A 72,089-nucleotide genomic window follows, 5' to 3' on the forward strand; every position below is an offset into this window, starting at 1 on the left:
AGAAGTGTTATAAGTCTTGAAGAAGGAGAAGCTGTATGCTAAGTTCTCCAAATGTGATTTTTGGATTCGTTAAGTCCAATTCTTGGGTCACGTGGTCAACCAAGAAGGGATAATGGTTGATCCAACAAAGATTGAAGCTGTAATGAAGTGGGAACAACCGAAAAGTCCCACGGAGATCCGAAGCTTTTTGGGATTAGCCGGATATTACCGAAGGTTTATCCAGGGCTTTTCTTCGATCGCTACTCCGTTGACAGCTTTGACCCACAAAGGAGCTACTTATGCTTGGAATGATAAGCATAAAGAAGCATTCGAGAAGCTAAAGAAGAAGCTATGCGAGGCACCGATACTTTCTTTACCCGATGGAGTTGAAGACTTCGCTGTTTATAGCGATGCGTCTGGGGTTGGATTGGGTTGTGTTTTGACCCAAAGAGAAAAGGTGATAGCATATGCGTCACGACAGCTGAAAGAGCATGAAAAGAATTACCCGACTCATGATTTGGAGTTGGCAGCGGTAGTTTTCGCTCTGAAGATATGGAGGCATTACCTCTATGGCATGAAGTGCAAACTTTTCACTGATCATAAGAGTCTCCAATATCTCTTTAATCAGAAAGAACTGAATATGAGGCAACGATGCTGGCTAGAGTTACTCAAGGACTACGACTGCGAGATACTTTACCACCCCGGTAAGGCTAATGTTGTTGCTGATGCTCTCATTCGGAAAGTCAATCTTGAAAGGAAAAGGCCAAGAACGTTGAGAATTGAAGTTGTCTCGACTATTGTGGAAAGTATAAAGAAAGCTCAAGAGGAAGCTTCTGAAAAGAATGACCGAAAGGAGGAACGTTTGGGCAAAACGTTGGTATTCGGTGTAAACAGTCACGGACTGAAGGTGTTCCAAAATCGGATTTGGGTACCTAAGTCCAGAGGAATTAGAGATCTTCTGATGGAAGAAGCTCACAAGACCATGTACTCGATTCATCCGGGTAGCACTAAAATGTATAGGGACCTGAAACCCTACTACTGGTGGCCGACGATGAAGCTTGATGTTGCAAAGTATGTGGCTGAGTGTGTGACTTGTGCGAGAGTAAAGATACAACATCAGAAACCGTACGGGAGTTTAGAACCATTGCATGTGCCTATGGGTAAGTGGGAAGACATTGCTATGGATTTTGTCACTAAACTGCCCAGAACAAAGAATGGTCACGACATGATTTGGGTGGTCGTTGATCGATTCACTAAGAGTGCACATTTCATAGCAGCCAAGGAGAAATGGTCTATGGAGAAGCTTGCAAATTCTTACGTGAAGGAAATTGTGAGGCTTCACGGTGTTCCGCTAACGATTATATCGGATCGTGATAGCCGTTTCATCTCGAGGTTTTGGAAAAGTCTACAAGAGGAATTGGGTACCAAGTTGTGTTTAAGTACAGCTTACCATCCGCAAACTGATGGTCAGAGTGAAAGAACGATACAAACACTTAAAGATATGCTGAGAGCATGTACCTTGGAATTTCTAGGTAATTGGGATGAACATTTACCTTTGGTAGAATTTTCCTATAATAATAGTTTTCACTCGAGCATTAAGATGACACCTTACCAAGCTTTGTATGGACAGAAGTGTCGTACGCCGTCTTGTTGGCTTGAGGCTGGGGAAAAGCAGTTTATGGGACCGGAGATAGTCCATCAAACTGTTGAAAAGTTGAAAATAATTAGGGAAAGAATGTTAGCAGCTCAGGATCGTCAAAAGAGCTATGCTGACAAAAAGCGAAGACCGATGGCTTTTGAAGTTGGAGATTCGGTTTCGCTTAAAGTCTCGCCGTGGAAGGGACTTATAAGATTTGGTAAAAGGGGAAAGTTGAGTCCAAGGTTTATTGGACCGTTTAAAGTTCTTCAGAGGATTGGGAACCAAGCTTACAAGCTCGAACTACCAGAAGAACTGAATGGAATTCATAACACTTTTCATGTGTGTTATTTGAGGAAGTTCACGGGAGAAGTTCCCGACATGATTCCACTTTCGGAGTTGAGAATCGATGAGAACAAAAGGTTGATTGAAGAACCAGAGGCAATTGTTGACCGAAAGACTAAGAAGTTACGACGCAAGATGGTCGAGTTAGTGCTTGTCCGATGGAAACACACGAATGGGCCGAATCTCACCTGGGAGACGGAGAGTGACATGATGGGTCGCTATCCGCATTAGTTTGTTGATGTGTGATTCCAGGGACGGAATCATTCTAAGGTGGAGAGAATTGTAACGCCTGTGTTTCTGGGTTTGTCATTAATGTTGATATAATAGTGTAGGTTAACCTTTTTAACCCGTTTTGAAATAATAGAAGTGTATTATTTGAGTATTATGTGTTTTGTGCTTAATTGCTTAATTATGTGGTTTGATTAATTGAGAATAAAAATAAGCGTCAAAAATTAAGTGTAAAATAAACTTAATATCTTTGGATAATGTTGTAGTAGTTGAAACGAGGTTTCCGAATATATATAGAACACCCAAAGCTGACTTCATATGAGGAAGTTATGATTTATCGAAGTTTCGGCTTAGCGGTATGCAGCCTGAAATACTCAATTTGAGATCGAGCGGTTTTTAGCCGAAGCAATCTAAACGAGGATCAAAGGTCTCGTTGTTGGTATCGAAGCGATGAAAAGTTAGGTGAGAACGGACGTCAAACGAAGAAGTTATGAAATTATAACGAAGTTTTTCTGTCCCGGCCTATTAAATATAAATAATAAAAATAAAGTCAAAATTAGCCGACAGAGTCTAAACGAAAGTTGTAGAGCGTAGTCTCACCTACGCGTGGATATAAAGAACGTCGAAAACGGAGTTCGTATGAAGGAGATATGAATTTTCGAAGTTTATTAAAGAATTAATAATTAAATTTAATTATTAAACCTGATATTATCCGAAGGGGAGTCACCGGGCATATCCGAAGTACGCCCAGCGTACTGCTGTACACCCGGCGTACAACGAAGCATGACGACCTTCGCACTCGAGTTCTTCAGATGACGAACGCCATGACGATTTCGGACGAGTACGCCCCGCGTACAGGCGTACGCCCCGCGTACTCCGAGGCTCCAGCCTCCTATAAATAGGATGCGAGGGTTCCAGGCTTATTTGCTCATTTCTCCTCGTTTTTGTGCCGAAGCTCTACGCGTAAACCCCCGAAGCCATCCCGACACCCCGGATCTCATATCCAAGTTAAGAGGGAAGTTTTATGATCCCGAGATCCCGAAGATCCCGAGAAGTGCGATTCCCGAGCCGAAGCTCTGCCCGCGAGAAGTTCGATTTTTGTAGAGATCTTCCAGATCTGCTGAGGATTACTACTTCTACAAGTCGTAGTGTTGTCCGATCATCTTCTGATCAAGTGAGTGTATACTACCTTTCATAAACACGATAATAATACAAGTATGGTTTGAGTGTATTAAGTATATTGTTGTTTATAGGTATGAGTGTGTAGTTACTTTCTTCTAACGCGTAATTATGAAGTATTTTATACGAAATACGTGTTATGTGTATAATATTGTTGTTATATGTGTGAATGTATATTCATTCTCTTCTATCTCATAGATCTGATTTATTTTCTATGAAATACGTGTTATGTGGGTGTGCCTCATCTGTTATTTGGAATATATGTTGAATGAAAATGTTATACAGGTTTTAAACTATGTATAAAAAAAATATATTTTTATCTACTAATATGTTAGGTAGAACATGGGTAGATAGTTGGTGTGAAATAAACAGATGAGAGGCCTCGATGTTGTTGTTGTTGATGATCTAGTTATTCAGCGGAGTATGGATAACGACCACTGACTCTTTCTAGACAGTCCAGTGGAACGCTAGCAGGTTCATAACCTGTAGGTGTTGTGAACGATGTGTTCACCGGTGTACTCTATCCCCCTCATGGTTGCCTTTAGGATATCTATTGTTGAGGAAACCCCTTTGCAGTAATGTCCGTCCCGATGAAAATCCTAGATTAGGTCCCTTGAGATAGATGTTGTTTTAGGGACGTTAAGTGAGGATAACGGGAATGGGTAATCGGGATAGTGATTGGTTGGTGAAATTAAATATAATTTATTTATTGTGGGTTGAAAACCCTATATGCTCACCAGGCTCCCAAGCCTGACCCACTCAGTTTTAATTGAATTACAGGTAGTGGCGCAAGGGCATAAGATGGTTGAATCATCAAGTTGTTTTGTTTACAAGTCTGTATATGTATATATTTGTTGAATGACTTGTAATGTTATCGTTTATGCTTTATGGTCTGTATCGGAACATGACATCCCGAGTTTTGATTATATAATGAAAATGCATCTCTTGATGAAATGCTTTGATAAATATTATTTTATCATGTTTTGTTTTGGGAACAAATTCCGCAACACTTTTAAATCAAAAGGATTTACTCTGAAATTATTTTATAAAGCATAAACGAAATCGGTCTTTTCTGGCCGTGATTTTGGGGATGTCACAACATGCAACCATGAGCAAGATGATTCTGTCCATTACAATAATTGCAATTGTAACCAGAATCTCTTTTAACCCTCTTCACTTCTTTCTTTTCTTCCTTATTTTCTTCACTCTTTTGACCAACGACAGAATTCGATAATGATTTCTTCATAAATCTATTATTGAAGTTTACACTGATTGGCTTCTTATAAAACATCTTGACCCTATTATTTGAGTAATAGGTAACAACTCTGTTATCTGAATTCAAGAAGAAACCTTCTTTGTTCTCATTAGCTTCACCATCATAACCAGCTTCTTTCCTAGTAGTCTTCGAGATTAGTGCCAAGGGACCTCCAAAGTTCATTTTTCTATTTTCCTCTACAATCTCCTTCACCTCAGACTCATGATCTTTCAAAAAGTTGTAGAGTTTCGACAATGAGTAAGTGTCGAAGTTCTCCTGAGTCTTGATCATTAGACATATATTTTTCCATTCCTTCTTTAGCCCTAAAATGAAAGTAATGATGAACTCAAGAGTGGTACAAACAACACTAGATCTGTTACACTTGTAGATAATCTCATTGAATCAATTGTAATAGGCTTCGATAAATTCATTCTCCTTTTGCTTGAAATTAGCAAAGTCCGATAAACATTGAGTCATAGAGCTTTTCGTAGTATGCTCATTTCCCTAGAATTTTTCCTTGAGTCTATTCCAGATTTCTTGTGTAGTTGTGTAGCCTCGAATGTAATTATACACAACTGGTGGCAAAGCTCCACGTAACTCATGGAGACATATCTTCTCATTAGTCTTCTGATTGTTGCCTTGAGCAATCATATCTTCACTGGTACCAGTTGTCCCTATAGCTTGAAGAGGATCAACATCATAAGGACCATCCTTAATCAATCTCCAGAGATCCTCATCAATCCTGTTGGCTTAATCTTCCATACGATATCCCACTGATCATAATATTCAGGAAGCAACATTGGAATATTTGTTGCAGATCCAAACAGATTAGCATAATTCATTAAAGTGTTAACATTCAAATTCGCCACTTGATTGAGTAAAAAGAGGATAAACTTGAAAAGAAAGAAATCATATACAAAACGATTGCATAATCATCAAATCATAGTGATCGAATGAAGTTTTATGTTTTCGCTTGCAGAATGATTAAATTGAAACTAATGATTCAATAAGATGACAACATGAATAAGATTCTTCAAACGAAATGTCGTTTCCTACTCTGATACCAATTGAAAAGATGTTTGAACAAAGTTTCAATCAATCATAATGTAAATCATAGTTAATTGAACACATAAATCTAAATAAGATCTTTGATTTAGCTCAATTATCTGGCATGAGTATTTAGCTCAAGTAAGCTCAATTGATAAGAATGCAAAAGTTACAACACACTTGTACCTACCCTGTTTATAGGATACTCATGGATGACAAAATGTATAATAGGACTTCAACTTTACAAGTGAAACTACAATAATGCCTAGTAAAATACACGTATAACGAAGTTATGAAGACATTCGTTATTTCTAGATATTCCTTACAAAGACCACTACCTAAGGTTTGACATATCACAACACACTTATATTCTATAGTTTTTAAAATGATTGGAGGATGCGATGCGGACAGTTGGCCGAAGCTTAGTAAGTAAGTAATTCCCAAGATACCCATATGAGTTTGTATTTATGTTCAGGAAGCTGCATGATATAATTTCCTAAATTCTATGATAACTTATAGCTTAGAGAATTATTTGCTTTGTGTGTTTGAAGTCTATATTGAAAATGTTATTTTGTATGTTTTAGAGTTGTATACGATTAGGATTGCATAGCCTTAGAAGGATTGATTTGGCCTTATTCCTGCTCCTTGTTAGCTGTGGACTTAGGTATAATTCACTCATTCGACAATCTGTTTGGTCTTGTATTGTGTATAACTTGCATACACGAGGCAACTAGCAGTGTGGGTAGATATTTGTAGCAATTCGGGTTTGTGGAAAAGGAAGGATCCTAGCGAGAATGTCTAGGATGTATAGCATTATGCATAATCCCCATGCATGCATGTGAGAGGTTAGATGAGTGATGTGATGTGACTTGGGAGTCTTGGAATTCGGATGGATAGGTGTGGAAAGTAGTATTCGGCCCGTACTACTGAAAGCACATGATCTATACTTGGGTTAGCGGTGTTCCAAAAATATTGAGGAACATGTAGGTGGGTATGAAATAGTGTGGGTTTTTCATTATGCATTGTTTTGATTTTTTTATGTTATCTTTTAGATTTAGGATGGTGATCTTTCATGTTTGTGATTCAGATCATTGTGAGGAGGATGTCTGTGAAATCATAACTGTAAGGATTTCTAAATTAATAAGAGAGGATTTGTATGTGAGACAGAGATCATGAGAGGCCCCGATTCCCACACTCCCCGAGGGTATGGGTGATTTTGTGGTTTACTGTGATGCCTCTATATTGGGTTTGGGAGTTGTTCTTATGTAGAAGGGTCACGTGATTGTTTACGCTTCAAGGCAGCCTCATGAGGCAAATTACCCAACACATGATTTGGAGTTGGGGGCTATGGTTTTTTTTCCCTCAAGATTTAGAGTTACTATCTGTATGGGGTTAGGTGCACTATTTATGCTGACCACAAGAGTTTGAGGTACCTGATGGACCAGCCGAATTTAAATATGCAGCAGCAGAGATGTTTGGATGTGGTAAAGTGTAACACCATGGTTTTCAGGTGTTTTCAAATTCATCCCTTGGTTTTAAATTATGTCATTTTGGTCCTTGGATTGGAAGCAAGTAGCCAAGAGAAACCCTAGTGGAAAGATTTTAATTTTGATGCAGGAGGTGTACGCTAAGCATACTAGGGTGTGCCCTAGTACACTGGGCGTACACATATGTACGCTAGGCGTACTCATGTCCGAATGAAACCCTAAGTTTTAGGGTTTGAGGGGTATTTAAGCATCCTTATGGCTCATTTACCCCCACCTTTTCAACCTCCAAAGCCCTTCAGTCATTCTTGGCAAACCCTGGTCCTTTAAGAGTGGTTTTGAGCTAAAATTGTTTTCTTGATGTGCATAAAGAAGAAAGAGTTGCATTAAGGAGCTTAGACGTTGAAGCAATATTTTGGATCTTAGATCATTACCTCTTTGGGAAGCTCCAGAAGGTAAAAAGTCTTCACCTTGATGCTTTGTTTGCGTGTATCTCATTTTGGTAGCTTTATGTTGTTCTTCTTGTCTCAAAAGTCCCATACTTATGCATCTTTGGTTTTGGACGAATTGGGTTGTCCTTTCAGACCCTAGGAAGGGTCCTAAGCCATGAAAATAAGGTCCCTTTAGGTAGTTTGGCTCCATATTTCTTGTAGAAGGTCTTAATGGATTAAGACCTTGCATTAAGGACTTTTTGGATGTGAAAAATCATAATGTTGGGAACTTTATAACCCTAGTATACCTCTCGACCTTGGATCTGAAGTTTTAGTTCAAGTTCTAAAGCCATTAAGCACTTAATGAAGAATTTGGGTCTGTGAGGGTACGCCCCGTGTAGCCTGGTGTACGCCCTGCGTACCTAGTCAGTCACCCCGATGGTGGTTTTCTGCAAAGTCTCATGTACGTTGAGCGTACCTCCGGAGTACGCCCCTCGTACGCGCATGGAGCAGCCCATGTTGAGTTAACTCGGTTGGGTTGACTCAGTGGGTTTATAGACTTTGACCAGTTGATTCTAAGTTTGACCATGTTTGACCAAGTTTGTCAATGTTTAACCAAGTTTGACTTTTGAGGTTATTTTGGGTATTGTTGGGATTTTGATGGAATTGTTCTCTTGGTGGATGTAGGCATTAAGTAGATAGCTGAGATTTTGAGTCGAGCCTTTTCAGGTGTGGCGGACCTTAGTGGAGCCCGGAGGGTCCCAGGCCACTACTCCGATTCCGACACATAGTGTAAAAAATTATGTTTTTTCTATTAGGTACACCGGCTTAATATACGAGTACCACTACTAATATAGATTTATTTGAAAAAAATAATTTAGAGCCACCCCTACAAAAACATTATCCGTCTGCCACTGCTTTTTAGTTTTGTTCAGCTTGTGATGTGAGTTTTCCTCGCTATACTTACGGGTCGAAGGCACCAAGGCTCGCCCATTGGTTTGATAACTTGATATTGTTGATATGCTGAGTATGGAATATATATGCATGCTAGTTTTGCTATGTTAGTCTGGTAGATCTGTAGGACTATGATATTGTCTATTTATCTGTATATGATATTATATGTTATATGTCGACATATTGTGTGGGTTGGGTTGAGGTTGTATTGCTCCATGTTATAGCTAACAAACCGTGCAGAAAACCAGTTATGAGCTGAGGGCCGGGAAGAGCATGCCAAACTCATACTGAGGGCTCATGAGCATTCCATATACGAGTTGAGGGTCGGGAAGGGCATATCTGTCACACCCCCCAGCCGGCGGCAGAAACACCGGGCGGTGTAACGTCATTTCTTGTATCATAGTTATCAAATATATATTGAACAGTACAAAAGAATTATTGTAAACTACGTACCTTTATTGATAATAGAAAGTTATATTATTCCAGCTTATCAACTTCCTGAAAAGACATGCATTTTGAAAATATGTCAACATAAAGTTGGTGAGTTCACAGGTTTTGACTATGAGTAAAAATAGTACTCTTTCCGAGTTCAAAAAGTATAGAACATAGTTTGAAAATATTATTTTGACTCATGCTTGTTTCTATATAGTATATATAGATCCTAGGTATAATGGTTTACTTAGTAGTATACCTATAAGTTTCATATACTATGAATATAGGTGTTTGTAATTCCGTACAAACAAAGTTTGCTACATATAAATCTTATTTCAATTCTATACAAGTAAAAACCGCTACATATAAATCTATTTCAATTCTATACGAGTAAAACAACTACATATAAATCTATTTCAATTCTATACGAGTAAAAACCACTACGTATAAACCTATTTCAATTCTATACGAGTAAAACCGCTACGTATAAATCTATTTCAATTCTATACGAGTAAAATCGCTATGTATAAATCTATTTCAATGCTATACGAGTAAAAGCGCTACGTATAAATCTATTTTAATTCTATACGAGTAAAATCGCTACGTATAAATCTATTACAATTTTATATGAGAAAAACCGCTACCTATAAATCTATTTCAATTCTATACGAGTATGTAGTATAGGTATAGTTGTCTACTTAATGACTAAGTAGTATACCTACAAGTTACTTGTACTTAGAGTACAAGTGTTTGGGAAACTTATACTTAACATTCATACTTGTATATCGACAAAGTATAATGCTTCTAAAGTTGTGCTACCATGAGTCCATAACCGCGAATGTATGACTAGTTTCAAACCTCTTCTTGATGCTACAAGTTTCACATCTTAAGATAAGTTCCACACGCTTCATCAACGTCGGAAAAATAAACAAATAAAAGGACAGTTCGTCACTCGCTTAAGTTTGGTTGTAGCTAGCACGAGTGGGGTTGTCAACATGTATCTTATTCATACACAACTTCCTCGCTCACACGGGATTAGCGGCTACAGGTCAGAGGATTTTCCCTAAGATTTCCAATCTTAGTTGATGAATACAATAACTCATGTAGACTTGTCGAGTTCCGTTAGTTCTAGTAGTAAAGCATATTCGTTTCTAAAACCCTAAGTTATTAGACTATGCTTTAAGCATTACTCCTAATATTTATAATACTTAGGCAGTACAAAAGCTATAATTTGAGTTAAAACCAGGTTTTATCTTGACATAAAACCAACAATAGCAACATACTTAACAAGTATATATAGAACTCCTGAATATACCTTCAGGGTATATTAATAACATAATAGGTTTTATCTTGTCATAAAACCAACAATAGCAACATACTTAGTAATTAGTATATAGAGCTTCCGAGTATAACTCTGGAACTATATCGCACACAGCATATATATAGAACTCCCAAGTATAACTTAGGGTCTACATTAGTATAATATCATGCGAACAAGTTTACGATAGTTATGTGTTTTCAAAATATCAGATTCAAAACAACTATATCCCGGTTAATATAAATATCTATGTTGATACAAATATACTGTCATATAGACATAATATTAACTTTAATACAATATTTAGCATGCGTTTCACCCTAAAACATTAGAAAGTGGGTCCGTGAAACTCACTTTAATATCGTGCTTTGACAAAATCTAACTGAAAACGGTCAGTGGCTTGTCGTTGTTAGGATTGAGAAGGGAAGCAGCCTTCAGAAACGATAGGGAATGAAAGGAGAAGGTGTAAGGATTGAATGAACTTTGATTGTTATTTATAGGCAGTTTTGAGCCCATTCACGTCGTGAACATGATAGATTCACGTCGTGAACTTCCATGAGTCATCCCGTAGCTTTAACACGTGTTTTCTAGCCCCGATTAGTGTCCCTGACACGTTTCACGTCATGAACTTCATGTTCACGTCGTGACTTAAGGCGGCTAGGGTATCTGCCACGTGTCATGCTCTTAGACAGCTGCATCTTCGGAAGGTCATAACTTTTGCATATGAGCTCCATTTTTGACGTTCTTTATATCCACGCGTAGGTATTTCCGAGTACTACAACTTTATTTTAGACTCCAATAACTAATTCTAAGTCTATTTTAATTTCCTTTTATTATAGAGATTTATAGCGTTAGGGTTTATCATAACTTCTTCACGCGAAGTCAGATTTAGACGTTCTCTATATTTTTGGAATCGTATGGATGTATACTTTGATTTGTATCATAAATTATGTATGAAAGTTCATAATTTAACATGAATTACAAAGTAAGTTTATCACATTACACGATTAACAAAATCACATTACATAGTAAGTTTATCACATTTCAATATTAAAATAATATATTTATTTCTACTTATAAAGTTATGTCTTTAACTTTTAACATATTATACTTAATCTATTAGATTTAATATGTTGTTGTGTGTAAACCATTATCAATTTAAAGCTACATCTTTTGAACAGTTTGAAAAAAATACTTAAATTATTAATTTAAATATAATATGACATTGTCAGTTTAAATATAAATTCCAGTTCTACTTAAAAAAAACTCAATGAATATTTTGTGAATAATTAAAAGTGATAAGTTGTGGTGCTAAATGCAAAAAATAAATTATAATATCAATTTAACTAAAATATTTCCTAAAGATATTTGTAATATCGTTAAAAGTTTTCAAATAAGTAGCTTAAAATAACTTACAATAACAATAGTTAAAAATAACTCTATACAAATGATTATATTGCTACCTATAAAATCAAAAAACAATGTTTGATGTTTTAAATAATTATAATGATAGAAATTAAAAAGTTAAGCAAATAAATTTTAAAAAATTAATTAAGAATAACAACAACTATAAATAACATTAACTCATATATTATATTTAATTTGTTCATGAGTAACTCACGGGTAACGGTTGAGATTATGTAGTTATAATAGATGTATATATTATCATATAATTCAAAATAATCAATATATTATATCAATTTAGTATAAGAATTATCATACATACTTATAAAGCTAGCATTTTTTTCTCGAATCTCATGTATTTTTAACCCCCTTTTTAACTTCCTCAAACCACATTCATTTGAAACCCCCTTTTTTAACTAATGCAACGCAAAATTTTTCTTAATTATGATTTAACACTAAAAAGTTTTATAACTTATATTATGTTTAATTAGCATTTAGTGAAAAGTTTACTATATAAAGGCTAATCTTTTAGGAAGACATGCATGCAAATCATATACAAATTTGAGAAAGAAAACAAACTTAAAGGTTTTTGTGTTGGGTTGAGGTCTTATGACCACTTTTGGAGATATGTTATTATATTAGAGCTTTTAATTTGTAAGTTTGTTATACTAATTCGTTTTTATATTTTCTTTGTTTTTAAATTATTGTAATACAGTCGTTGTATATTGTGGTTTAATCGTTAATATATTGATCATATGTTATATAGGGTGATGTCGAAAATATTTAATTAAATATTTTAAATATGTTTTTTCTGTTTTGTAATTGTACCGTTTCAAAAAGATAATTAATTAAAACTGATGCATATATTTTAGTTTCTATCTCTCTCTCTCTCTCTCTCTCTCTCTCTCTCTCTCTCTCTTTCTCTTTATATATATATATATATATATATATATATATATATATATTATAATAGAGGGCAAAACACTTCAACCAAAATTCATTTAAAATCTAATATTTCAAATGCTTTTTAATACTGACTGTAAAAATTTCAACATGTGTTACTTAATTGATTGATTAATACAAATATTAATGTTTTGAAACTCCTAACTCTTAAACATATATTATTTAATTTGTTAGTTAACTAAAATATTTTTCCTACATAAAGATAACATTTTTATGTTTAGTTACTCATATTTGTTTATGTAATTAGAAAACAAGGTGTACATAGAATAAATACATCAATTTCACATAAGAATCGATACCACTAGAGAGATATGTTGTCTTTAACAGGTGGTAAGGAGATCCACATACCTTTTTTAATTATTTATATTAATGCTTAGTAATATCTATTTTATATTCCTATTCACCTTAATTTTTTAGGTACAAATTAAGGAAGAGGATTCTCGGCGCACCAACATAAAGTCAAATGTACGCCTTGCAAAATATGTAATTAAAACTAAATATCATATTTACTAATCGACTTATTTTAAAACTCTTGATGACATTTACGTATAATGATATATTTTGTATGACTTCATTCTTAATTTTAATGTTTAATATTTGAAAGTTCATATATGAAACCTTGAATGTTTTGATGTAATATAAATTGTGTAATACAAAGTTTATTAGTTAAATATTATTTATTAATAGCTCATTCAAAACAATTTATTTCTTATTTTATCCAAAAAATATTATCGGACATAAGAAAGTAGATTATATTAATGTTATACAAAAACTTATAATATATATTGGATATTATAAAAGTAAAAGTAAAGTTTATAAGGTATGGACTATATTAGATAGTATCAAAATATAAATTGATGAGTTTTTATGTTATTTTATAATTCGGTTAATGCCCGAAACATGACTAAAAACGTTAATTTCTACATATTTCTATTTTTTCTCAAAAGTATTTTAACCACTTAAATGCATTCTTGCGCAACGCGCGAAGTTACACCTAGTATAATATAAACTAAAGGAAATAAATCGTAAATATAAAATAGAATATGTCGAAATAGTTGAAATGAAATTAAAAACTATATAAATTGGTCAAAGCTAGTCATGTTATGTAGGTAATCATCCACAACTAATCATCCATTTTTGGGTGTAAATAACATTTCTGTTAGAGCATCTCTAATCCATTTTTATTTTTTATTTTTTTCCTATTCATCTTGGGATGAGAATTTGGCCTGAAAACCCGAACCGAACCGAACCAAACCGAATTAGACCCGAATATGCAATTCGATTCGGTTTTCGGGTATCTATATAAGGCTTATTCGGTTTTCAGGATATTCGGTCCAGGTTACCCAAATAAGGGCTTATTCGGTCCAAAAGGACTGAACCGAATATGAAAAGTTATATTTTTCCCCTTGCACGATTGCTTATTCAGTCTTGTGTTCTATCGATCGTTACCCAAAATACCCACGTAATGTTTAATGTTTAACGTATATACTTATAGATAGATTTTTGGGTGTTTAGGATGTTTAATGTTTAGTGAATAATAGAACCCACGTCATCAAAGTACAAAACAGATGTGAATGTTAGGCTAGAGGTAACAGATGGTGAACTTTGATGACGTGGGTTCTATTATTCACTCTTCATTCTTCTATTTTCTTGACTTCTATCTCCAAAGGCTTCTATAGTCTATACTCCACTACTATTTCCATTCTTCTAACACGTACAAGACTTCAAGTTTTGTAACTGCTATATTTCAATATTCCATGATGACATTATCACAAGTTCACAACCATATAGCTTCTGACTTAGGCCCCGTTTGATAGTTGTTGACTGAGAAAAGTCTGTCTGGGTAAGAAATCCTGACTGAGTAAGAAATCATGTTGTTTGATTGTACATCTGACTGAATGTGCTGAGTGATGAAAAATGATCATTTTACCTTTCTGTTATATATAGTGACGGATTAAGTTTCTTGTAAACAAAAAAAAAATCACAAAAAAAAAGATTTCAGATTTTATAGCTTATAAACAAAAAAAAAATCACAGCATTGCCAACATAGCTTATACACAAAAAAAAAATATCCAGATTTCATTCCAAACCAACAATATCATCACAACTTTCAATTTTCCACTTTATTCTGTTTTCTTTTTTCTTTTTATCTGTTTCTACATTTAAATTAATACAAGTCATTTTTACATTAAATTTTTTATGTAAATTTAAATTTAAACTCATTACCTAATTCTCATATTAGTTAGTGCACATTGGTAAAAGTAATTATAAATTTTATATGCCCTTTTGATAATCATTATGGTAATTTTTACAGGAACCACAAAACCTCTTTATTAGTTTATTTGCATATGCTTTTTTATATTTCTTTTTTAACAAGAAGCATGAAACCATTTTGGTGATTTTGACTAATTTTGACTGTAAGTCATTTTTACCATTTCAACTATATTGTTCGTTTCTATACAAGTCATTTTGATTATACATGTAATTTTAAGCCTTTTTCCTCATACCATTTTACCTTGCAATTTGATCTGAATTTAAGACACATGTTCTTTATTTGTTTTCACTAGACAATGAAACATCAGTCACCATCTTATTGCACAAGAACAAGAAAAGGGGATTTCAAAAAAAAGTCTCACTTTCAATCCTTAACATGCAATAATGTTTTTCTTCTTGTAGTAATCAATAAAGAAAGGACTCAAATCCAGTCACCTTTAACATACACACTGACACAAGTAACAAAAATCATTCAAAAACCATAAATAACAAATGACCATTTTTCCCTTTTACTCTATATAGATCTATTTTCAGTTGAAAATGTGATTTCCAGCAACAATAACAATCAATTTCAACAAATTGAACAAAAATTTTCATGTTTAAGAATTATATACATTTTGAACAAAGAAATTTGATTTCCAGCACATGTTAACATCTAATTTCAGCAGATAAAGCTGATTTCAGCAAATATACATATGATTTCATAATACATTATACACAGTTGATAATCTGATTTCATAATCTGATTTCAATTGTATTAACATACCCCATTAACAGAAGAAGGGCTTTACCTGGAGATTATATGTGCGATTGACTGGAGAGATGGGGTGGGGCGAGATGGTGGTGACCGGCTACGAGGCACTATCCGGCGAGATGACGGCGACCGACAATGAGGCGATTCCGGCAGTAGATGAGACAATGTGAGGCTGCATTTTTCTGGTATGCACTCTCTGTGTTTTTAGGTCACGATGGAACGATAGGAAAGAAGAATAAAGGAGGGATAGAAATGTCTTATTTCCCAGTCAGCTATGTGTATTATGCTGACCCGGTAAGCAATTTGGGATAGCTAGCTTACTGAGAAAGCCACAAATCAAACAAAGAATGTCTGACCGAGTCAGCCCAATTTGTGGACTCGACCCAGTCAGACGGGTTTCAAACACACCCTTAATAATATTTGACATATAATTATTTTGAATCTTGATGACTCAACCCATATAACGTATATGTTCTCCGTTGAAACAAAGTACTGTAAGTATTATTTATACACAGTTGCTATAAGCGGAAAATTCATAACCAACTTTAACCTTCTACTATTGAATCTTCGACTATAAAATAGAAGTTATCACTTTCAAACAATACGCTGTGCTAAAAATAGAAAGCTATCCAAGGAGATCATCTCAATATCTTATGATCCTTTTAAAAATACATGCTCAAAAGCTAACTAAAAGCTACCATGGAATTTACCCAAATGGAGTAAACTTTAATTATTTTTCTTACGTTTTTCCAAACAAAAGAAGGTGAATTTGCAATTAATGTAAAGACAGGGAGGAAGAAAGGAATGTGCCATTAAAGCATATGAACTCAAGGAATAAATGTGGTTTTCTTTGTGGTCCTTTTTTATTTTTTTCGAAGCATATCGATAATATTTTTTATATAAAATTTTCTGAGATGTTATAATTTTAAATTAAAATTGTCATTTTATATGTTGTGGCTTTTTCATGATAATTTGAAATTTTGAATATTTTATTTTCATTTCCTTATTGTTTAGTGTATATTTGATATATATTTAAACAAAGGATGTTCACACTAATAACATTTTTCTAAAAGATTTTAAGAAATAACCATATTTTCTTAATTATGAGCAAATAACCATGAATTTTAAAAATTGGATTTTATTAACTGTAGGTAATCGAAGTAGTTGTGTGATGGTCGGCCAAAAAAAAAAAAAAAAAAAAAAAAACTAGACATGGAAATGTCGATTGTAAGTGAGAATCTCTAGCTTGATAGTTGATACCATGTTGGATCCTGAAAATCCTCGTTAGAGTTTCAGTGTATTTCATTACTTTAAATAGTACAACCAATATACTGAAAAATTACATAAAAGGCCCTGAACTATAAGAAAAGAATAAACGCCTACAATATACAAATATAAACTAACATTAAGGGGGTGTTTGGCTTAGCTTTTCAGGGGGCAAAAGTCCTTTTTGGAAAAGTCACAAAAAGTCAGGAAAACCTGACTTTTCCAAAAAGTTCATTTTTTACTTGTATCCAAATCCAAAAGTAGCTTTTAAAGTGCACTTGCCAAACATCTTTTGCTTTGTATCTTTTCCTAAAAGATCTTTTGGCTTCTAAAAAGCTAAGCCAAACACCCCCTAATAATATCTTGCTTATAATCTAAATACTTCTTTTTTCTCTCTTTATATCTTTCTCTCTAATATTATTCTCTATCATCTTGAAATCTTCAATATTAGGGAAGAATGTTGGTTCTTTTCCTTTCATCTTCTTTCTATTATATCATTTTAATGTATATATCTACTATGAGTAGTTAGTTTGAATTTTGAAACTCATTAACAAATTAGAAAATTATAAAACAAAGTTGGAACTCAACCGAAAAAAAAAACACGAAAAAGTTCAAGTTCATGAAAAAGTTTGAAATTATTTTTCTGTTCGACAAAGCAATTTTTGAAATTGAGTTTTGTAAAAAAAAATAAAATCGAAAGCTAATGTTCATTCCAAAAAATTTCAAATTTTCCAATTTGATGGTTATTTGTGTAAAGTGTTAAAAAAAGGTCTTTTACTAATATCTTTTTGGAAAATATGGTTATTGGGTGAAGTATTTTTATTCTTAAATTATGTGTTTGTAGCACGAAATTTATGAGTTGTACTCACCGCACTGAGCCCACGTGGCTCTAGGGGACTGCGATCAACAATACCTACCCAATTAACACAAAAATTGGATTTCTTAGGAGTAATAAAAAAAAATATTGTGAAACTATAAAATCTCACATAACCGCTTTTGGAGTCTAAATTTTGATTTTTATTAATTTTGTGTTTTTTAAATCAATTAAATTTATTTAAAATTTGAAATAAAAAATTTATGGGATGTGATGAATATTATTTCCTCGGTGAAGAGGTAAGTGGGGATAATAAAAGGACTTGATCGTGGCGTCAAGCTGACATATAAAATAATAAAACTGATACAATGTATAGGACTATAACTAGTAGACTTATCACCAATGTTTTTGATCCATAAATTTTTTCGACATTGAATTTTATTACTTGAAGTTAAGTTCACTATTGTTTATACCCAATCGATCTTCATGTTCTTATAGTAAATAACTTTGCAGCTTCATATTTTCAGTTACATGTTTAAATTAGAAATTAGCAAGTATATAGTAAGACATTCATAAATATAAAAGTTCAATAAAAAAATATTCAATTTATCAAAAATAAATACCTAACCACAAATAAGATGATTTACTTTTCTTTATTTAAAAATTTTCTCTTCTAGCTTCATACATAAAAGACAATGACTGACTGAATTGATAAGAAGGTCTATGTATAGACTATTTTATTTTAAAAAATATCTAGATGGTATTTTCCATTAAGGATACATAGATAAAAGACAACGACTGAAAAAAAATCATTGGATATTTTAATAAGATAAAATAAAAACCATAATAATAAATACAAATTTAAAATATGAGTATGCATTAGTCTAGTAGATACTTGTTTAGATATTATGCATATTATGGAAAAATCTCTATATGTATATTGTATAGTGATGACTGATGAGGTGTGTAATTGGCATCGGGTACTTGGGTCCGTGAATGGGGCGGATCCATGAAACAGACGGTTGGAGTTCCCGTGAAGTGTTTGTGTTTTTTTTTGGCTCACTCGGTGTCACCGTCCAACCATTACTCACTATTTGTAGCTTTCCTTAGATGCCAATAATTACAGCCATGGCTTTTAAGTTGTATCGTACAAAAATTTGATGTCCCTTTTGGACTCATTTTATGACCATCAATTGACAAAATAAATAAAAGTGCAATTACGTGTGCAAAAAGTTAGTAAAGTAACATTCATTAAAGTAAAATGATGAAAAATAGGAGTACGAGTATCACACAATAACGATATTTCTTAAGTTTATTATAAAACTAGATTATAAACCTCATAAAACACAGGGAATATATAAAAGAATATATATAAAGTTATAAAAAACCGACACAATATCAAGATGATTTTTTAAATATAGATAAATGGTTGTTATAACTGAATAAAAATGGTTACCAGTAGAACAACAAACTTAATTTGTTTCTACTTATTGAATGCAAACATATGGGCAGAGTTTAAAAAGATTTATACTATGCACGATAATTGTACTTCATGTGCTAACTATTATATGTGTGATGAAAGAAAACTCATTCATTTCATATGTAGAATTTTTTTTATAATAACTATTAATAATGTCAATACATATTTAATTGCAATATATTTAAGTAAAAAATTGATAAATTGATGATGATATATGAATCAATTAAGTGAATATAAAAACTACATTCTTATTATTCGAAAAAGGAATAATACATTGCTATTTTTCAAAAACAACAAAAGCAATCAAGATATATACTGATGAATAAAATAACATTCACCACCACTAAAAAATCGAAACACATTGGTATTATTTATAAATATAAATGACATAATTTTCTCATAGAAAACGAAGTAGATGCATTCATAGCTTAAAATGAATTTATTAAATGACAAAACTTCAAAAATGGTCCCTGTGGTTTCTGAAAATCTGAAGTTTAGTCTCTAATTTTTAAAAACCTCACAGATGGTCCCTGTGGTTTCAAAACTTTTAATAAATAGTCATTTCGTTAACTCCGTTAGAATTTGGCCGTTAAGTGAAAGGTATTTCTATCATTTCACTATTAATGGACCATTTATGAAGTTTTGCTCTATTTTAAAAATAATAATAATTATTAGTATTTAATATTAAAGGATCCCTCTCTCTCTCTCTCTCTCTCTCTCTCTCTCTCTCTCTCAAAGAAGCTAAGCCATCTGGACCACCATTTCTTTACTCTAAAGCTTATGTATAACAAGAAAAAGAGATCGGTATCAAGCAAGATCTATATCTTGTTATTCACCTGACTTTCGCCTTGAACCACCTCCCATAACCATACGTATAATCGATCCCACTGTCGGAGCCATCACCCTAAATTTAGACCTCAACTCAGTATCATCGGAGTCACCACTGGAGCCATCTAAAACATGGGCAGAACCCACTGAAAAACCCATGGATCTTCATATACTCTACCTAAGTCGCCTCTCTCTTATCTGTACTCCTTCTTCTCCTATCGATTTCCCTCTTCTTCATCGATTTCTCTTTACGTAGTTGTTTCTCTCTACCATCACTAGCTTCATCGAATTCATTTATGAACTCCTCTTCTAGCTCTTTATGAGCTTCGGTAAACACTAAGCTTTAGCCAACATCTGAACACCGACGATCGCCTCCTCCTTTCAGATACCTCTTCTTATCAACTACCATAATTGTAACATCCCCCTCTGGCACGTATCACAATATTGTCCGCTTTGGGCCACTCGGCACGAGGACTTCCCAGGGGGTCACCCATCCCGGTACTACTCCCGCCCGAGCACACTTAACTGCAGAGTTCTTATGGGATCTGCTGCCCTCACGGCTTTAAAACGCGTTGTGATAGGGAAGGTATCCACACCCCTTTACAAAGAAATGTTTCGTTCTCCTTCCAAGACGATGTGGGATCAGATCTAACCCACTTTTGGGGGGTGAAGGTGGGTTGTTGCACCTGATCCCACATCGGCTTGGAAGGAGAACGAAACATTTCCTTATAAGGGTTGTGTATACCTTCCTTGTCACAACGCGTTTTAAAACCGTGAGGGCAGCAGATCCCATAAGAACTCTGCAGTTAAGTGTGCTCGGGCGGGAGTAGTACCAGGATGGGTGACCCCCTGGGAAGTCCTCGTGTCGAGTGGCCCAAAGCGGACAATATTGTGATACGTGCCAGAGGGGGATGTTACAAATGGTATAAGAGCTAGGGCACGGGTCGATGTGTTCGACAGGGACGTCGAACCCTATAATGGGGGGTGAAGGTGGGTTGTTGCACCTGATCCCACATCGGCTTGGAAGGAGAACGAAACATTTCCTTATAAGGGTTGTGTATACCTTCCTTGTCACAACGCGTTTTAAAACCGTGAGGGCAGCAGATCCCATAAGAACTCTGCAGTTAAGCGTGCTCGGGCGGGAGTAGTACCAGGATGGGTGACCCCCTGGGAAGTCCTCGTGTCGAGTGGCCCAAAGCGGACAATATTGTGATACGTGCCAGAGGGGGATGTTACAATAATAGTGCCATCAAAATCAAACGATCGGTTCCTATTGAAATCGATGGAAGAAGATCCCAACCTGGTGAAATAAATTAAGCCTTAGAGTTTGTTGTTGGTTCTTGATGAAATTGATGGAGGCAGAACTGATTTCATGAGTTATAGATGGGTGAGCTTGTATTGATCAAGCTCGCAGATGCAGAACTTTTAGAGGAAGGCGACAATGGAGATGATGCTTCTAATTTAGTTCAAATATTACAGGTATAGCTTGAATCTAGGTTACAATTTTAGATTTTGATTTGGGCTTACCAATTTAGGTTAAATTATGGTGATTTTGCTCCAATTTTGGTGGTGTCGGAGAAATAAAGAACATGAGGGTGATGGGTGAGGCTTATATCGGGTATAATTGTGAGAGAGACCTTCTTGGTGACCATCTTGGTGTTGCAGATCTTGCAAGAGTACGACATCTTTCAGATGATGTTGAGGCATATATCGGGTATAATTGTGACAAAGACAGATCAGCAATGGCGGTGATTGGTGGTCTGAAAATTATAGTGTGATGGTGGTGCCTCACCACCGGTAGGTGAGGGTCTGACCAGAAGGATAAAGAGTGATGGGTTTTTTTCCCTTTGATTCTTCATCCCGAGAGAGAGAGAGAGAGAGAGAGAGAGAGAGAGGGGGGGGACTCTTTAATATTAAATAATTATTATTTTTTTTAAATAAAGCGAAACTTCATAAATGGTCCCTTAATAGTGAAATGACAGAAATATCCTTCACTTAACGGCCAAACTCTAACGGAGTTAACGAAAAGGACTATTTGTTAAAAGTTTTGAAACCACAGGGACCATCTGTAAGGTTTTTAAAAATTAGGGAGTAAACTTCAAATTTTCGAAAACCATAGGGACCATTTTTGAAGTTTTGTCTTATTAAATCCTTCGATACATATATTAACAAAAATTAATATTATAAAACGAAATAAAACATGATTCAATCAAAAACTAATATAAAATAGTAATATCTTTATTAGAAAAAACAACAGTTTTCGAATGCAATTTAAAATATATACTATCACATATTTCAACTTGGCATAGTCACTATTTCAAAATTTGAACGAAATGAGAATACTACATGAGAATGATGTGTCGGAACGACATACTCAATCGTATTTTCTTTAAAGAAATAAAAGAGATTGTTTCGATAATCCCTCCATTCATTTACACCGGCATTGTAATTACTAACATATACTTTAACCTATTGATTCTGAATGAAAACACAAATAGCCCACAAACGATCTCCACTTATAGAAAAATATCTTAATTTTCCTTTAAATTGATAAGCCTCGATGTATATGATTTGAAATAATTAATAACAAAAGGTGCATATAAAATAAAAGTTATATTTTTTAAATGTTAATAAAATTTTAAAATAACCAACCTATATTAAACTAATATATATATATATATATATATATATATATATATATATATATATATATATATGTCTTCATGAGAATCAAGTTTTCTTGGAAAGCGAAACTTTGGACTCCGTGTTTTTGTCCTTAACAAGTTTTTGGGGAGTGAAAGAAGTTGGAGTTTGAAGGTCGGAAATTACGATTCGAATCTGATTGTGCGAAAATTGTATTTGAAAGCTTGAGGACAAAATCAGATTTTCGTTGGGAAGATAGGATTTCATATGCGAAAGTTTGAGGCTATATGCAAATGGTCAAAAGTTTGGAATTCACAATGTGGTTCCATGGACAAAGGCTAATAACAAAAACAATTTTTCGTATGGAAAATGCGATTTTCGTATGAGAAGTGATATTTTCGTATGGGAAGTGAGATTTTCGCATTTGGTTGAACATTTGCCTCTGATAACGAATCTTTCACTTTTGATAGCGAAACTTTCTCAAAGAACATTTTCTTCATCTCATTTTTGTTTCTTCTCTTTTCTTTTAGTCTGATTCTCCAGAAAATAGAAAAACACAAAAAGATTTTTGTCTTTGTTCTTTGTTCTTTGAAGCCTCAGAAAACCCTGAAAATCCCGAATTTCACATTTGAATCATTCAGGAGTTACTGTTCACATTCAGTGTTCGCATGCCTTCACTTCCGACATCTCTTCTGAACCATTCATAGTTTCGACATCCTCATCCCTGAGAAAAATTTTAAGATTTTTCTTCAAGGGGAGTGTTGTATGTTCAAGGAGAGTATTGTATGTTCGAGATGGGAGTGTTCTTTGTTCAAGGGGGAGTTCAAATTTTCAGATATATGTACTTTGTTGGTGACATTTTTCAGATTTTTTCCTCTCCCTTAGACATTCTCGGGTACTAATGATTATCACACTTTTAGGGGGAGAATGCCATTGGAGAAAAATGTGTTCCTCGTCAGAACCAACATTTAGGGGGAGAATGTTGAGTCAATAAATATTGTATCTGATGATGTGACATTTCTAAGTGTGAAGACATAAACATTCTCTATATCGAAGGGAAGGGTCTTTTGAGATCTATATATTTCAATGTGCATTTTCGAGTTGTACTATAAATAGTGTTGTAGTCTTAAATGTTAGGAGAGAGAGAATTCTTTCACTTACTATTTTTGTACACTTAGAATCTTAGATTACCTTCCAGACATCAATGGAGCTTAAACATAATTATTTACGTTTGCTGTTCTTACAATTACCATTTGATTCTTGTTGATTGCTCTTAGTTCCGTAATGTCATTTTCTATGGGATCCTACAATACTTAATTTCAAAGGATGTATAAATTGATTATATATTATTTCTTATTAAATCAACCTAAAAGTGTAATAAGATCATACCAAAATATTTTAAAATCATACCAAAATTAACCGGATTCTTATGACATAGTAATTAAAAAAAAATCATAATCATCCTAATATATAAAAATAACACTTTTGTAATTAGTGTCAATTCCAAAGATAGTTAATTTCTGTTTTCTTAAAATTAATTAAAATTATAATATATATATATATATATATATATATATATATATATATATATATATATATATATAAATTATACCAAAAATATTCAAGATCCCAACAAACTTAATAAGGAATTTACAATATTTGAATTAAAAAAATGATATTATACCAAATTTAATTAGAATCTTAACATATCTCTCAAATTATAATCAAATAATATCGATAAAATAGAAGTTAAATTATTTAAAAATTCGTACATTGTTATGATATTTTCAAATTCAATTTCTCAAACAAAAATATATTTTCAAAACATCATATGCAAACCTGTTGAAAATGAGGGTTTGAATAATTAAAAATTTCATAAAACCCAAAATGTATTTAAATGATAAAAATTCTAACCAAAATACGAATAGTATGAAACAAAGTCATTAAAAACCAAACCGAAAAACCAAATAGAATGTAAACATAATATGAAATCAATAGTACTCAAATCACCCAACTACTCAAACAAAATCATGAAAATCATATATTATTTTTCATGCTTTGTAATTAAAAGTTTTGGCTTATCTTCTCCAGAAGTACGATCTGCTAATAAAACGTTAAGTGAATCGGATTTTGACGCCTATATTTGTAGTACATAGAAATATGTTAGTTGATCAACTGAAATATAAAAAACGAAATTTAATAAGTGTAGTATTCTTCATAGAAGAATGTTACCTACTTGATGTTATTTTTTTTTTCAATTTAGAAATGATTGCATTATCACCGGTGAACTTTGAGATTGCATAATGATCAACTATGTTCTTCAAATTATCGTGTGAAATTTGAATTTTAAACGTCAACTTTTTATCAAAAAATACATTCATAGCAAATGGATAAATCTTCATATTACCCTCCTAAAAAATGAACGATTATATAAATAGGTAGACAAAAAGTAAAAATTAGTTTTATTTAAATGAAGTTAATATCGATAACCTCATTAAACTTTTGAAACAACTCTTGCGGTTTTTTTCAGAAGTTTCTTTGCGTCACGATCAAATAACGTAAGTGACACCACACCGATAAAGTCTTGTACACTAATGGTGATTTTGAAACTAAAACCATTGATATACACAAATTCAGTAATATAAAATTAGAAAATTTAACCGAAGATTATAACAAAGTTTGTGATAATGATACGATGAATTCAAACAATACAGAAAAGATGATTCATAATGAAGGGGCAATAATTTCATGGACTTACTTGAGCTATTAAACTTCTGTTGATAGGAATAGGAATGTTGGTATCCCAACTACAATGAGTTGATCGGATGATTAAATTGAAAAAACAGAGTTGGAAAGAGGATATATAAAAAGTGATAAATCGCAAAAAGATGATATTCAGGAAACGATTTGTTGACGATTATATACATCTGTAATCTTTATCAAGTTAACAAAAAATGGGTAATTATTGGTCTGGTTTTAGGAGATAAAGATGAAAATTCTTTAAATGTAAATTTATCTACCGATTTGTTAAGGGGTTTTAATTTACCTATTTAATCTGTGGATTTATATGCATATATTTAGGGAGGGTAACATCTGATAGGTAGGATATGATTTAATATTTTAATTATGGAATATATATATATATCTTGTTTGAATTAACTTTTACTTCATTCATTAAATCAAATTCATCATAAACGAGGTTAAAGGTTATGATTATTAAACTGATAATTTTATGGGATTTGATATAATATCTATTATGAAAATTAAACGGGTATTAAAGATAACACCGAAAGTTACTTTTAGACATGGTAACGATTGATGGAAAAAAAGTTTTTACCAAAATTTTGGTAAGTAATGTCACAAAAAGTGATCTAAGGGTTGAAAATTTATGATCAAAATAAAATCAATGGCCCTGATTGTTTAAGACGATGTCATAAAGTTTCTCTTTTAATAATATTTAAAGACTATGAGAATCATGATCATGTGCTGCTTGTTAATAAAATCATATAATTAAAAATATTAAGAAATTTTATGTTATTTAAAATAACACACGACTGACATGAGCTTTTGAATAGTAGTAGAAATTGAAATTTAATTTCGGTAAATTAGCAGTGAACATCTTGAAAATTAATGTAGAATATATATATATATATATATATATAAGCAAGATCAATGGAGAACTAAATTGAGGAGAGAACCAACAAACTTTATATCTACAATGAATTTAGTTATCAAATTCAAATGTGCATATATATATATATATATATATATATATATATATATATATATATATATATATATATATATATATATATATATATATATATATATATATATATATATATATATATATAAGAATTGAAAAAAAAATTATAAGTTTTTACATATAAACCTTTTTTTGAAAATATATATACATGAAAAAATATGAATATACACTAAAAATGCATTTTTTTTGAAATTTCTTTTTAATTTTATTTTCGAAATATAGGGTATATTTTCATATATTTGAAAAAAAGCATTATTTTTTTATTTTTTTTAATCAACAAAGATATTCCTTACATTTTGAAATTAATATTTAAAAAAAGAATTTTTCAAAAAAAATGCATTTAATGCATATTTATATATTTTTTTGTGTATATACATATTTTTAAAAGACATGTGCATATGCACATGCATATTTTTTAAAAACATTTTTAATGCTTCTATATGTCTGAATAGGAGTAAGCATATACATATGCATATAAATAAATATATACATATACATAAAAATAAATATATGCATAAGGCAGTTAAATAAATATTATTATTATGCATATACATATGCATAAAAATAAGTATATGACGTATACATATTTATAAGTATATGCATATGCATATGAATAAGTGTATGGATATGCATATGCATATGCATAATAATAATTATATGATGATATACATATAAATAAGATATGCATAATAATAAGTATATGCATATAAATAAGATATGTATATGAATAAGATAAACATAATAATAAGTATATGCATATGCATAAGTATAAGTATATGCATATATATATATATATATATATATATATATATATATATATATATATATATATATATATATATATATATATATATGCATATCTGTAAGAATAAGTATAAGCATATAGATAAGAAGATGCATAAGCATATGCATAGGCATTAGAATAAGTATATGCATCTGCATATAAATAAGTATATGCATATGCATAAATATATAGATATGTATATGCATATACTTATTCATATGCATACGAATAACTATCTGAATATACATATATGTAAGAATAAGTATAAAATATATGCATATGCATATGTATATACATATGCATATGCATATACATTGTTACTAACTCGTTTGAGTGAGGCCAAGCTTTAGCAAAAAGCAATTTTTTATTTTATATTTTCATCTTCTATTTAAAAAAAAAAAAAGGAGACGGTCTCGCAAAACACATATAGATTTTGTTGTGAAAAAGAATCACAACTTTGTTTACATTACAAAAGAATAAAACAAAAAGAAATATATATATATATATATATATATATATATATATATATATATATATATATATATATATATATATATAAACATGAAGGGACATGGGTATAATGGGAAAAAGATTAATAATCAATATATGTTTTATCAAGAAGAATATTAATAGATAACACTCAAAGTAGTCAAATCCCAACTAAATGTCATATGAAAGCTAAACCAACAAAACATCCTCTTATTTCTAAAAATAAATATAAGGCTTGCTATATAGGAACTAAGAAAAAAAAAAGAGATTATAAGACACGGAAAAAAATGACTAATCAACTTTAAGTGTCAATCATATTTTTCAATATACAAACTTACTTAAACCTATCAACATGAAAACATGACAAAAAAACTCTCGTCATGATAGAACTATGGAATACCAATAATGTAAAAAAGGATATGATCATAAGATGTGAAAAAACCCCAACAAAATAAGAATTTTTATGAATTCATATGAGCCTAATTTAATAACATATACAAGAAGAGAATCACCAAAATCAATCCCAGAAGCAGCTATTATCAACACGAAAATGACCCTATCAGGTGTGAAGTGATCACGTGTCATTTTTCTGAATAGGTCAGTTACATAATGAGATTTACGGTCTTTGAATATTTGAAAATTTTGATTACTTAGAGCTTCGAAATCAGGCGATTAATCAAGAAAATTCATATCAAGTGATTACTTACAAGTGGGCTCGGAAGTAAACACTTTCAGGCAAAATCAAGAAAATTCATATTAGGTGATTAATCATAGAAATACAAACAAATTTGTGTGTGAACATAGGTGTAGGTAGGAGAAAGGGTCAATAAGTATCGAAAAATTTCAAGATAGTTGCAAAAGAACAAATAGATAAAGGATAAGATTACTTCTAAAGAACAGGTGATAAAACTATGAAAAAACTCATAGAGGAATTAAAACAAACACTTGGAGGGAGTAAAAATAAACAAAAGAAACCAACAAAGAAACCGGAAAGTTGTGCATAAGAACATAATTCATCTAATTGCTTAATGGATAATGATTTTGAAGGTTTATGTGAAACGATTAGTAAAAAAAAACAATGCATCATTCAAATGCATAAGATTTGTTTTCTTAAATTTTACTTCAAATTACTAAGTTTTCAATCGCTATAATTGAACAATGATTTAGTAATTAGTTTGATGATCACAAAACATGGAATTATGAATAATTTGAGTAATTTCAATGAAAACAAATCAATCCTAAACCTTAGAAGAAAGAAAAGAGATCAGATCAATAAAACCTAATGTCAACCCAACAAATACATAAAACAAAATGTTGTTTCATCTCGTTTAGATTTACATAAACATCAAAAAATGTATTGAACTTATTCAAGTCTTGTTGGCAGCCATGTCCGTGTATCGATAAGAAAAATCTTCCGGATTTGTCGGGTTTTCTAGTGGACGTACCCCTTGGTTTTGATAGTGAATGTTTTCGGAGTCGGTTCCAAAATTTAATGATGATTTTGAATCAGTTAATGATGATTCGGTTTCTGAAAAATGAAACTAGGATTGTTGATTCTAAGAATGTAGAGAAAACCCAGGTAGATGAAGAAGATGAGGTAGTTACAGAATTGGTTATAAAGAGTGTGGATTGGGGGAGGCGTTGTAATATGCATTCTGGGAAATGAGTGAGAGATGAAGAGTACCTAATTTATAAACATGGATGTTGCCCTTAGGTCTAAGCTTCAAAGATTCAAAAATGTTTGTTTTTCGAAAAAAAATAATAATAAACTTATGCATCTGGTAGATGCACGGTTCATTGGTTCACTCCCTAAGAGAGAGTTTGATGTTAAACTTCATTACACACACACAAACAAACAAACATACATGCATACACACACACACACACACTAGATGTGTACCTACGCTAAACGGCAGCGAATAATAGCTCGTTTGTCGAATAGTTTCTTATGGAGAAATAATTATAGATTTTATAATTAATATTATGTAATAAAAAAATTATTACTTTTAAATAAAATATTTATGTTTATATCTTATATTTATATTGTCTGAAATCTCTCTCTCTCTCTCTCTCTCTCTCTCCCTCGATATCTCAGTCCCTTGTGATTTGATTTCTCATTCTTGAGTATCGTTAGCGAAGCACTGAAATGTTGGAAGGAACCATCAAGATAAGGATTAAGTGTCGAAGTTATGCTCTTTGTTTTCCAAGTCATTCGAAAATCGAGTAAGTTTTAATTTTTCTTAAGTATAAATTGATATGAAAGTATAAATGAGATTAATGAAGGATCTAGTTATTAGTTACTAGAGTCAATAGTTATTAATCTGTAATAATATTATAAGTTAATATGTGTTTTGCATGTCTGCTCGCAGTTGAACCGCATTTTGATGTTCAACTAACTACCAAATGAGTTACACTAACACATTTATTACGTTAGTTGTATCTATATATGGGTTGATCCTGCATGACCCTGACAAGGGAAATGGTCTATATTTAGAATGATCACTAAAAGAGAAAATGGTAAAAAATTATCATGAATGACCCTATAACGCGAAATGATCAATATGTCATGAGTGATCATGTAAGGAAAACTGATAGTATTGGTAGTAATATTATGTGTTAGAATCCGCGTATTACGTGATTATGTAAATTTATACGTTATTTGAAGGTATATGGTTAATATAATGAGTGAGTTTTGTGTAGACTCACTAAGCATTTTCGCTTACCTGTTGTTTATTAATTTTTTCAGGATTATCAAAGAAGAACCCAACTTGACTGCAACAACATCCACATTAAAATTTTAAAACTACTTTGAAAATATAAAGTCTTTCGTTGTTTACTTTCAATGACAATGCTTTATGTAACACTGGAAAGGAATGATTTTTATAAATGATATTTTATTATCAACTTTTAATTGGGACCAAACAAATCTTTTATCCTTTTGTAATTAGGGTGTTACATATCTCCTTCAATGCTTACTTGAGCTTTAATGATGAAATCGTAAAGGGTGATGAAATCCTAGTTCTTATATGCTTTCATGGAAGGAAATTCTTAATGATGTGTTGTAATAAGCTTAGTGATTATGATTCAAGTGGCATATATACAAATCATGGTTAATCTCTTAAATTTTGAGAAGATGGGTTCAAGCCCTATTTTTGGTAAATGATGATATAAGTGAAATTATATCTTCATTGATCAAGATACATACATGATTTAGACGTGAATCATTATGAGTTTTGATGAAGGAATTAATTTGTGGGGTTAAGTCATGTATAAATGACTTTTACCTTGAGTTATGGTACTTGAATTGGTGAATTGATTAATATGATAGAGCTAAGTGTTGGATTAGGTGTCTAAGCACATAACTGTTATTGGCATGCACTTGACCCGAGAGTAGCATGATCCATTTGGGTTGCATGACATCGGAACACTTTGAATAGACTTTTGTGAGAAGAGGATATTTATGATTTATTAATATATTATAATTTCTAATATATTAATATGAAATCATATTATTTAATTAGTATTGATCAAGAATTAGTTTGAAATTAATTTTGTGACCAAAATAGACTAATTAAATAAATGCTAATTGATTTCGTAAATCATTCATTGTTATAAAGTGGGCTTATGATCCATAGTTCTTCATGTTGGGCTAAACCCATGGATACTCCATGGAGGTTAAAACCCATGGATCATGAGGAATATGGAAAGTCATGAGTTACATGGTGTAACCTTAATGTGCACACTATATAAAGAAGCCTCATACTAGCAAAATCGGCACATAAGATACACAAGTAAGGGCTAGCCGATTTGGTACAATATAATCTTCTCTCAAGTTATTCCAATTGTTGGTGGTTTTATGTGATTCCATTTGAGGTGAAACACTTGGGGCACTAAGTTCTTAAAGGTCCAAGGCCTCTAACTACAACAAAAGGTATGTCATCTAACGTGTTTTATTACCCAAGTATCAATGTTTTGTATGCTAGTTAGGGTAATACCTTGGAAATTTCAATCTTACATGTATAATAGAGAAAACATAGATCCAAGGTATTTAGGGTTGCATGTACACCTTAGGAGTGTTAGAATGCTCAAAACCCGACAGTGGTATCAGAGACTAGGCTTGTTTTCAATTATACTTGATGCTACTTGCTTGGAAACGCTTTAAAAATCGATTTTCTATTGTTCTGGACAGTGGACTCATCGAGTCGACTGGGGGACTCGCTGAGTCCAAGCACAAACTCATCCAACTGCCGAGTTGGTGCCCCAGAATGTAGTTTTTCAAGTTTTTTTGGTTGGAATTGGACTAGGATCAATACCCTAAACTATTTTTGAACTTATAAACTTGTTTTTGATGTGGTAATGATCTTGCTTATCCAATTTATAAGATAATTGTCAAAGTTTCATGTTTTGTATTAATTTATATGGTTAGGCTAATTACATAAAATTTGTTTGATGTGAATTGTCTTGTTCTTATGAGTTTAATTTAGATCATAGACAAATTGTTTGATTTTCTTTTTAGAATTTTGATCTAAATGATTTTGATGAATTCCATAACTTTTCCTCAAGTTATGGAAAATGAAAAGTTTTCTTTTAAAGAGATCATTAAACTCATAGGTTATGAACTTGAAGAGTCTTTTTCCCATAAATGGTTTTATGAACTCCATAACTTGTCCTCAAGTTATGGAATGTCAAAAGTCTTTTCACTAAAATCTTTATTAAACTCATAAGTTATGGATTCCAAAAGGTTTTGATAATTACATAAATTGCCCTCAAGTTTTGGAATTTGTAGATGTAAAAGTCTAACTTTTGAAACATTTAATTCTAAACCCCTAGAATTTTAAAGTTTAAAATTCTACCCTTATACTATTATAATATTATAGGTTTAATATATATATATATATATATATATATATATATATATATATATATATATATATATATATATATATATATAAGAACAAATTAAGTCAGTCTTACCGTTAGTAGGCCTCATTCACGAATCCGGTCTATAAGCGGGGTATAAGGTTACTGCCTATAAAATGACAGTTTAATGAGTGTCCACTCTCACCCACCGCTTCCTTGACTGGTGGAAGGTCATTAGCCGAACGGGTAGGATAGGACTCTAATTCTCCCTTCATTAAAAGTATAATGATAAATATAAAGTAACTAAATGCTTATAAATTCCCAATCTTAGTTACTTAGGAAAATGTGAATATGGTGCTAACCCATGAAATTGCACTTTTCACCTTGTTAAGCCGCTAGTGGAGCGTGTATGGTTAACCGACACACTAATTTGGACTGACAGAGCGTGGCAAAGGGTAGTTTGATATTAATCATAGATCAATGGAGCGTGTGTTTTTAGTTGGCACATTGATTAGGTGGTTGTAACATTGGGTGTACCAAGCTAATTTGCATGGTTATTCACACCTTGTTTGTGATCCTCAACATCCCAGTCACAAACTTGAAGGGCACAATCGATATTTAAACATGTCATTGAATTGTTCAATGAATCTCAAAGGATCTAGGAGTTTCAATTCACTTAAAACCTAAAACTCTTTTTCGTTTTTCGTAGTGGAAATTGGTAAATCGTCATTTACCTATGTTTAAATATTTTCAGTTTGGATTACGACATCCCTCTTCCAAATTGTAAAATATTGTGTTGGTTCCTAGCCTTAATATTTCATTTGGGGTGCTATATTAAGGACTTAAATCAACTAACTTGAATTTCTCCCATTGTAAATGTCTAGTTCAGACAATTGTGGTGTTCCCAAATCCTTTGGAACAAGCTTTCCTCTTGAAGATGATGTCCAACGGTTGGATCGTGGGAGTCATACTTCACTTCCTCCACCTCCTCCAATAATTCTACATAACCCACAAGTTCAAGGTTACTCAAGCCCTACTTGCAATGAAACATCAAGATGGAAGGCCTGTGTGTACTCACGTATTGGAGATGAAGTCACTTATTGACAGGCTGAGAGTATTGAGTGTCGTTGTCTCGAGGAAGTTGGCGGTTGACTTGGTTCTTCATTCACTTCCTGAGTCATATAGTGAGTTCATTAAGGACTACTATGTGACAAACCACGACATAACCCTTATTGATCTTACCTATTTGCTTGTTGTTGTTGAATTAACAATGATGTGGAGCACTGTAAAGCAAATTTGATGGGAAGATCTACTCCCCAAACTTCCATGGACTTTGACAATGGAAACATTAGAAGTATAGAAAAGATTTCTCTTTCCAACGGAAAGAGAAAGGCTAAGTCTGAGATTGTTCTATGTACCATTCCCAAAGAGCCCATATGTTTCTGTTGCCAAGAAAAGGTTACGAATGTAACATCCCCCAAGCTGACCTGACTACCTGAAAGATCTGAGAAAAGGTAGAATCGAAAAGTTTGACTCTGCTTCAGGTAAGTATACTATCTAACTCTATTAAGTTTCTAGTTGTTGATTCTTAATACATGATGTGACAAGGTTGCATTTTGATGTTTTGTAGGATCATGCAAAGGGAAGGAAGATTAAAGGAAGAGTATGATGAATCTGATCGCGAAGATGGATTTCAATCACATGGTTCTAAGATCGAATTTTTGAGTTGTTGCTTAAGAGTTATGATAGATTGCTAGGAAATATATAATAACATAGTTTTCATTTGTAATTGCATTGTAAGGAAAAGTTTTTTCCGTATTTTATAAAAACAGATAAAATTTTGTTTTATTTTAATATCTCCTTGCAGTGGCATTTGTGAAAGATTGATGTTTGTATGTTTCTATGTTAGCAATATGAATTTGATTCTTTCGTTTGTGGTAGTGTCAAGGATTTTCCAAATAAGGAAAGATTCTCATCACCCAAATTTCAATTGGACAGAAACTTGGAATCATGCAAGTTGTATTGCATGATGAATGAGAATTTTCATCTTTGGTAAATTAAGACTGATTCCTTGTTCACATGTATATGTGAGTCAATTGAAGGACTAGGGGATCGGGTACACTAGGTGTGCGCTGGTCAACGATCCACCACAAAGATCAATAAGACTATTTTTCATGATTTACTAAAATTTAGTAAACATGGTTATGCTTACAAGTTTAAGTATAATTCTGAAACATTGGAAAAGGTTCATTGTATGGTAGGACGAATAAGAAGAATCAAATTAGGCAGAAAGATAAAACTTTCTCCAATTTGAAAATATGGGAGAGTACTTTAGTATCGTGTTTTATGATCATCTTAATTATTATGGAAAACCATATCACAATTGATCCTCTAAGGAAATCTTAGTGCATTCTTATGGCTAAGAAGATGATTCATGAACTGTTTAAATGGTTAAATAAAAAAGGTGAATCATACCTTGTCCCAAAACAAGTCTTAGAGTCATCCTCCAAGATTGTAACCTTAAGTGACATAATCTTAAGAAAGGTTTGAAACACTTATCAAATGTAGAGTAAAAGTTTTCTGATCTTGTACATTTGAAATTGGTAAGTTGTGATGTTTTTTTGGATAAAACAAAGACCAACTAAGGCCAATTGTGTGAAGTGTTTGTCTTGATAAGAACCCACACTAACTCTTGAATATTTGATTTGTCAAGGAGTGATTCATAACAAGAGTATCTTACATGTCAAGAGGGCAGTGGGAGTCTTAAAGATCTTGACAACTTTCAAGAACTGATCGAGAATAAACCTATTGTTTATCACTAGCACACGACTTGAGGTTTATAGCCTATCGTGTTGACATATTCTTATTTCTGTGTCCATTCCAATTAAATTTGACTATGCATGTGAGTTCTGTGAGTTCTCAATTGTTTGCATAACTACTTGGAAGCAATGACAGGCCCTTGTGCTGCCAGATGGCAAGAAATTAAGATTGAGCAAGTTTGGTCCATATGAGTTTGGATTTGTCACTAAGTGTCATAAGGTTTCTCTCCGATTCATGAAAATAATAGTGAGAAAACGCTTTCACTAAGTAGATTTTAAGGAGATAGCAATTGTGATATTTTCATTTTCGAATTCGATTATGATTACCACATCCCTTTTTATAATTCAAATTGTGAGAAATGGCAAAAGGGCTGAGCATTTGAGGGTTATTGCTATAAGTTCTTAAATTGTTTAGACACACATGTGAGCTATCTAAGGAAAGGTGTTTGAGAAGCCTAGATAAAGTCTTATGAAAGAATCTCATATCATAAATCTGAACTTTGGTAAGAAAGTCAACAAAGTGTTGATTTCTAGAAGTCCAGCTGATTTTTGAGTACGTGTCAAAGCTAGTAGTGTAACACCCATAAATTTACGCCAAAGTTAAACTTTTAATACTAACAAAAGAGTCAAATAGTATTTGTTTTTACAAAACATTTCCAATTCATTTATCATCAAAGTGTCCCAAAATAGATCATGAGGATGAGGAGCGGTAAGGTCACGCCTTCGCCTTCCCTCGCTCTCCTGAAGTACCTGAAACAATAAACTGAAAACTGTAAGCCCGAGGGCTTAGTGAGCTACCCCCAAAATACCAATACCACACTGGCAGAGACCATAGCCATACGATCAATCAAACAACATACATATTGGGCCATCGGCCGGACTGGTCCGCCCTATTGGGCCTACAGTCTATCTGAATCTATCCCGAGCCTTCGGCATGACTGGTCCGTCGTGTGGGCCTACAATCTCCCTGGACCGCTCAGAGGGTGTGTTGGCCTTCAGCACAAAGCAGGACCGCCTCAACCCAGCCAACAAGTAACTAACCATGTACGCATACTATCATATACTGGCATGTACACATAGCAAACATATCTATCTCATTGACCATCAATCATAGAGTTTCACTCATAGCTAGAGTATCGACCTAACAGGTCACTAACATACCAATCCTCACGGGCCATAAAAGCATAACATACTATCTATCTTGATTCCAATCCAATAGATCAGATTCTTATGCAGCATACCATAACTACCGATCTCTAGTATAACAACCATCCTAAGAAGGATAAGTTCTAGCAAAGCAATAACATAACACCCATCCTAAACCAGGATGAAATCTAACATGGCAATAACAAAGCAACCATCCTAACCCAGGATATAAATCATAAAGGGCCGACCTTGGTGCCGTAGACCCTATCGATATAGTGAGGATAACTCACCTCGCAGATGTCGATAGAAATGCAAACTCCAACTATTGGATCACTTGACACCGGCTCCACCACCTATAACCCTAGCACAATATACTCACAAGTTCTTACTCTTATGAGACACCCCATAACCTACTAGTCATTCCTTGATCAAGGTCAAAGTCCTTGGTCAAGGTCAGCAGTACATGTTGACCTCAACTCGCCGAGTACACTCAGCGGCTCGCCGAGTCTTTGAAGCACATACCAACTCGCCGAGTCATCGGGGTGACTCGTCGAGTTCCTTCTAATCCTGATCAAGTCTCAAGGCCACTCGTCGAGTTTTCTCCTTGCAACTCGACGGGTATACATGCAAACATATCCTTGGCGAAAACTCATACAAGTCGCCGAGTTGTTCTTCAACTCGTTGAGTTTCATGACCATCTTCATCTAACTCGCCGAGTTGTTCAACCAACTCGTCAAGTTCACAGCTCCCTTCAACTGACTCGCCGAGTTGTTCATCCAACTCACCGGGTCCAATGCATATCTTCATATGACTCGCTGAGTCAGCTTTGCGACTCGCCGAGTTTCTTCAGTCAATTTAACATGCAGACGTCTATAAGCCATGGCAAGGTCCCAAATTGTAGATCTAGCTTCCTTAAGCCTGCTTATCACGTAAAGTTTCAAACTTTACGTGCATGCATTGCCTTACAAGCTCCAAATGCCAAAACCAAGCTCTTAATGGGTGCTCATGGACCAAGGGGACCTTAAACTCGACTAAAGCTCGAACTTTATGCTCGACTAATCCAAAGAGGGTCCAGATCTGAAGTTACAACTTCTGATCTAGCCCATAGATTGCCATACCAGCTTGGTCCCTTTTCAAAAACCCTAGAACTCATTCAAAGATGAGGTCTAACTGAAATAACTAAGGGAAATGGTCAATTACCTTCCCAAGAGATGTCCACAGAAGAAGAAATCGGATCTCTTTCCCAGCTCCTTGCCTAAATCACTTGATTCACCAAACTTTTCCACCAAAATCCTCTCTCAAACTTCAACATACAAAGGGCACACACACACAATATAGAGATGCAAAGGGGGCTGCCAAAGAACTAAAAGAGGATTGAGCTTCTTTAAATAGGGGTGCAAACCCTGGAACTTAGGGTTTCACTCTCCAGCTCCTACTCGTCGAGTCCAACAAAGGACTCGCCGAGTAGGCCACTTAATTCGCGATCCGACCCGCTGCTACTCGACGAGTAGAGCAACCAACTCGTCAAGTAGGGCCATTTGAGAATTTGAGAATTTGAGTTACCTTTTTCATGAATCAAGATCCATTTTCATCGAACGAATCAAATTTGGAAGATCTTGGTTCTTTTTTTGGAATGAGAAAATCTCCAAATCGAACATTGTACCACCCACCATGCGAGATGTACAACTCGTTCTTCGTGTTCTTCAACGATCCAAGAACATCTTCAAAAGAACCACCAACACATTTGGGTTTTGACTTCAAATTCAATGCAACCTTTGGAGATTGTTGCTTTGGAACCCAAATTTGTTTCACGGATTTCGGCTTCACAACATTTGACGATTTTTGTGAGGAAACCCGCTTGTTTTTGCGATTGATCTTCTTCTTCTTTTTCTTTCACATCTTTTTGCATCTTGAAGACTTGACTTCATGAACAAACCCACTTTCCACAACATCAACTTTGTGAATTTGAATCAAATCTTTTGGAGTTTGATATTTGTGATTTTCTTGGATCACCGACTTCCGATAAGGAATCATTCCTTCAAACGAATTACAAGAACACAAAATATCACCAGTTTGAACTCCAATTGAGCAAAAAACTTTTTCATCTTGAGAATCAACTTGGATCTTCTTATCATGAACTTCAAGAACATCAAGAACATCACATTGAACTCCATTGTCTTGAACTTCAACAAACTTAAGAGCACGAAGATCATTTGGGTTTTCAATTAGAGAAATGTATTTCTTATTGAACAAATCTCGTTCTTCTCCTTCCTTTTGATTTCTACTACGAACTAATATGGACAAGGCAATTTTATTCAACCATGCAATCTTACAAATTAGTTGAAATACCAAGCTTCCATGATCATCCTTCAAACCTCCATAAGAAACCATATTACCCCATGAAATCAATTTCCTTAACACCAACCCATAAAATTGATCTTCATTGACTTTGTATTTGATATCTTCAACAATCACAATCCAAGAATCATATGGCAAATCCACCATGATCACAAAAACTTGAAGATTTCTAGAGAGAGAAAGTGATTTTGAATGGCTTTTCTAGAAAGAGAAAGTAAAAATCACTTGAATTCTAGTGAAGAAAATCAAATTATGAATAAAATCAAAGATGAATTCGATTTCTAGAATCCAAAAACTGTCTAAACCGCGAAGATCCAAGATCATAAAATGAATCACCAAATCAAGAAAGCCATCAAGGATCAATTCTTGATCAAATCAAGAACACCCGCTCTGATACCAATTGTTGTGGTGTTGATTATGATGGCATGTGCGGAATTAGAAAGATCTAGTGAATCATCATGTAAAATCAAGAACACAAGGAGTAAAAAAATCTGTGTAAGCTCATATTAGATCTAGAAAGAATATACAAATGGGTTTGTACAAAGTTTCTCTCTCTAGTCTAACACTCCAAATGGTTCCTAACATAATGAGAGTCACTCACGTCCTATTTATAGGAAAGACTCAACCCATTTACACATACAAGAGGGTAAGCCTAAAACAACACATCCAAGCATGACTTTGTACCCTAACATTAAAAACCCAAAAATATTTTTATTTAAATTATTACCTGAGAATCGGCGCGTTACAACTCTCCCCCACTCGAACTAGACTTCGTCCTCGAAGTCCGTTGGGATAAACAGCACCGGATAATGCTCGCGCATCTCTGCATCCGGCTCCCACGTCCACTCGGATCCCTTCCGATGTTCCCATTGTACCTTTACCAAAGGTATTTCCTTGTTCCGCAGAATCTTCTTCTTTCTTTCCAAAATCGCCACAGGCCTTTCCATATAGTTCAAGCGTTCGTCGACCTGGATATCGTCCAACGACACCACTGCCTCCTGGTCCATGACGCACTTTCGTAATTGCGAAACATGAAATGTGTTGTGGATCCGACTAAGTTCCTCCGAAAGCTCTAGCCTATAAGCAACCCTGCCAACCCTGGCAACAATCCTAAACAGCCCAATGAATCGGGGACCCAATTTTCCCCTCTTCCTAAAACGGATCACACCCTTCCAGGGTGAGACCTTCAGGAGAACCATGTCACCCACCTGAAACTCCAGCTCAGATCGACGCCGGTCAGCATAACTTTTCTGTCGGCTCTGAGCGGTCTGCAGCCGCTGTCTAATCTGCTGTATCATCTCGATAGTTTGCAGAACTACCTTTGTCCAACCCATCACCCTGTGCCCAACCTCGCCCCAACAGACTGGGGTCCTATACTTCCGCTCATACAACAACTCGAAAGGCGGGGCACCAATACTGGAATGATAGCTGTTGTTGTAGGCGAACTCCACAAGCGGTAGGTGGGAATCCCAACTACCACCAAAATCGATGACGCACGCCCTCAACATATCTTCGAGGGTCTGAATGGTCCGCTCACTCTGCCCATCAGTCTGCGGATGGAACGTTGTACTGAAATGCAGTCTTGTACCTAGTTCCTCATGGAACTTCTGCCAAAAACGGGAAGTAAATCGTACATCCCGATCGGAAACTATGGAAACTGGAACCCCATGGCGAGAGATGATCTCGCGGACGTATAGGTCGGCCAACTTCTCCGCCGACGAACTCTCCCGAATAGCTAGGAAATGGGCACTCTTGGTCAATCAATCCACAATGACCCATATAGCGTCGAATCCCTTTGCCGTCTTTGGCAACTTTGTGACGAAATCCATCGTAATCCGTTCTTATTTCCACATGGGTATCTCCAGGGGCTGCAACTTACCATGCAGCCTCTGGTGCTCGGCCTTGACCATTCTGCAGGTCAAGTACCTCTCAATGTACCAAGCAATATCTTGCTTCATACCAGGCCACCAATAACCCAAACTCAAATCTCGGTACATCTCGGTAACCCCCGGGTGAATAGAAAAACGAGACTTACGAGCCTCCTCCATCACTGTCTGTCTAACTCCTTCGGTCATCGGAACCCAAACCCGACCATATCGGGTTAGTAGCCTGCGGCTATCCTGAACAAACCGGGCGCTTTCGCCCTTAATCCTTTCCAATTTCCTGTTCTCCGGTTTCATACCCTCGATCTGAGCATCTCTGACCAAACCCACCAGCGGGGAATCCACCGCTATCCTCATACACCTGGCTGGGGTAGGAGGCCCAACTGACTTGCGGCTCAGAGCGTCCGTGACCACATTCACTTTACTAGGATGGTAAAGGATCTCACAATCATAGTCCTTGACTACATCCAGCCACCTGCGCTGCCTCATATTCAGGTTCGGCTGATCCATAATATACCTCAAACTCTTGTGATCTGTGTATATGGTACAACGGACCCCGTACAGATAGTGCCTCCAAATCTTGAGAGCGAAGACCACCGCTCCCAACTCAAGATCGTGCGTGGGGTATCTCGTCTCATGCAGCTTCAACTGCCGTGATGCATAAGCTATCACCCACCCCCTCTGCATGAGGACTGCCCCTAAGCCTGAGATGGACGCATCACAATATACCACGAAATCCTCCACTCCCTCGGGGAGTGTCAACATCGGTGCCTCACATAACCGCTGCCGAAGGGTCTCAAATGCCCTCTGCTGCTCCTGGCCCCACCGGAAGTCCACCCCCTTTCTCTTCAGACGAGTGAGGGGTACAACAACTTTGGAGAAATCACGAATGAATCTCCAATAATACCCTGCTAAGCCCAGAAAACTCCTGATGTCTGAGGGAGATCTCGGAGCCTCCCACTGCATAACCGCCTCCAACTCGTCAAGTTCACGACTTCCTTCAACTGACTCGCCGAGTTGTCCATCCAACTCACCGGGTCCAATGCATATCTTCATATGACTCACTGAGTCAGCTTTGCGACTCGCCGAGTTTCTTCAGTCAATTTAACATGCAGACGTCTATAAGCCATGGCAAGGTCCCAAATTGTAGATCTAGCTTCCTTAAGCCTGCTTATCACGTAAAGTTTCAAACTTTACGAGCATACATTGCCTTACAAGCTCCAAATGCCAAAACCAAGCTCTTAATGGGTGCTCATGGACCAAGGGGACCTTAAACTCGACTAAAGCTCGAACTTTATGCTCGAATAATCCAAAGAGGGTCCAGATATGAAGTTACAACTTCAGATCTAGCCCATAGATTGCCATACCAGCTTGGTCCCTTTTCAAAAACCCTAGAACTCATTCAAAGATGAGGTCTAACTGAAATAACTAAGGGAAATGGTCAATTACCTTCCCACGAGATGTATACAGAAGAAGAAATCGGATCTCTTCCCAGATCCTTGCCAAAATCACTTGATTCACCAAACGTTTCCACCAAAATCCTCTCTCAAACTTCAACACACAAAGGCCACACACACACAAGATAGAGATGCAAAGGGGGCTGCCAAAGAACTAAAAGAGGCTTGAGCTTCTTTAAATAGGGGTGCAAACCCCGGAACTTAAGGTTTCACTCTCCAGCTCCTACTCGCTGAGTCCAACAAAGGACTCGCCGAGTAGGCCACTTAATTCGCGATCCGACCCGCTGCTACTTGTCGAGTAGGGCCAAAAACCCAAAAATATTTTTATTTAAATTATTACCTGAGAATCGGGGCGTTACAAGTGGGGGCATAAATGTTATGCTAGTAACAAAATAATTATTATGCTACTGGGAGCATAATTATTATTGTTGCAAGTTAGCAATGTTAATTATAGAAAACAAAAGTTTCAATTTGCAAAGATGTAGGGTTTGAAAAGTTGTTTTGTTGTAATTAAGGGAGAGGAATCCATACTTCATTTCAAATCTTAAAGCTTAGATTGAGATTTTAATCAATTTTAGTCATATATATATATATATATATATATATATATATATATATATATATATATATATATATATATATATATGAATGTTATGTTTGAATGGTTCAACATAAGGAAATTCTATATATGGAAAGGTTAATTGCATTCTAAAAAAAATTGGTTATGATTACGGCATCCCTCTTCATAATCCAAATTTTAAGAACACGGCAAATAGATATAGTATAGCAAAAGACTGATCAAGTATCATGTCTTTATGTGAGACATTATGAATCGTATCCCATATGCTTCAGGTATAGGATCGATTGCATATGCTATAATATTCTCGTGTTCTAAATTTTTTAAAAAGCCTAGGAAGTTAAGAGGGAAAAAGCACTAGATCTCGTTATGACTAAAGTGGTTGAGCAACTGTTAAAGACAATCTAAGGTTTGCCAAGGATTGTTCGCTTAAGGACAATTGGAAGTATAGTAATGGATGGACCATGTTGACATTATTATGAATAGACAGGATTCTATTAATAATGAGTTGTCGTATGACAAATATGGAATGTTTCCATATTGGGAGTTGAAGAATAGATGAAAAAGTTAGAAACTTTTATGCAAGAAGGATGTTCAAAGGAATGTACTTTGAATTTGAGACTTCATTTCCATGGAATTGTCTTGTATAAATCTCCAAAGGGTTTGTAATATCATTGGTCAAGTCTCTGTGACTTTTCATGACTGTGATGCTTTTAGATGTTTATTGACATACTCTGATTTCATTATGGTTTATGATATTTTTTAAATAATGGTTTTATTAATATAAAAATCGATAGTTTTGGTCTTAATTTTTGGGACATTATCAGAGCCTTGGTTTAAGGGACTCAACATAGTCTCGGGTATGTCTGAACTCAAACTAAGGATTTGGTAGATTTTACAAAACAAAAATATTTTATAAAAAAGAGTTTCTAATAAAAGAAAAGGATGTGGTGCATGTAATCGACCGAGCTCAAGTAAGTTTTCCCAAAATACTCATACATGTTTATGTTATGCTTTGAATTGTGAATTTGTGAATCGCATGTTGGATTTAGGCTAAGGATCTAGGAGAGATGCCTTTATATGTCTGGTATATGAGCTTTTAGACTTGCATGCTAGTACTGATCGGTCAGTGATAGGATGACATGTGTAGGTTATGCTTGATTCTGATTACTCAATGCTCGAATGTTGCTTGCTTTGTTCTTTTTAGTTCTCATTAACTTCAGCTAACTAGTTAGTGAATATGCTAAGTTACATATTATTGAGACTAAATAATTTTATAAGGTAAGGTTTAACTCTATTGCGTAGCTCTTGTTTGAGTCCAACCGTTGTAGTCTGAGATCTTTCATTCAAAGAATTATCTGATGTTGATAATATGTAATTATATTTGTGAGCTAGTTAGAGGATGTTAGAGGGAGTTCCTTTTGCAGCTGATGATAGAGATTAGTGTGGCGTTTGCCCTAGGAAAATGTAGGAAGAGATTTAGTGTTGGGAGCCTTCTCTTGTTGAGGGTTGTATGTAGGGATAAGGAGTGACTTAACAGATTCACAACGACCCTTAAGGAAAGTACAGATAGATGTGGAAGGTAGTATGGGTTCGTACTACTGGAAGCAAATGAACCGTACTCGAGTCAAGGAGAGCTGCGATTATACCAGGAAGCTTGTAGAGTATGAGACTCCTCGATATATATATATATATATATATATATATATATATATATATATATATATATATATATATATATATATATATATATATATATATATATTCTGATGGTTTGCATGGTCCATTTTCAGTATGGTGGCCACAAGAGGTGGTTCTGGCAGTGGTTCTGGTTTCGGGAGGGTATCATGGAGGTGTTGGATAAGGGCTTGGGCTCTTTCCGTTTGAAGATGGTGGCATTGATCGGAGCACGTTCGTTGACTTTCTGTGAGTTTTGAGCATGCGGGGATCCGAAGTACTTCGAGGAGAAGGACCCGATCGCAAGTAGGCGTTGGTTAGTAGATGTCGCTAATGACTTTCGCACTAGTGGTTGTCCCCAAGGGGAAAAGGTCAAACTTGATTCCTATATTCTGAAAGACAAAGCTCGAGATTGATGTGAGGAGGTTGGACGCGTCATAGGAGACGCGACAGTTGATTCAATGAAATAGGATGATTTTGGGATGAGATTTTTGAGTTGAGTTTGCACCATTGATTGCAGTGCAAAAATTGGCGAGGGAGTTCTAGGGCCTTCGCTAGACTACTAAGATAGTGGTTGAGATCACCGCTATGTTCCAGGAGAGGGAGTTGTAGGTTACGCACTATGTGGTGGATGAGGAGATGAAGAAGGCGAGATACCATGAGATGTTGAAGAGTGATATCTGACAGTTTGTGAGGCGATCCAGTTTCAGGAAACTGGAGGATATCATTGCAAGAGCTAGAGAGAGGGAGATTGATTTAGAGATGTAGATGAAGAGGAAGCCGGATCAGGCTCAGGGTTCAGGGAGTTTGGGCAAGAGACCCAAGGTATTTGATTCGAGACCGAGAGGCCAACAGGGTCGGAGTCGTTATAGCAAGTGTGGCAAGATGCATGATGGGGCGTGCAGGGTGGGTGGTTCTAGTAGCTTCAAGTGCGGCCGAACGAATCATATTATCAGGGATGGTACTGGTACTACCACCACCACCCCGATATCTGATCTAATTTTCTTCCATTGCAATAAAAGGGGCCATAAGAAGGCCAATTTCCCTAGTTTGGCAGCAGCGGGACCAGTGGTAGCACATGCTCCGGTGACTCTACGGATTACTGATGGCTGCCAGGGCAAGGTGGCTCGTGCGGCACCTAATGTGGTGACGGGTATGTATCTTCTCTTTATCTCTTTATTTATGTTAATTTTAGGATCATTCCTTGTGAACGGTATATTTGTGTGTTTTGTTTTAGGATCCTTCCTTGTGAACGGTATCTCTTGCCTTGGTATTGTTTGATTCGAGGGCTACCCGATCTTTTGTATCTCTTGCGCTCAGCAAGAAGTTTGTTGGTGCTCTGGGGGAGATGAATTTTCCATTAAAGGTTGAGACTGCGGATGATCGATCTGTCCAGGTATCGAGGGTTCATCGGGGTCGTGTTCTAGAGATGTTCAATGAGTAGTATGCGATTGATTTGGTTACTATTCCTTTGCGCGGGAACAAGGTTATTATAGGGATGGACTAGATGAGCCCCAATGGGGCAGTGATTGATTGCGAGCATCAGTTGGTGCATATTAAAACCCTAAGTGGGGGAGAGTTAGTGGTTCAGGGAGAGAGAGCTCAGCGTGGGCCGACTTTATGTTCAACTGCTATGGCCAGATACTATCTTCAATAGGTTTTCTATGGATATGTTCCCTATGTTATAGATACCCGGGAAAAGGGTAATACGACTGTACATGATGCGCTAGTTGTTCGGGAATACCCAGATGTGTTTCCGGAGGACTTGCCTGGAGTGCCTCCGGAGAGGCTGGTGGAGTTTAGGATTCACTTGGTTTCGGGTGCGGCTCCGATAGCAAAGCACTGTATCGATTGGATCCTCCAAAGATATAAGAGTTGTCTACACAACTGTAGGAGCTGTTAGACAATATGTTCATTTGACCGAGCAGTTCGCCATGGGGAATGTCAATCCTATTGGTGAAGAACAAGGATGGGTCACATCGGATGTGTATTGACTATCAGGAGCTGAATAAGCTAACGGTGAAGAACCGTTATCCACTCCCAAGGATTCATGATTTGTTTGACCATCTTCAGGGTGCATCTTGGTTTTCCAATATTGATCTTCGTCCGGGTTATCATCAGATGAGGGTTAGAGAAGAGTATATGTAGAAGACGACCTTTTAGACTCGTTATGGTCATTATGAGTTCATGGTGATACCCTTCGGGATCATCAATGCTCCATCAACATTCATGGACCTCATGAACCACGTATATACGCCGATGTTAGATTGGTCTGTGATTGTGTTTATTGATAACATCCTGGTCCATTCTAAGACCCAGGTACTACATGAAGAGCATTTGAGGGAGGCGTTGGAGACCTTGAGGAGGGAGAGACTTTATGTGAAATTCTCCAAGTGTGAGTTCTGGTTGCGCGAGGTGTAGTTTCTCGGGCACCTTGTCAACCAAAATAGTATTGTGGTCGATTTGGCCAAGGTCGAGGCAGTGACGGGATGGGAGGTTCCAAAGTATCCATATGATATTTGGATTTTCCTTGGTCTAACAGGTTACTATCAGAGGTTCATTCAGGATTTCTCCAAGATAGCGGTTCCTCTAACTCGGTTGACGAAGAAGACTGTCACTTTTTGCTGGAGGCCTGAGCAGCATGCAACTTTTGAGACCTTGGGACAGAGACTATGTGAGGCGTCGATTCTAACCCTGCTTGACGGTGTTGAGGATTTTGTGGTTTATTATGATACTTCGATCACAGGTTTGGGTTTAGTTCTGATGCAGAGGGGGTTCGTGGTATTGCTTACGATTCAAGGCAGCTGAAGCCTCATGAGGCGAATTACCCTACGCATGATTTGGAGCTGGTGGCGGTGGTGTTCGCCTTCAAGATTTTGTGACATTACCTCTATGGGGGTTGTTATACTATGTACACGGATCATAAGAGCCTGAGGTATTTGATGGACGCCCGAATCTGACCATGAGGCAGCGGTGGTTGGATGTGGTAAAGGATTATGATTGTGAGATCCTTTACCATCTGGGGAAGGCCAATGTGGAGGTTGATGCTCTTAGTTGCAAGGCGTTCGCGGTGCCAATCAAGGATATTTATTTGAGGATGATATTGATTACTCCACTCTTGGAGAAGATTTGGGAGGTGCAGGTTAGGGCTATGAAGGAAGAGCACTGAAAAAGTGAGCGCATTGTGGGTCAGGTGGCTTCCTTTGATTATGATAGCCTAGGGTTAATGACTCTGCCTCGGAGGGTATGGTTTCCTTATTGGGGTGGTGCATGTTAGGTCTTGATGGAGGAGGTGCACAAATCGAGATTCTCCATTTATCTTGGGGTGACAAAGATGTATAAAGATATTCGTCACGATTATTGGTGGACATGTATGAATCGGGATGTAGCTTGGTATGTAGAGAGGTTCTCGACTTACAGGAAACTCAAGGCCGAACATCAGCGGCCTCATGGCAAGATGCAGCCGTTAGACATTTCCGTTTGGAAATGGGAAGAGATTACCATGGATTTCATTATGAAGACGCCTCAGACAGCGTACGGAGTGGATTCTATATGGTTCATCGTGGATCGATTGACCAAGAGCACACATTTTATTCCGATTCAGGAGAGTGTCTCTGCAGAGAAGTTGGCCGACATATACATCAAGGAGGTTGTGGCACGACATGGGATGCCATTTTCAATGGTTTCAAATAGGGATATTCGGTTTACTTCTAGGTATTGGAAGAGTTTTCATGAGGAGTTGGGAACTCGTTTGCATTTCATCATGGCTTTCCACCCGTAGACTAACGGACAGAGTGGGCGAACTATCCATAACTTGGAGGATAGGCTGCGTGCATGTGTATTGGATTTCGGTAGGATTTGGGATACGTATCTCCCTTTGGCGGAGTTTTTGTATAACAATAGTTATCACACCAACAACGATTGGCGTCCTTTTGTGATGCTCAATGGGAGGAAATGCAGGATCCTGATATGCTGGGGTGAGGTTGATCAACAAGTCATGGAGAATACCGAAGTGGTACTCAAGACTATCAAGTTGATTCAACAGGTTCGGAGTAGACTCCAGACAACACAGAGTTAGCAGAAGAGCTATGCCGACAAGCATCGATTAGACTTAGAGTTCCAGGTTAAGGATATGGTTCTCCAGAAGGTGTCTCCTTGGAAAGGTGTCATCTTATCAGAAAGAAGGGAAAGTTGGGTCCCAGGTACATCGGTAATTTAAGGTGTTGGCCCGGGTGGGCCGGCTTGCTTATCGCTTGGAGCTACATGAGGAGCTTAGCCAGATCCGTAGCATGTTTCATTTCTCTCAGCTGTGGAAATGTTTGGTTGATGATTCTACAGTGGTTCCATTAAATGATATTCAGGTGTATGGTTGACTGAACTATGTCAAGAGACTGATGACGATCCTTGATTCGAAGTCAAAAACCTTGAGGAACAAGGTTGTTGAGTTGGTAAAGGTGTAATGGTGGCGTCGCAAGGGTTTAGAATGGACGTGGGAACCGGAGACGAGATGAGGGAGCATTACCTCGAATTGTTTGATGAAGCGGACTTCGAGGACGAAGTCTGATTCAAGTGGGGGAGAATTGTAACATCCAAAAACCTAAGGTACTACATTCATTCATTATTTCATTTTAAGGGTCCTCGCGACATGATATCTTAGGGAGTCATGTCGTGAGTGAACATTGACCCGTTGACCCACATTTTGGAGTCTCACGACGTGAGCATGACTTAATGACCCAAAACCCTAATTTCGAGGTATTTAAGGGAATGAGAGGCTATGGTTACCCATCCTTAGCCTCTCTCACCCTTTAAGCCTCTAGAAACCCAAAATTTCGTTTCACCTTGAGATATTTGGTATTTTTCTTGTGGAAAGGAAGGAAACGGAGAGAAAAAGAAACATCTTGGGAAGGAAGTTGCTTGGGATCATCATCTTCATCAACTCTCATCTTGTTTGGACCATTGTAAGTATGAAGACTCAATCTTTACTCCATTTCATGGCTAGATCTAGGCTTTGGTCCTATAATGTTTTAGCTTGACTAGAGTAGAGTAGAACCATAAAGTTAGCAACTTTATAGATTCAACTGGCCTTTTTAGTCTTATATCTTTCTGATTTAGAAGTTGGTGTAGTATTAGAAGCTTACATGTGAGTTTGAGACCAATTTGCTACTTTTGACCCACAAGGATGGAGGGACAGCATGGTGCATGCATGTCCATAAAGCAAGAATTTTTTTGGACCATTAGGTTCCCCTTTAGCTTCTAAAAGGGGTGAAATTAAGTGCTGAATGGATTAAGAAAGTTAAAAATGTGGTTTTGGCTTCAGACCGTTCTCACGACGTGAGACATAAGGTCTCACGACTTGAGCATGAGTCACCGTCCCCGCTGAGACATTTGAGTCAGGAGTGAGTCACCACCTGGGCCGTGAACACTTCCAACCACATGGACTGAAACCTAATTTCCTAGAAAAGTAAAGTATAAACCATATTTTTGACCGAACAATCTCCCCCTTGGTTTATAGCTTTCTTTTCTAATTGACCCAACAAACTCCCCTAAAAAGTAGCTGGCTTTTCTTATCAATCTTCATTTTGAGCTTAGCTTCAGCATTTATCTTTTATTTCTTCACAACTTCAAGATGAACATGATGGATCTTTAATAGATGACTTCATCTTGAGCACTTGGCTTTTCTTCAGAATGTGGCTTTGAACACATATTGGGTGAGGAGGCTTCTTGAAAAGATTTTTGAAAGATGGCGCTTTCAGCTTGAGAATCTTCAGAGATAACAATAGAGAGATCTAATCTTCTGGATCACTTTAGCAGGTTCATGAATAACAACAAATTGATTGAGGAGGCCTCAATGAAATCTTTCACATAATCTTCAAGTCAACTTCACCTTGCTTCTGGGGTAGAAAAATTGAATGTTGAAAGAATAGTCTTCATTTCTTGCTCCTTCGAATGAGAATTCTTCGATGATCACGGATGAAGCCTTGGCTCAGAAAATCTCGATACAATCTCCATGAGTCTCATCTACATCTGAATTCACTTTTTAAGAAAAAATAAAACTAAAAGAAAACTTAGCACACAATATTTTTGCATTTTTTTTATTTTTCTGAACAAGAAATAAAACAAAAATAACACTATTTTTGATTTTTTAATTTTTTGATTTTTAAATTTTTTTTTATTCTCCCCCTAAATTTGTGCATAGAGGAAACATATGAACAAATTTAACAAAAATAAAAATAATTGGGATCAAAGTTGTGAGACAGTCTTAACTTTGTTTATCAGTACCTTCACCTTCATGAATAGATCTGGTCAATTGTCGGTATTGTGGTCCACTTAAACACAAAGAATATTGACAAACTTTTCCAAATATACCATTCAGCTGACGACGACCACGGGTATTGTTGTCCACTTAAATCAAGCAACGAGATCTATAGACAACCTCTAAATGGTTCAATTTTAGTTGCACTAGAACGTGTTCCCCACTTCCCGATATACCCTGGTTATCAAGAACTTCCTAAGGACTCCTTACTTTAGGTGAGTAGACAATTATTAAGGAGGAAGTCAGATTTAGAAATATGTGCATATGTTGTGTCCCAGGTCGGATCTATTTCAATCACTCAGAAGGGAAAATATATGACTAACATAGATAGAGGGATTAAGAGGTAGAATGTTGCATACGCTGTGTTCCAGGTCGGATCTTTTCAATCACACAGATGAGGCATCATATGGCTCACAGATAGGAAGAATTGCACAGATAAAGAAGATGCATAGAAATAGAGTTGCGTATGTTGCATTCCAGGTCGGATCTCTTCCAATCACGTAGAGGAAGCAACATATGACTGACAGATAGAAAACAAGAAAATAATTTCCTACATACCTACTTTATCAGAACTCCCCAGTTGCCTTACATCAAGGAAAAGTTGAACCACTGTTCTAGATGCGTATTAATTTAGTGTATCCTGTGGGTTCCTGTGTTTATCTCACTGCTCAATCTACCTGAGCATCGTATGGCCAGTCCAAACAATCCTATCTAAATCCACACTATCAAATCCTTCGTGCATACCAGCACATTGAACACAGAGTCTAGACAAGTCAGATTCAGTCCCTTACACATGTGTAGACTGCCCGTTATCACTCTCTTGATATCATTTCCCAAACAATACCTATTAAAGAAAAACTATAAGAAAGAAAAAAATTGTCTTCAAAACGAATCAGTTTAAGATAAACTCAGGAGTATCGAGAAGAAAACTTAAACCGTAAGTCACCGATTGAATTTCCATCCAGAAGGTCTGAGAACAACATGCATAATCTTAGAACAGATCCGAAAATTCTTCACATCGTTATGCACAAAACCCCATGTGTGATTCCTTCCTTTCTTCCTTTCCCGCAAAGGACACATACTCTCAAGCAATGTTATGAGTGTTGTACAGTTGAGATATGCCTTCTATCATGTGCCTGGAACAGCCGCTATCAACAAACTGAAGTCTGATGGTATGCCTCCATAGCTGCTCCGACACAAAGTGGGATTAGTTGGTCTTTGGAACCCAGTCCATTTTGAAACTGGGTTGACCTTTGTCATCTTTGCAAGAAACTCTCTCCCACGACATGTCTTGCTTATCACAAACAGAAGATGAAGAAATATTAGAGTCATTAGGTGATTTGGGAGATTGAACCTTTGGGACCCATCTATAGATGGGTTTAACCCATTTTTTCGAGCCGATAGGTGCCTCGTCTCTTGATTTTGAACTTGAAGTTGGCCATCGAGATGGTTTTGACCTAACCGGTCTTGGCTTCACAGGAGCATCTCTTGAACTTGGCCTCGGGGCCGGCATTCCCTTCTTGTTCTTGGGAGATGGATTCTTGGCCTTTCTCAACTTCCAATCACCATTATGCGATTGTGACCTTGACGGGTTTCTTTTGGGATATCTCCCTCTTGGTGCGTTCTGCCATCCGTGGGCGTAATAGGGAATGTATGCACGATTTCGACAGTTTATGGCAATGTGTCCAAGTGTTCCACAGTGAAAGCAGTCTTTTTCTTTACTGGGAAGTTGTTTCTTCCTGCCCCTGGTAGCGTACCTTTGCCTTATCTCTTATTTTCCCACAAGCACACTTGCCGCAGGCACTTTGTTTCGCTTCTTTTGGTGGCCTGTATTTACTAACAACAGGTTGATTAGAAGCAACTGAGTTAGAAGCAACATATTCAGAGTTCAAGGAGTCATTGGTATGTTCAATAATGTTCTCCTTTAACTCATGTTCCACTACTTTACTTGTACATGAAGTAGAAGCATCATAAACATTCACCTTAATAACCTCAGTAGGCCCAGCTGGTTCAGTCTTAGCTGAAGCTGGTGTAGTGATTTGGCCATGCTGAGCAGGTGTCTCCACCTCATTGGTTTCAAGGGGTGGGTTATAGTTGTCATTAAAGGGAGGTGGAACACTGTGGTACCCTAGACACTTATTTTGATTATCTTTAAATTTTACTAGTTTTTCAATCATGGATGCAACTACCTCACTTGATACATCCTATTTTCTGAAATTAAAATCTGCATTTTGCAATTTGTATTTCAATGTGCCAAGCTTGGCAGTCATAGAGGCAAGTTGTTTCTTAATGTAATTATAATTATCACATTTGTTGCTATATTCTTCTTGAAGTGTTCTAAAGTCCTTGATTTTGGCCTCTAATTTCTCTTTTAATGGTCTCTGGTCTTTCTTAAGTTCATACTTCTCATATTTTAGGTCCTCGTTCTCTCTCATTATCAATTCAATTTGTTCACGTAAAAATTTAACAGTTTTAATGCAAGTTTGAGAGCATGAAACTTCATTGACCAGAATTTTTGAGAAACTCATTTTACAAAAAAATTCCCTTTGACTAAAAACTCAAAAGTCAACCTTAAAAGTCAAATTTAAAAAGTCAAACTTAAAAGTCAAACCGAAAAGCTAAATTTGAAAATTTGAAGGTTAAACGAGAAAGTCAATGTTTAAAGTCAAAGGTCAAACTTGAAATTCAAAATCAAAAGTCAATTTAGAAACCAAAAATTAAAAATCAAAATTTTTGGGTTGAAAATGAAATTTAAAAATAAAAGAAATTGATTTTTGGGCTAAAAATGTTAAAAATGCGAAAGTAGGAGCCGAAAAAGCGAATCCTTAAGATTTAAAAACGGAAGATGATTGGCGTGTGATATGTTAGATCAGATGGTAAGACGTTGGTTTGAGGAAGAGAATGGCGCGAGTTTGAATCTTGGCAACCACAAATATATTTTGAATGTTGAACGAGGCTGCTGAACGCTGAATGAGGCTGCTGAGTGCTGAACGACGCTGTTGAATGCTGAACGAAAATGGGCCGAACACATCTGGGCCGTGAACTGTCCGATGCCCGCAAACTCTTGTGGGCCGTAAACGAACGAAAAACCTTAATTCGTGATTAAGGCTGCCGCCGAGAAACCCTAGCCACAAACGCTTATTCGGCCATATACTCTTCAATGGTCGTGAACACTTCGCATATTACGTGAAAAATTCGATCAAAAACTCGTTTTTATCAAAAACACTAAGAATAAACCCCCCTAATTTTCAAAGATCTATCCAAAAACACAAAAATCCTTCAAAAATAAGATCAAATAAGTTCCAGATCTTGCCAAAATGTTTGATACAATACAAGCTCTGATACCAATTGTAAGTCCCAAATTCGCTTGACGTATCAGTCATCCAATTGATTGAGATTCCGCACCATCAATTGGATCTGGTTGATACATCAAACGAATTTGGGACTTACAATTATTTTTTAAACTTAATCTAATAATGTCAAAAAAAAAAAATTAAAAAAACAAAAATGATGTGGAGTGGTAATCATTTCCAAGGGTTAGTGAGTTGATAGTGGGTTTGTAGGAGTTGATATGGCGTTGATGTGACGTCACTTTTTGAGTAGGTTGGGTGTGACCATACCCCTTAGCCTTATGTCTTGCTTCACTTGCATGCACGACAGACACATGAACAATCAGTCAATCACCACGATTGGTTGCTACTATCGAATCTTGAAAACTTTCCCTCGTCGAGTATAATTGTAAGAAATTAAAAAGAAATTATACGATTCAATCAGCATCCGCAATTAGTGTTTTGTTTTTAACTTTTTGTATATATTTATTTTCCTTTCGGTTTCATTTAAATAATGAACCACTTGGCATTACGTTAGACTCGCCGTTATTCTTTGACCACTTGCCACAGACGTTGGTGGCGCTGCAGCACCAAAAATGTTGCGGCATCTGAGGTGCCGTTCTGCTTCCTTCTTCCTTTCTCAATCGATCTCCTATCTCCTAGTATCTGTTAATCGTTCTCTTGACCCGGATTACTTTGGTCCTTTTTTCCTTGTAGTTTCGTTAGTCAATACCGACATAAAAGCTGATTTTAACTTTGTCAAAACCTATGAATTTACCATATGTGCCCTTAGTTCTTTTTTTTTTTTTTTTTTAGATGAAAATGATAATATGAATTTTTTCCTTTAGATAAAAATGATAATATGAATGAATTTTTTTCTTTTATTCTCGAAATTCAAAAATACCATCATTAATACGAAAGTTGTGTATACTTTATTTATAAAGATACCTTATTTTTAATTAAATGGACAAACCATTTATTTTTCTACTAACTAGTTAATAATTGTTTGGGCTTTAAATCTTTTTTGTTAACCAAACTAAAGCGGGCTAACAATTAACATCTACCTTGAGCCCCTAAATTATTTATCTAATAGTGCACTCTATCAACAAGGCCCAATACCATTCTTTGTAAATATTGATATTTATCCAAATAATAATTGAAAAAAAATACAATTAGTTGGATTTTTAGGTACTAAATTATTGGATATTTAGGTATATACAAGGGATACGATGTTTATACCAATATAATATGAATCATATAGTGTTTTCATTTATTATAGAAAACACATTTTCTGTTTTCATTTATTCGGGGCTTGAATAATGCTTAATAATTTTTCAGCCACTGATTTACATAAAACTTGATAATACATCCATCTCTTTTAACAGGCACGAGGAGTAGAATTGGGGCACCGTGTATGGCCCTTGCAATAAACTCTTTGAGATAATTTTATATGCTGCTTCCGTTAAGTGTGTCCCATCCCATGAAATATATGTATCCGGATTATCACATAAAGTTGGTGATAAGTCCCACCATGATACTGAATCGTTGTAACGGAGCACCCATGTAAAATCATAACATGCCTTTGAAACTTCATTTGTGAATCCTGTAACATATATATCAAATTCTTGTTAGTAATAGTATCTATCGAGGCAATGTAAAAACTATTTCATTCCAGATGGGTTAACTTTGTGATGTTATTACTCCAAGTCTAATAGAGACATTTAACGTACCATATTTTTTTGGAGAGCGATAAAACTGCATGGCAGCATTGTAGATATCAGCATATAAGAGATTTGCTTCAGGATACAACTCTCGAATTTTGTTGAGTTCTTTCATGAGAAGTTCATTGTGGTACTCGGCAATCTTGTTAAACTGGAATAAACATCCAGTTATATTATCATATTTGGTCTTATCATATCCATAGTCGAGTTTTAAAATCATTGGGAAGCATCCCATTGGTAGGCCTCCTGGTACAAGTATTGTTTTGGCCCCAAGCTCAATAAGTTCCTGTGTTTCCATTATGAATATGAAGTTAAACCACTCTTTAGTAAGTTCTTGTAGTTATGCTTGTACAAAAGCAAGGATGAATAAACATGTGTGCTTTGTGTACGTGCTTACATTAACTGCTGAGATAATGGCTTCAACAACAAATGGAACATATGTTTCAACCTCATCTATGGATTTTCCGTCCTCTAATGCGTTAATGTACTCGTTCATTCCAGTCTCACCCATGAGAATCAAGGAATCTCCAATTAAGTGACTACAATCTGAATATATATTAAGAGAGGAATAATTAGAAATCAAACATCAGAAATCAAACATCCTAATGTCAAACTTTATTCATGAATGATGGTGCTATGTTCCATGACTCAAGTATGTTATTTAACTTCGTATCTTAAATTAATTGTCTCATATGATATTACTATTATTTATTACATCGAATAATAACAATTTTTATATATTTTTTTTGGAACCGGCAAAGAAAAAAAAACCCAACTAACAAAGAACTAGAGGCTCAGTTTACATCATTCTTATCATATTGCATTACATAGCAAGGTTTTGTAATTCAATTAGTTAAATATTTATACTAATATTATTTAAAGTCATTAATGATCAATTCAAGGACCTTAAGCTAAATATTTAGTTTGTAGATTGAAATGACTAAACTAGTCAGTTTCACGAATTACCTATCTAAAAATAGCCAAAAAATACATTAGCCAAAGATAGCCCAAGAAAAAGTAGTTTGGCTAAAGTTGACTACGATCAACAAGCGTTGACTACGGTCAAAGAGGGAAAGCTACGGTTTCAAGGCAATGGGCTCCCGTTTCACCAAAATCGTCTATTGTTTCGGGTTAACTATAATTTTTTTTTTATTTCGAAAATCTAAAATCGTAGGTTACGGTTTCCTCTCGACGAACTACGATTTCCCAAACTATAGTCTACGGGAGAGGTGGCAATCGTGTCGTGTCATGTCGAAACACTAAATGGGTTGAAAGTGTTTGACCATAACCCGACCCATTTAATTAACGTGTCATGTCGTGTCAACCGTTTATTTTCGTGTCGGGTTTCGGGTTAGGGCTATAGCTCGAAATATGTCGTGTCATGTGAGGTTAAAAGATTGAGCATGTTGAAAGAGTAGGAGTTAGGTAGGCAGAAAGAAAAAGCTAATACTTTTGAGACAGAATAGTTGAAGTCATAGCAAATTCAGATGACAAAATTAAAAGAGTGGGAGTTGGGGAGGCGGATGACAAAGGTCATGAGGATGCGAGAGTGGTGAAAGAGACTGAGTAGTTTGGGAGAGAATGAAAAATTGAAATGAAGTCTTGATCTAGATGGCTAAGTCATTTCAACATTACAAAACAATTTAATTCGAAGACTTTCTTTTACTTATGGTTTTGATTTTGTATCTCTCTAGTTTATTTAAATAATTCAAAATACTTGCATATAAATAAACTGGTCATTTTCGAGTCATATTCGAGTTGAAATTCTCAACCCTAACCTTACCCATTTAATTTTTGTGTCGTGTCGTGTCAGCCCGTTTATTTAAACGGGTTGAAATATCTTACCCAAACCCGTTTATTTCGTGTCGTGTCAATTTTTGCCACCTCTAGTCTACGGGCCTGGGTAAAAAGCCTACGATTTTAATTTTAATTTTAATTAATTTATTTATTTTTAAATAAATAGAGAGTAGTTTTTTCAAAATTATTTTGATAAAAATATATTGTTTGTAAAATGTAGAGTAGTTTTTTTGACAATTATTTTGTTAAAAAATATTTTTTGTTAAACTACTATCCATTTATTTAAAAATAAAATAAAATAAAAAATAAAATCGTAGACTTTTTACCAAGAACCGTAGACTACGGTTTGGGAAACCATAGTTCGTCGAGAGGAAACCGTAGGTTATAAAATAACCTACGGTTTCAGATTTTCGAAATGAAAAAAAAATTATAGTTAAGCCGAATCAGTAGATGATTTAGCGGGACAGTAGCCCACTCTAATTACCTATGGTTTTGTGGGGGCTATTTATGGATAATTGCTAATTTTTGGCTATTTTTGGATCAGTAATTAGGGAAAATGACTACATTAGTAATTCTCTTTAGTTTTTATTTATGCATAATAGTCTACTAGGTATAAGATCCATGTATTACATGAGTTAATAAAAAAAAATTAAATATAAAGGTCTAAATTTTTAAAAACTTTGGATTTATAAGAAAATAAGAAAAATAATAAATTATTAAAATTGATTTTTTTATCTTTTAAATTTAAATAGATAAACAAAATAAACTAATAAGCTTTAATATGAGAATTTTAAAATAAGAAGGTAAATCTATTAATGAAAATTGATATTCATTTATTACTACATTTATTGTAATTATTATATTAAAGTATTATGTGAAATTTATTAAAATAGAAAAATTCATAAAATGATATGTGGAAAAGAAATTAATTCAAAATAACTACAAAATGACATTTGACAAATTGAATGAAAATGTGACATGTGGAAAAAAAAACTTTCATTTATTAGAGTAGACTAGTTTATAACCCGCAGGAACCACGGTTACAAAATTAATTAAACTTTTATAGTGAGAACTCAAAATTATTAATAAGTTATTTTAAATAAATTATTAATTAATAGATATTTTTTAGTTATATAAAATTATAATCGTTAATTTAAATAAATATCTTAAATTATATCACCTTACAATTTGTATTAATTTTATTTTAATTTTTATTCTAATGTTATTAATTTAATGTAATTAAAGTGTATAATTTAACATTTAAAATTTAAAACTGAAAATTAATAGGTTGATAAGTGGCATGCATTACTTAGGAAGCCTAATAGGGTGACACATGCTAAAAAGAATAATACAATATGCATTAATTGAAATGTCTAATAGGATGACACATATTAAAAGAAGATTAAAATTATTCTTTTATTAGAATAGACATTAATTGAAATGCCTAAAACATGCATACAAAATGAATGTTTCAACTAGTGGTGAGGTAAATACCAATTGGAACCGATCTGGACCAGAACCGAATGGGAACCGGAAATAATTAGGAACTGAATATAGTTGGGTTCTTAGTTCATGCATATCTATAAATCAGGTTATCGGTTTTCTGGTTCCAATTTGAGTTTGGTTTGGTCCGGTTTTGGGCCCTAACAAATAGGAGTGAGAAAATAATACTTGTTGGAAATGAACTTAATTGGAACCGAAACCGATTGGAACCACATATGTAATTCTATTCGGTTCTCAGTCCCTTCATATCCATATATTCGATTCTCGTGTTTTCGGTTCTGATTCGGTTCGGTTCGGCCCGATTCCAAAATCGATCTCACCCATAATTTCAACATGGATTATCACATTATCATTCCACTTTCCATACAATTTTTTCATCGTTTTATACATTACATTGAACTCTACAAAATTTAATGGATCATATTTAAAACATTTCATTTATTACAAAACACAATTTAGGACATTTATTTAAGGAATAAAAAGTTTCCCTTTTCTTATCAAAGAATTAAATGGTCAGTGAACTCTACATTCATTGACTCGAACGAGTCATTTCACTATGATTAAGTTTAATCAATTGAATGACAGTAAAACAAGTCTCCTAATTAAACATTTATACTAAACTATACATTACGAATCCTCTTAGTTAGTTATATAATGAGCTAATTTGTTAGTTTGTATTGTGTCTTTACATAACCTTGATTGTACCAATTCTAATACACGTTAATCGCAAGAAAACTCATAACATGATATTTGGAAAAAAAAATTAATTCAAAATAACCACAAAATGACATTTGACAAATTGAATGAGAGTGTGACAAGTGGAAAAAAATCCTTCATTTATTAGAGTAGATTTAAAAAAAAAACTTCTAATCTTTTAAAATAAAGTTTGTATTTAAACACCCTTATTTAAAAAAATTTCTTATGGTATGGGCTTAAACCTTTAAAAAGCTAGTCGTCATCATAGAGTCGATGGTTGCCACTATCTCTCAAAATCGTATAGCCCTAAAGTCCATCACCCCTTCGTCGGTTCTTGTCGGTGGTCTCCCTGTATTTATCTCCCCTATCTATGATCTCCATCGTGATCTCTCCAGGCCGCCTTCACCCATAGATCATTTCCATCCCAACACATCTCTCGGATGCAATACCCACTCTTATCTTTCACAATATCTCGATTCCCCAACACCAAATTTTTGTGATAGTTATGGACTAAATCAAATAAGAAACCACAACTCCATAAGTATGGGAGGAATGAGTTGTTATTTCACCGCTTCATCTCTATCGATCTATCTCTGTCGATCTGAACCCTAAGCACTTCCTTTTGCCATCTTCCCTGTCTATCTCTTCCAAATTCAATCCAGAAACCTTAAAGTAGCCGCCAATTAACACTGCCTTCAACCATTATTTCAATCATTCTAACTTTAAACCATCAACCGTTACTTTCCCTCATCGGCTACCTTCACAAATATTTTCGCACCACCACCTTTACGATACATTAGAAGCCCTAGCATCTGCCTCCCTATGCTGTTCACCACAACTAGATACCATCACATACCACCTCTCACCCCTGAATAAGTGTTGTCGTTATAGTATGCCTCTCAAAGTCATAATCATTGGCGACAACAGGTTTGTCTATCTAACTCCTCGATTTTCCATATATGTAATATAATGAATATTGTAATCACTGATTTAAGGTCAATTACAATACATGGTTGGAAACACATTTTAATGATCCGATATCCTTAATTTGCAGGTCATTTTAGTTCATCCCGTTGCCCTAACTTTACTCCAAAAAATTTGAAATGGAATCGAGATCGTTCAACTTTTTGATATCGTTGAATCTAGGGTATGTGCTGTTTTGGGGTTTTCAATTTCATCTTGGCTAAAGTTTGTATACAAGTGTTGTGAGCCAAATTTGGTTTAAATTTTTCCTTGAACAATTGTAAGATTTTTTTTCATGTCAAATCTTTCTTCCAAAAGAATGTCCAACTGAGTGTAGAATTGTCTGTTTTTCTTCGTTTAAATGCATATATGGCATGTTAAAACCCAAGTTTCTTGTGAAATCTTGTTAATTTTGACTATTTTGTCCCTAATGGTTGTCTTCTAGTATTCTTTTTAACGTTGTTGTTTAGAAAATTTCATATTTTTAATATTCTTATATTTCTAACTTCTAACAAATAAAAATGATATTTTTATTTGACACTAGTATATATATATATATATATATATATATATATATATATATATATATATATATATATATATCTTGCTATTCTAATAAAAGAATAGTTTTATTTTCCTTTTGACACGTGTTATCTTATTAAACCTCTTAATTAATGCATGTTTTATTCTTCTTTTGTCATGTGTCACCATATTATGTCTACTAATTAATACTTGCCACATGTCAACCTATTAATTATTATTTTAAATTTAAAATTTTCCACTTTATCTACATTAAATTAATAGCATTAAAATAAAATTAATACAAATTATAAAGTGATATAATTTCACATATTTATTTAAAATCAATAATTATAGTTTTACTAGGCGAATACCCGCGCGTTGCGCAGAAACACTTATATAGTTGAAGTCTTTACGAATTTATGTTTTATTTTTATTATAACAATAACATTGTTGTTAAATTTGATATAATAATTCGTATACTAAATTGATATAATATATATATTGATTATTTTGAATTATATGATAATATATACATCTATTATAATTGAATAATCTCAATCATTTGAAAGACTTCTACCCGCAAGTTACACATAAATAAAATTAAATATATATGGTTTAATGCTATTTATAGTTGTTGTTATTGTTAATTAATTTTTTAAAATTTATTTACTTAATGTTTTAATTTTTGTCATTATAATTATTTAAAACATCAAACATTGTTTTTTAATTTTAAATGTAATAATATAATCATTTATACAGAGTTATTTTTAACTATTATTATTGTTAGTTATTTTAAGCTATTTATTTGAAAACTTTTAACGATTATAAAAATATCTTTAGGAAATATTTTAGTTACATTAAGGTTACAATTTAGTTTTAACATTTATCACTACAATTTATCACTTTTAACTACAAAATATTCTTTTGTTTTTTAAGTGGAATCGAAATTTATATTTAAGTTGATACTGTAATGTTATATTCAGATTAACAATTTAAGTATTTTTATCCAAACTGTTCAAAAGTTGCAGCTTTAACTGATAATTGTTAACATACAACAACATTTTAAATCTAAAAAATTTAGTATAATATGTTAAAAAGTAAAAGACATAACATTATAAGTAGAAGTAAAAATATTATTTTAAAATTGAAATTTAGTTTATTTATGATTGCACTTTAGGTTTAATATTTATTTAACCTTATTATCCAACTTATAATCATTATTAGAAAGACACTACAATTTATCACTTTTAACTATTTATAAAATATTTTTAGGGTTGTTTAAGTTAAAGTAAAATTTATATTTAAGTTGACCCTGTAATGTTATACTTAAATTAATAATTTAAGTATTTTATACAAATTGTTCTAAAGTTGTATCTTTAAAATGATAATGGTTTACATCCAACAATATTTTAAAACTAACTAATTAAGTATGATATGTTAAAAGTTAATAAACATAACTTTATAAGTAGAAGTAAAGATATTATTTTAATATTGAAATTTAGTTTATATATGATTACACTTTAGGTTTGATATTTATTTAACCTTATTAAACAACTTATAATTATTATTAGAAAGAAATTGAAAAGTCATGGAAGTTTCAAATGAATATGGTGAAAGGAAAAATGCATGGGTGTTTCAAATGAATGTGGTGAAAGGAAAAATGTTTCCTTTATAAGTATATAAAGATATAACTAAAAAATCTCCTAATTAATAATTTATTTAAAATAATTGATTATAACTATGAATTTTCACTAAAAAAACTTAATTAATTTTGTAATCATGGTTTCCACGGGTTATAAACTAATATATATATATATATATATATATATATATATATATATATATATATATATATATATATATATATATATATATATATATAGATAGATAAAACAAATCAGCCAAAGATTTTTATTAATATTTTATTTCTCTATACACTACCAACATATTCTTTATTAAGTATTACTTTGTTTCTTTCATTAATAGATATTAACCATATAACCTACGGATTCCTAATCTAAATAATAAAATTAATATTGTTAAGTAGATATTTTTACTAATAGACATCTTAGCTGCCTCCATATTAAGTCCTTACTCATGTGTGCATATTTAAGTTTAGTTTATTTACCTGAAACATTGGCACATATGGATTGTTTGAACCACTCAAGTTGAACTCGTGAAGATACATTTGTAAGCTTGTTATGAACCCCAATGGCTTCAAGAATAGAAGAATCCAATGCGGTTGCACCTATTACAGCATAATTTACTCCTTGTCCCAATTCCATCTTCTGGCTCCCGTTGTCATCGAAAAATGGTGGTACAAATGGCAGCTTGAGGCTCTCAGCTTCATAAAGAGAAGAAAAAGGAATAATAATGTATTTTTCAAGAAGTCTTAAATATAATGTTTTTTTTTTTTCTTTTTTGAAATTTGCATTATTTTTTATTATAAATATGTTAATTTGGTCGTCTTCTTTATTATATAAATATATGCAAGCTTCATAATGAACATTTTTTACACAAATTTCTGAAATAGATGAGAAAATACAATGACCACACATATTAAGTATATATATGTTGCAACACTTTGACAGAGATCAAGTGTCTCCATAAGGAGATGAAGCGAGGGGTTACCAATGAAATCGATTATGAGGCGACCATTGGAAGCACGACCAGTGGGCTTATGAAAAAAGGTTTCGCCATAAGGAGGATAAAAGAAACCTAATTGTGGATTCAGCTGTTTTAGGTTACCAGTGTCGAATAGAGAGTCTCCAAAACCGATGATTGAAGTGTAACATCCATTTGCATACAAACTACAAGTCCATAAGAGCTGCAAAATGATGAAGAATAAGGTAAATGATGAAGAAGGACGTGCCATTACAGAGTTTGAGCTCAGAAATTGTTTCTAAAAGATATGAAACTAAAGTCTCGTCTATTTATCTTTGCCTGTGCTACCCCTTGGTCCCAAAAGCGATCTATTAAAAAGATTAAAATTCTAATTTGCTTGTATTTTATTTACACAGTACTTACTATTTACATTTTTTAAAATTTTATGTTATACATTTTTGTTTATGTATTTATTTTTCATATTGAAAAAAAAAATCTACAATAAAGATATGTATTATTTATCAACTTGTAACATCAGGAAGATTACTAACTTTTTAATAACGAAACCGTGTGTAAATCAAAATAATCATTTATTTATTTAAAAAAGAAAACGTTTATTCCATTTTTATTGAGGTTACAAACTTACAATAGGGGGACATGTGGGCTCTAAGTCTCTTAATTTATCTATTGCATCTTGTCCATTCAAAAGCCATATGAGATCACTCAACTCCGAAAGCCCCTCCTATTATTTTTAAGTTTTAATTGCCATTCATTTCTTTTTGACAAAACTGCAAAATTAGTCCCTGTGGTATTCAAAAAACTATGGATAAGATCCAAAAACTTTTCAACTTGCATGGATAGTCCAAAATCAAAAGATTTCTGTGAATTTGGTCCCTGATAAATTATTTGCCCTTATTATTTCTCTTTTATATTTTTCTTTATTTAGTGCAGTATTTCATTAATTATAAAAACTAAAACCTTTATCTCTCTCTCTCTCTCTCTCTCTCTCTCTCTCTCTCTCTCTCTCTCTCTCTCTCTCTCGATGGTCCTTCATTCTTATCGTGAACTCCGTTAAATCCTCAGATCTACAACTCCTTCTTACAACACATTTAATACGATCTGAGATATTAAGCACATAAACAAACTATGAGATGGATCAGACAAATAGGGAGGAAGTGAACCAAAACAAACTGATTTTCTCCCCCAACCCATTCTCGTCTCTGCCGCCTCTATTCCATCCTATATTCTCCAGTTGTTGGTACCCAAACACCATCAACCAACTGAAGAGATTTGGTTCCTTAGGAATCCCCAAACTGAAGATGCATCACCAAACCAAATCAAACCTAATCAGGTAAAAACGAGATTTCTTCGACAGAGATCAAAGTTGAAGCAAGCCCCACTTCTAATGAACATAATCAAGAAAACCGAAATAGCAAAATTAGGTTTTTTGTCAACAAATAATGGATCTAAATCGAGCAATGTTCATCCCTACCTACTAGTTGCGGGCTCTAATCAGTTGTGATCCATATTCTTTTCGATCGGTCGCCTCTGTTATCTGCTCCTCCAAAAACACCATCGACTCCTCCCTTATCTACAGCCTATACATCCCTTGGAGATGACAAAATGGCTCGGTATGTCCCGAGCCATATCCATGATTTCTTCCTCAGCTCATGGATTTCAGACACACAATTACCCAAGTTAGGCATTCTAACGTCGTTGTAGACAGGGTGCTAGGTGTTGTAATCTCGACTTTTCTTGATGGATTTGGTTTTAGGGTGTTTTGGTTTGTGATTAGGTGAAGAAATGGTGAAGTGAACGAGTTTGATGGGGGCACCATGTTGCAGATTGGAATTCTGGGGAGAAAAAACGAGATAGATTAGGAAGATGGTGAAGAGAGAGAGAGAGAGAGAGAGAGAGGGTGGGGGTACATATGGAATGATGGGGTGGACGAGCATAATTCTTTTCTTTTTTTCATTAATACTTACAAAATAAAAATTATAAAAAAATACAAAGAGAATCTAAAAGGGCAAAACAGTCAATTCAAGTTCTCTATGGACCAAAACTACGAAAATTTCTTAAATTTAGGACCAAAATCACGGAAAAATCTTGATTTTGGACTTTCCGTGCAAATCGGAAACTTTTTGGACCTTATCCACAGTTTTTTGAATACCACAGGGACCAATTTTGCAGTTTTGTCTTTCTTTTTTCTTTTAAGTATATAGTAATATAACAATAACACCAATATAATCTCTAAAATTTTGAAACACTTAAACTTCATTTGAAACTAATTAACTTTTTAAACAAAACAAAAAAACAAGTTTGGTATTATTTTATATCTTCATAACTCAATCCTATAAAATTTAAAACCCTAAATAATTATCGGACCTAAATCTTATGATTTAATAAGTTAAGATAAGTCTCAAGAAACAATTTCAAGTTGTAAAACAATCAAATCTGATGTTTTTATTTTTATTTTGTTTTTTAGCTAATAATTTCCAAAAATAACTAGTTGTGCAAAACTTATTTTTCAATTGTTATTTTGGTTTGTTAATCATCATGAGCTACTAGCAATACTAGATTGTTTTCGATGAATATATCATACGTCTAATATATCTTATTACCAAGAACCAATCTACAAAAAAAGAGAAAACATTGGGTATTTTTTTTGGGATTGTTTTGAAGTTTTAGTTTCGGTCTTCTAGTTTTTGTGCTTGTATACCGCCTTTAATTATAATGTAAGTCCCTTTATTTCAAAATCCGGGCTTCACCCGTGCTAAAAAACATTAACATTCAATATCTACTAATAAAATAGTTATCATATATCTTGATAAAAAATTAAAAATAACATATATTAGTTATTAATTGTTTTTATTAAACTTCAATGATATTGGATATCTATTAATGAACTATTTTTACGTTATATTTTAATAAGGAAAGTCTTTGTAAATGGTTTATGTGGTTTTCAAAAAAGTGAGTTTGATCCTTAATTTTTTTGTCATCAAAGATGGTGCCTATAGTTTGAAAACTTTTAATGAATCGTTCTTATGATAAATTCTTTCATTTTTCTTTGTCAAGTCTGAAAATGCATGAGACATTAGAAGGCAAAATCGACTTTCACATACTACATGACCATTCATGAAGTTTTGCCATAACCAATATAAACACTTTAGGCCCTTCTTTTCTCCTTCAAAATTGCACGACATCCTTTTCTTCTCTCTTATTTAACATACATATGATGAAACACTCCATTAATTTCAACTCAGGAAAACCGTCGCTTCTGACAATCACTACTGTTCACAACATTCACCACCATATTCAGAAAAATTAAATCCAAAGCCCCAAGAAATCAAACCATATCTAAATCTGAAAAAAAAGGACAAGAAACTTATTGCCTCTAGAACATCAGTTGTGCGATTAGGCTGATGGGTATGGTGTCACACTTGTCATGGTCCACGTAGGCGCCAAATCACACTTACCACATTCTTAGCAAAACTTGCCATTTGGTAGGCACGGGTTGCCACACTAGGGATGAAAGTGGGTCCAAACCCAGACCGGATGGACCCGGACCTAGAAAACCCGGAACCGTTTAACGAGATTTTTTAGAACCGGAAACCAGACCGGTATATAGGAACCAGTTCCGGGTACGGTACCGGGTAAAGTGGGTCTAGAACCGAAAACCCAGAAATAGTAAAGTGGGTAAGGTGGAACCGGGTAAAATGGGTTTAGAACCGGAAAACCCGGATTTTTTTATTTTCTTTATTATTATTATTTTTTGTAATTATCTCAATCGCATAATCTTTCAACCGTTATATAAAAATTAATAAACAAAAAATTACATTTAGGTTATTGACGACATTGATTTTTTTATAAAAGTAACGTGATATAACAAAGTTGGTTTAATATTACCGTGAAATATGAGTTTTAGTTATGTGATTGTAATATATATTGTACGATCATAGGGATGAGTTAATTGTAACATGATTAGAGGTTCTATTTAAAAAAAACAGTTAGAATAATTAAACAACAAATTGAATATATAACCTTTTGTAAAAGATCCACTGTAAATAGGCTAAAAGTTTATAAAACTTTAACCCATTAAGCCAACAAAACAAGTTGATACTAAAAATAATAAAACTTTCGATTTCACTCTTTTTGATCAAATACACTATTATATAGTCAAATTCACTTAAATAAAACACCATAAGTCAATTTTTCAAAATTTCTTACAAATGACGAAATCACCCTTTTTGTTTAATATATAAAACCAAACTTATAACCATTTATCTAATATTAATATTACATATAAATTATGGTTCTTACAAATAAAGTTCACCATAGAGGGGAATGAGAGATAGGCTAAGATTTTATTAGATGAATGTCATGCTTCATATTTGCGAATTTTCCATTACTTGAATGTTTTCTCTTTTTTTATTATTATTATGAAAGCTCGTATGCAAATTGAGATTATGATAAACAACCATCTGCAATCCTACATCCATTTTCTTTAGATCAAAAATGTATAAATAATATTTCATCTTTAACGGACATTATTTTTTATACAAATTTCTATACCAAAAATATATTTCTAGTATATTCATTTTTTAAAACTTATATAGATTATAATAAAATAGTCATCAACTTATAATCTTTTTTACATATTTATTTATATTTCCTATATAAAAACTTTATAAAACGTACAAAAATCGGTTCCGGTCCATTAAACCCGGTTCCGGGTTTTTTACATATCCGGTTCCAAAAACCGGTTCCGGTTTTTTTACTCGGAATACCCGGACCCGTTGGACCCATACCCTAAATACCTGGAAACCAGATAAGACTTCCGATCCGATTCTGGTTCCGGTCCGGTTTTTCGGTTTTATAAGCCACACTTCATATGTTATTTTTTTTAATATACAAAATAAATAATTTAAACATAAAATCTTTTTTAAACTTAAAATTCATTAAACTTAAAATAAAAATACAACACACCAAAAAAAAACATAGAAATTCAAATTACAAACTTAGAAATTTTAATAAAAAAAAACATAGAAATGTAAAAAAAAAAAAAAAAAAAAAAAAAAAAAAAAAAAAAAAGACAATAAAATTAAAAAAACCCAAACTAGATATTATATTTTTTTGCAAGCTCCTCTTTGGCTTTTAAAGTCTTTTCTCATTCGTGTCCGGATAACTTGGTTGTGGGTCTCACTGAAATGGACATGACACGAGTTTTTTCTTTCTCTTGTGCAAAGTTCAAGTAGTGCTCCAAGAAAGACTTCAAACCGTCCATTTTTGTTGATAGTTTCTCCATGTCGTCGGTAGTAGTTGTCACCGCTTTTCCCTTTCGCTTGGAATTATCTCTTCCCATGGGATGAGTCGCTCTTGGAACCTCAAAAGGCTCATCTTCATTGAGATCAATCCCAATATGCGCATCGGACGATTAACTATGTGTCGTTTCAAACATTTTGGTTCTTTTAGACGAACCACCCGTAAAGGTTTGAGAAGATGCCACATCCAACCATTTTTTTTGACAATTTTACAATCTTCCAAACATGTAAAAATTTAAATGGCGCCCCTTTCTGTTCCTGATACATTTCAAGAGATTTTTGCAAAATGGTTTTGTTGTTTGCACCACTTTGCCATTGTCGTTTCACACTCGAAAACAACCCCTTGAACTCTGTCACGACTTTGTTAACATTTCACCACTTAGAATAAACTTGGTCTTTTTTCCGGTAATCACCAAGATTCATCTCGTTCAGAAACCGACATGTGATTTTTCGGAAGAAAGTTGGACAAGCTTGGTTGTTTCCAACCATAGGATCTTCAGAAACATCCACCCAAGCACGCGTTAACGTCTTCTATTCGGCAGATGTCAATTGCTTTGGAGGTGCCATTCCACTTTTTTTTTTTGTGGTGGATTCTCTTCCGGCTCGGATTCTTTTCCGGGACGATTTCTAGTTCCACTTCAGTTTGAAATTCGGTTTGATGGTTCATTGAGGACTCGAGAAGATCATCAAATGGATTGAACTCATGCATCATTTGGGATAAGAAGTTCATTTGTGGTTGGTTTTGAAACCGGAGTTGTCTTTGAAATTGTAGTTGGTTTTGGAATTGAGGTTGATTTTGGTATTGAGGTTGATTTTGGGCTTGAAATGGGTAGTAACACCACCAAAATGTAGATTCGGTGGAGAATAAATAGGCCGATCGTGTGTGGTTTTGGATGAATGTTGGTGAAGAAGGTGAGCGTTTGGGTTTTGAGTGTTTCGTTTGGTATTTGTTTGAGCTTTTGAGTTGGATGATGAAACCATTTTTTCAAAAAAAAATTGAATGGTTTGAGTGATAATTTGAAGGTTGTGAAGTGAGGTAAATATGAGAAAGATTGGTATATATTTAAGGTTAAAAAAAAGGATTTTCTATTTTTTTTTTTTTTTGAAAAAACGGTCACATTTGACCACCTCCAACGTCTATTTCCTTATCTCAATACATTCTCTCTCCTCGGTGAATAGTAGCCGAATTGCCAAGCTGAGGGGTCAACGCGGTGATTGTCGAGCTCACCGAGGCCTTAAGCTACGCCGAGTCCACATCATCCAACCTTAGGCTTACTTTAATCTCTATACTTTATAAAGAAACACTAAGACATTGGAAGAAGGCGATTTGTCGGACACCTAAAGTACATATATTACATATATATTAAACAAACAACAAAAAGTGAGTACATTTGATTAGCACTAAGAAGAAATTAGATTACATCCAGGTAAAGTAGTAAAAGACTAAGATTAAGGGTCCTCATACTCCTCTTTCCACTACACTAATAAGAAGAACCAAAAAGTAAGAAATCAAAAATTAGCACAGGCTGAATGGTCGACATCCTCCTTTTTCTACATCACTAATTAGAACTCAGAAGATAGAATCAAAAAAATAATTGAATTAATTCTTGAACTCCTATATTTGAAATCCATAAATTGGGATAAATAATCAGAAATCCAAATGGAAAATAGGCAAATGGCATCAAAGCAGATAATAAAGAGGAATCAGAAGTAAAGACTTTAATCGATGGGGTGCCTGGAATTCTAGGATTCAATCTTTTCAATTTATACAGAATAAAGAGAAATCAATATCGAAGTACACAACTAAAATAGGAATCATAACCAAATTTGAGATTTTTTACCGTTGCAATAGATTTGGGATATTGGGGCGTCAATCATGATTTACTGATCACGGGAAGATCGTCATTGCCAACCAAAATTTTTTGATTTTCGAGGCTCTTCGTATTTTAGTTTTTAAGACCGGTCGGAGTGGGCTCCCACTGACGTTTTTAGAAGAAAAAAAGAAGAAAAAAGGTGTTATAGGATGTTTTGGTGGTAACAGAAAGCAACAGGCATACTAATAACACGAAAAAACAGGGAGGGGCGGTGTTTATAACGTTATAACGTGCAAAAACGCCCCCGTGGGCGTTGCCTACACCTAACAGCCTAAGAATAAGGATATGTTTCTATGATTTAGTAGGTTATGTTATCTTAAAACACTTTCATTATTTTTAACGTTTTGTTTTATTCATCGATGAATAATAGTAATGCCAAATTTGGTAATGTTAACAGATTAATGATATTATCTGGCATTTAAACCTCTTTTATTAGATTAAAACAGTTCGCACTTACAATAGATATACTTTTCCTTTCTTGAACTTATAAAACCATCAATCATTATATACTATAGTCACATACAATCCAAGCAGTATTCATAGTTTATTGTATGATGTTAGTAGTATATCTTAATAACAAATGTTTGTACGATTAACTTTTAAAACACCTATACATCATATATTGATTTACGTTTGCGTTTGGGTAAATTTTAGTCATAAGTTTAACCATGGTCGACTTTAAACCCTTAAGTTTAGTCAATAATGAATAACATCATAAATACATTAATTATTTTCAACATATTGATGATATGAAAATTGTTAAATACTCTTCTGTTTAGATAAAACAATTTGCATTTAAAGTATAATATGTTAGGAATAATTCAAGTAAGTGTTTATGCTATTAATCAATATTTAAATAACAACATACTTTAAGATATAAACCCACCAACAATCATTATATAATATAGATATGTTC

At 34.2% G+C, this 72,089-nt stretch overlaps 1 protein-coding gene and 1 pseudogene across 1 annotated transcript; one reads left to right on the forward strand and one right to left on the reverse strand.

The window, feature by feature from the left end:
- The first annotated feature begins 21,145 nt into the window (after positions 1–21,145).
- Positions 21,146–21,263, forward strand: LOC111885594 (5S ribosomal RNA; annotated as a pseudogene).
- Positions 21,264–55,416: 34,153 nt separating this feature from the next.
- On the reverse strand, positions 55,417–64,420 carry LOC111884809 (GDSL esterase/lipase At1g28570). The gene is made up of 5 exons (XM_023881112.3): positions 64,006–64,420; positions 63,503–63,718; positions 56,291–56,439; positions 55,903–56,179; positions 55,417–55,775 (listed from the first exon to the last, which is right to left on the reverse strand). The coding sequence occupies exons 1-5, from the start codon at positions 64,247–64,249 to the stop codon at positions 55,519–55,521; spliced, it is 1,143 nt and encodes a 380-aa protein (XP_023736880.1). The 5' UTR covers positions 64,250–64,420; the 3' UTR covers positions 55,417–55,518.
- Between the last annotated feature and the right edge of the window lie 7,669 nt (positions 64,421–72,089).

Source organism: Lactuca sativa, chromosome 4 (genome assembly GCF_002870075.4).
Source record: "Lactuca sativa cultivar Salinas chromosome 4, Lsat_Salinas_v11, whole genome shotgun sequence".
Lineage (NCBI taxonomy): Eukaryota > Viridiplantae > Streptophyta > Magnoliopsida > Asterales > Asteraceae > Lactuca > Lactuca sativa.

Coding starts and splice junctions, on each gene's coding strand:
- LOC111884809 (XM_023881112.3), bottom strand. CDS start 64,249: ATGGCACGTCCTTCTTCATCATTTACCTTATTCTTCATCATTTTGCAG. Junction 63,719..64,005: donor CCTCATAATCGATTTCATTG/GTAACCCCTCGC, acceptor CTCTTTATGAAG/CTGAGAGCCTCAAGCTGCCA. Junction 55,776..55,902: donor TCGCTCTCCAAAAAAATATG/GTACGTTAAATG, acceptor TATATGTTACAG/GATTCACAAATGAAGTTTCA.